This window comes from Seriola dumerili, unplaced genomic scaffold, assembly GCF_002260705.1.
Source record: "Seriola dumerili isolate Sdu_G_001 unplaced genomic scaffold, Sdu_1.0 BDQW01000581.1, whole genome shotgun sequence".
NCBI lineage: Eukaryota > Metazoa > Chordata > Actinopteri > Carangiformes > Carangidae > Seriola > Seriola dumerili.
In genome coordinates this window covers 635,063-707,151 of record NW_019174836.1, presented here as the reverse complement: position 1 = coordinate 707,151, position 72,089 = coordinate 635,063, and the positions used below count along the sequence as shown (strand labels likewise).

Below are 72,089 nucleotides of genomic sequence, written 5' to 3'. Positions count from 1 at the left end.
TCCTTATTTTGCTGTTATACCTCCTATTTTTATACCATTTGTTGTTTGTTTCATATTTATCTATATTAACTGTAATGTGTCTACTTGTCTGTAGTTATGTTTACTTTATGTAGTTATGTTTACTGTGGACCACAGTAAACCACTGGAGACACTTAATTTCGTCATACACTGTGTAATGACAATAAAGGCACTGAATTAAATGAATAATGAAAGAATGTGTCCCACTGTACATTATGGACAATGCATTAGTTGATATATCTATTGTAGTAACATAGTGTTACTTGAAATATTGATACAATATATCTGTTTACTTGATATATTAATACATCATATAAATTAGGTTATTTTCCATTTGTATAAAAGCAAGATAAACAAGGCCATAACTCATTTTCATTATCGTTTAATCTGTCTGTTTTTTTCGATTGATTAAACTTTTGGTCAGGTCTATAAAACCTGAAAAATGCCCAACGCAAACTCTGAGAGTCCATGATGTCTTTAAATGTCTTGTTGTGTTTGTTTGCTTCATTTTTATCACTATAAAAGACATGACAACAAGAAAATATGACGAGACAGACCACATAAGAGAAGAAGATACATGAAACAGGACGCAAACGCACAACAGGATTAAAAGTGTTTGATAAAGCAAATACAAAAACTGCTTGAACTGTCAATGAAGTTCAATAGCTCGTTTTAAGTGAAGTGGTGCAACAAATTCAAAACCTAGACAGTGTGTGAGAGCAGAAGCTGTTTTTAAAAGTGTCACTACAAAATACTGTGCATTTCTGTCAGAGTAGCACTTCCAGTGATAGCTTCTGCTTGATGAGAGTAGGGTGATCAGTCTGTCACCCTGTTGGTTTTGCATCTGTGACTATCTCCCTACCACTGCACCTAAATGACGCCCACAGATGGCAACTGTGTTCCAGAGCTGTTTAATGTGCTGTTTTTATGACCTTGTCTATAAGCCTCCAGTACTCATCAGTACAGTTTTCTTACGAGACTATAATATGGAAACCTTGACTGTTACACCAGCTGCAGCTGTTGCTGAGTCTATTTGCCAGTGGCTGTAGTGAAGACACTGGATATTTGAACTCCTAATAATGTGGAGAAAAAAATGCTTTCTTCACACCAGCACCATTGACAATAATAGGAGAGTGCTTTCTGCTGTTTGCCTTTAAGTCACTGAATGATTTCCTTCATCTCGGTGGCATTTAAATCAACTTTATTTTCACTCCACCACTCTGTGAATCACACAAACTCCTCTATGTGAAAAGGACTCATCATTATTCTGAAATCCCTCTATCAGTTTTGCTGCTCGCAAATTTAATGATGCGGTCCCTATCATATTTTGCAATGCAGTCATGAGTGAAATGTGAATATAGAAGTGAACTAAGGATGCACCTCTGGGGTGCACCTGTGTTCATTACCACTGCAGATGAAGTGAAATTATCTACATTCCCTGCCAGCTCTCCCCCAGTAACAAAAGGCTGAAATCCAGGTTAAATAAATGTCTGCATGCTGTGATGGAACTGGTTGGTTTTTAAGTACACAGTGGTTGGTGATGGTGGTTAATTAGAAGAATATGTTGTGTTGTGTTGTGTATGCCCTTTTATATAGATTTACTTTGTGATTGGGAGGATGATTCTCTGCTGTGTGCATCTGCATAAAGTAAATCAAACAGTGAACTATTCTTTACCTGCCTGTCTATCTCTATTCATCTCGACAGTATGTATTTTTGGTCTAAGCACTCCACACTGGAAAACACATTTTTCTAACACATCCACATTTTAACAGATCTTGTTTTTCAACCCCTGAGTAAAATATATTTATCAGCATAGCATCTCTTTCATTGCTGTGGCAATGGCTGAGCATACTGCAGAGCTGCATAAAAAAAAAATAAATAAAAAAAACTGGATCAGACGTGACTTTCATCAGCTTGACAGCATAGATAAGATTAGTCTACATGTTTAATAACACTGATAGAATTACTTTAAAATCCTACCCACCCTATGTCTCCGATGCACCATCTTTCTGTCTTACACGGCTGGCACAGTGCAGAGTACTGCAGCTGCCTCGTCATCAAAAAATACATTTTTAATGTCCCCCTATTCTACATATTAATTCAAACTGACTCTTTGTCCTCACCCGCTGTAGGGAACATCCACACTGTGATCTCCCTAGAACTGGAAATATTCCTAAAAACATTCACTTGTTGGCAATAAATCATCTTCAATAATCTGTTAAGATTTCAGAGCAGACTGGTGTAAACGTCATGGAGCATTTTGAGACTAGCTGTCTTTGTGAAGGGCAACACCAATGCTTGTACATTTGTGAACAGGATAACAGCATGTAAGCTTTAAGTCCATGCTTCCCAATGTGGGAGTCAGGACACCCGCCCTCCACCGAACGTCTCAAAATCAATCTGAACGGTTAGAGTCTATTAAAAGGCATAAGAGTGAAGGAAAACTTTTCCTGCTGCACAAAATTGTTTATTTTTGTCCGATTTTTTCTCAAATTGTTGTTATTTTTTGTGATCTCTTGCAACTTTGCCATGGGAGACTGCTGTTCATTAAAGTTTCCTATACTGACAGTCAACATTGGTTTCTTTTAACCATGACCACAATCAATCCTAACTTTAAACACAAAGGCCACCCAACTGCAATGGAGTTGTAATTTTAACCCAAATCACGACCTTTCCCTGACCTCAGCCACATTTAAGCACAGTGTTGTCACATCACAAAACTTTATTTTTTAATGATGTTTTTTCAACAGTTTTGAAGACATGGATCAATGTTGTTGTCTTGTTGACAGTGACATCAGATCAGAATCAGAAAAATACACATTTTGTCGTTTAATTTGGAGAACTAGATAGTTTCACATCTTCAGAGGTCTAAAATGTATTCAAATGAGTCACTCTAAAAAGGGAAGATTACTCCTGAACTATAAATCACATGTGTGCATATCACAGTCTCTCTTTTACACACTTCCTTTTTTTTTCTTCTTTTTTTTTTTTTTTTAAAGGGTCACAAGCCAAAAAGGTCTAGAACCACTGGGTTACAGCAAGTGTCCTCCAAAAGAGAGGAGGACATTGTTCACTTGGGTAAAATGAAACAACAATAAAGAAGTGAAGTTTGCAGGCTGGCCAACCAAACCCATAAAAAAAATTCCACACAGCTTCTGTCAGCTTTTCTACAGAGTCATTTGAGTGGTTGCGTCATCTTCTCGATGAGCTGTTTATGAACATGTGTTGTCTTTGCCACCCACTTAACTTCCTTTTTTTTTGTTGTTGTTTGTTTCTGGCAGCTTTCCGACTTCATTTCCACCTGCTCGTCCAAACCAGATGTCACACCCTCAGCAAATGTCTTTGACACAAAACATCCTGAATATCACTGAGAGCCAATTCCAGGTGAACAAGGAGATCAAGGCCTGCATGGGCTGATAATGTGGAACAGACCCAATTTTTTTTTTTTTTTAAATATTGCTGTTTTAATGCCAAAAAGCTCCATATTGCAGCTTAAGCAAATGTTGCTACTGGCTCAGCATTGGCATATTTCCACTTCTAAAAAACTGATTTTCTCAACTGGCAACCGTGCGAGTATGAGCTCCCTGATTTCCAGGATAGCAGCATAGTCTGAACTGTCAAAAAAAAAAAAAGGAATATGCTACACAAAACACTGCACATTTCCAGTGTACCAACAACACACCATCTTCTCCATCGAAGAACCAGGAGAAACAGCAACAAGCTGTTCAGAGCTGACCAGACTCGAGCCAGTGATTGACCCAACTTTCCGGGCTCCTCATCCCTCACCTCCCAAAGCAATATTCTGAGCCCCTAATTGGAAAGACTGTGGGCTTATAGCAAAGAATGAGCCAATCAGGATGTCTTCCTCTCCACAGGAGTGGAACTGCATGCTGGCTGTGGAGCTTGTTAAGGCATGGTTACTTGTAGCATCATGGGAGCAGGGCAGCACACACACACACACACACACACACACACACACACACACACACACACACACACACACACACACACACACACACACAGAGAACTGTTACTCAAAGCACAGTGTCTGGAGAGCACCAAATATATATTTTATGTGGTACATTTGAGAAAGTACATAACATCATAGTCAAACATTTTGTGGTTAATCACATTGCCTTCTAAACTTGTCAAAATAACGGCATCTGGCCAAGTCAAACCGACGTATCAGGCTAACTGAAGGACAATGAGACACAATAAAGAAGAGAAAGTGAAATAGCTGACATGTAATGGCATAAGTAATCAAACCGTGCGATCAGATGCTGTTCACCACAACTATCAGTTTATGTTGGTAATAGATATGGCTTACAGTACACCCTATAGGCCTACTACATATACAAACAAACAACACTGAGCCTGTGGTCATGGGAATGCCATTTGACCTGCTGTTGGCTCAGGAGAAAAGGTCAGATAATCAAAGTAAGTACAATTCATCCTCTGGGAAACATGACTGTGCACCCAAAATTTCATGGCAATCCATCCAATAGTTGTTGAGATATTTCAGGCTGGATGTGGAGATGGTGGAACAACCAACAGACCTAGCGTGACTAAAAATTTAATCCAAAATCATTTTAAAAAAAAATCCTCACCCTAAATCCATCCAAAGAAAAAACTTATGTGTGGATGATGATGTGCAGCAGTTTGAATGCCTGTGGCATGACAGCAGCCTCAGTGGCAGCAAGCATGAGGTATGAGCCTGACATGAATGACAGACACTCTGTGAAAAGATCACAGCACAGGTCACATCAAATCTCTGTGTCCAAAAGAAGGCGGTGAATGATGAGCGCCAGAAAAAACCTGTCCGTCGTATGAGTTTTCATCTCCAGGGGGTGCTTGTTTTTATGACGCCTGCTCTGCATCCGCATCCTGGAAAAATGATAAAAACAATGGTGGCTACACAATAATTTCACAGGATCTGAATATAGTGTATTTAGAGGAAGTGACAGGCAGATGGGAAAAATAAATGCCTCAAAAAATGAATAAAATAAAAATAATATATGGTATGATCACAGATTTTCAACATAGATAGCACAAAAGGGTTAATTATATCTGCAAACTTTACAAACTATATGAGATAGGTAGTGATCACTAATGAATGACAACGTCAGCAGGTACAAAGTTTGTTAAAAGTAATGCAGTTTATTTAATCATAGAATTTAAAGTGATTTACATAATTTCATAACACTCAGCAGCTGGCAAAGGCCTACATGTGGTGTGCTGATAGGTTTGTGTATTTAGCATAATGCATCAAACCCCTGGAGGCAACAGGGAGGCCAGATGTGTCTCATGATATGAAATAACTAACACAAACTAAGAGGAAATGCTTTCGGCTCTTCTGCAATTATAAAGTGCCTGCCCAAAAGTTATAAACTTTTGGGCAGGCTAAAGTCTGGACTTGCATATTTCTGCACCACTTTTGTCCAACAACATGCTTTTAGATCAGTGAAATGAAAGCAGCAGGGAAATTGTATCATATTGAAAACATGCATTTTGGGAAACAGAGAGAGTGGGTTTGTACATTCGGACAGGGAAGTTCTTTCTTGTAATCCAAGGTCCATTAAGTAATTTTGCAACTTTCAACCACATATCATGGTGTTTGTACATGTCAACAAATCAAGAAAAAAAAAACTTTCAGTGATGATATCGATTATTGATATTTTAGATTTTTTAGTTTTTTTTCAAAAACTGAGAAAAAAATTAGGGTTATCAGGAAATTTCAAGCAAATCTGCCAATATTTTTGGCCATTTTCATGATGATTTTCATGAGTTCCTGCCCGTAGGCCCAGAGGTGAACCTGCAATCCTTCGCATAATGGAATATTTGATGAAGTCATACAGAAAGAATTTGGAAAGATTAGGAGATTTGAAAAAACTTTTAGCCACCACATCAAGAGCAGGTGCGGGGCCAAGAAAAAGTCCAAATAAAGAGACTTGGGACACATTAACTGGCATGTTGCCTGTGTTTGCTATGGGTATTAACTTTAATGTGACTTTTGAGATACAGTACTTTACCTGAGCTTTTATCATACATACTACTTTATACAATACAGGCCAGTCTTTTACTTACTACAGTATTTTATCTGACAGCTATAGTTACAAGTTGCACTTCAGATTGAAATTCCTCAGTGTTTAAATTGCGACACAATGATATAAGTTTTACTCACTAACAGCACATAAAGCAATTACAATTAGAACCACCTTGACTAGTTGTTTGTTGTAATCCATGACATCAGTATAAACAGTATCATATAACACCCTGACACGGGTCATTCAGCTACCTTCAGTAGTTTTGAAATAAATTTTTTGTTAATACTTCTCTGTGTCAGCTTATGTAAAATGATGCACGCAGGACTTGAAACTGGTAATGGTGTAATTACAGTGCTTTTTCCACCGCTGCAAATTGGCGAAGTTTGCATCAGTTTGACAAGACATGAGAAGCAATGCCAACATAATTGCTGTTAAACCAAATCCAGTAAAGCACTGATTTTATGAAGGCCCTTACTGCATTTTTAGTTGATAACTTGCATGAAACTGTGGCAAACTTTAAAAACCCACTGAGCAATTTGGCATCTTAACACTCACAATGGAGTGTTGACATTGAGGCCCGATAATTAAAGCCCCCGACCTTCTGTCCAGCAGCAGTCAAATCTGAGACTAAACTACAAGGACAAGGGTCCTTAATTTTGAAGTTGCAACATTATTGCATCTTAAACTGCGAACATCATTAGCACTCTACAAACCCCAGGGCTTTTCACTGTTTCCAAAGCCGGCCATCATTCAGTCCTGTATGACAGATGTCTATGTAAGGCTACACACTGTATATATCCACAACAGACTTTATTAAATCTCCCAGCTCCAACATTCAGCCGATCCCTCTCTACACAACATCTGAAATGTAGCATGACCTTTCTCGTCCCATCAGACAGCCAGGCTGTCTGCTTGATGTGTTTAGGTCCACTATGTGCTGACAGGAATCCGGAGGAGGAACAGAAAGCAGGCAAATCAGAGATGTGAACCTACTTATTTAGATCTGCCTTGCTTTGACAGTTCTCTCCCCACTTCTATACCTCTGTATTTAGGATTCACTTTAAAATCCTCCTCAGCTTAAATTTCATGTGACATTGAATGATCAGTATGTAAAATATTCAGATGACTCAGGTATATAGTGTTCTATAAAGAACTCATGATTCCTATTCAAATATGCTGATCTATGAGCTGCCAGCAATAATCTTGAATTGAAACTTTCATTTTTATCATAGGGTAACAGGACCAAAGTGCTTATGGGACAAAGAAGTTGGATAATCAGCATTCAGAATGCACACTATGTAATTAGACAACTGCTTCCATTTTATGTGTGATGAAGCAGTGGATGAACACATAGACTCTGATGGATGTTCGATTTATCTAATTTCACTTTTTAGTATTTGAGGCTGATATTTTGCAACCTATTTCCAAATCCCATGTACCAACTTAATCATGGATTATGTAGATACAAATATTGGAAATGAAAGTCTTAAAAAATCATTTCTGTTTGCTGCAAAACTTTCAAAATATGTGAATTATTAATATCAGCTGAATAAAAATGGAAATATAGGAAAATATTGTTCCGTCTGTTTCATCAAAACTAACTGTTTTATATGTCTTGGTGGCCCTTGATCTTCTCTTTTTTTTCTTTTTTTTTCTGAATATCAAGATTCAAATATGTTTTGTTTATTTCAATATGAGATATGTTTTTTTATTAATGTTTTTATGAACATACAATCTAAGACTAAGAGCCTACAGCCATGCTAGCAGCTCTGTGAAGCTGTAGCCTACTTGCGCACAGTGGCGCTTTGAGCGAAGTGCTAATGTTAACATGCTAACATCGTCACAATAACAATACTAACATGCTGATTTAAACAAGCTGTTATGTTTACCATGTTCACCATCTTAATTTAGTATGTTAGCATGCTAGCATTTACTACTTAGTACTAAATACGAGATATAGCCAGGGCCGCGGGAAAATGTTTAAAATAGGGGGTGCTGCTGGTCGGAGGAGCATTTTAACCCAACCCATACAAATCCAACATACACCTACAACACTACTACTACAACAGAGACCAAGAAAAAGCAGCAGCAGTAACATCAACAGTCTATAAAACAGACTCAGTAAAAAGCTATTGCACAATAATAGCTCGGCGGCAGCTTAAACAAATAACTTACCTTGAGCTGTAGCCCAGGTGCTTCAGTAATAATCCAAATGTGGCCTTGCGCTAAGGTGCTGGGGGAACAAAGTCTCTCATAAGGGCATGGCTGTCCAATGACTTAAAAATGTCAGTGTGAACATGCATCAGGGAGAGGTGAGTTTGTCTCTTCTAGGTCATGGTGTTGCGTAGCCATGTTTTCACGCCATGCAAGGTGGACAAGGTCCGCTGGGATGAGGCCGCAGAGATGAGAAGGCACAGACATAACATAACACTTTCTGTAAACAGAGCTCTTGTCTGTGTATGGAGCTTAGGTAGACATGTTGCTTCATCTTGAACTCTGACACGAGACTCTGTGGTGACATCGCCCCGCGTTTCGAGCTGGAGATCAAGACGGCCCGGGTCCAGCTCCTCGAGAAGGTGAAGGGGCACCAAAACAAACAGCCTGACCACACTCCGCCTGGTAATGAAGCAACTTCCGTTTGGCAAACCTAGTTGGTGTAACTGTATGGCTGAAAGTCTCTTTCCCAAAACGAAGTTGGGTGACTGGAAAGGCTCCTCAAATGCCGCCAAGTCAGTCCTAGCCTGACACCTGTAGGCAGCAGGCTCTTAAATTGTGGCGATGCGGCGGCAATCTCCGTCTCCGAGGAAAAATTACAACCAAACGGAAACCATGCAGTTTTGGCGTGGGGCTTGCTCTCAATGCTATCAGCTATCAATACTACAGCAGCCGGATGTAAACTTACGAATCCTACCACAGAATTGACATGACCCGCCCTACACTGCCTCTGATTGGCTAATGATCGTTGCCTTCGCTGGTTGGATTGGTTCGGTTCAATTATGAGGAGTGAGAATGGTCAAGAGTCAAGGTAAGAAGTCATTCTGAGGAAGAGTAGAAGTGGTCATGTCAACACTGTGAAAAAAATATGCTCTAGCCACTAGGGGCCATGGATATAGCTGAGGCTGATGGGATTGTAATTAGCAGGAATGTGACGCAGATACTAAGTCTTGGTATTGGTTTATGTGTTTGAATTTTGACTTGATGATGGCACTATAGAAAGTCACACTACTATAAAAGTCAGAAGTTCATCAAATTGAATGCCATTCGTCCTGAGGTGGAACTGAATGTCTGCACCAAATTTCATCATTGAAACATTTCACATAAAAAGACAAATGCCAATCTCACAGAGGCGCTTGAGGAAAAGTTAAGGATCACCAAAATCAGTAGGATTCATGGCACAATGTTCAGCATGTCTGTATAAAATATCAAGACAATCCATCCCATAGTTGATGAGATATTTCAGTCTGAACCAAAGTTGTGGACTGGCCGACCAGCAGGCTGACATCCTTAAAGGGCCATGCTGCTAGCATGGCTAAAAATTATAGCCTAAATAGTAAAAGGCAAAGAGCAAGTAACGTACAAGTTAAAAATGGTCACTGTCACGAGTAAATAGAATTTAATACAGTAGCAACAAGGAGTCCTGAGAGACAACAGGAACAATAGGCCTGGGGGTCTCTATACGTGATATCGATTGGCAGCACACTGAGAGCAAGTGTGTGATCGGACCTGCAAGTGGTGGCTGTACATTGTGAGCTGACTGCTATTAGGGATAACTCGACAGGACAATTTTAACTTACACAATGTTCTGTTGAGATATAGTGTGTGCATTGACATTACACCCTCATCCACTAACACTCCCCAAATCACAACCTGTACTAATGTGCATCAGCCCACAGAAAACATTATATTTGAGCTTTGAAACTCAGTAGACTTCTTCCTTCTGCCGTTAGCTGTTATGTTCACTGCTGGGCTTGTTCCCCAGAACAGTATTTAACCTGCAGCCCTGAGTTCAGTAGCTGAGATAAAACTCGGGAGTCTCTGCTCTCTCCTCAGTGTCTGTGCTATTTGCTGCTGCAGTTAAAGAGCTTCTTTGCCTCCTCCAAACTGACAGAGCCACTGCAGCTGTAACAACTTCATCACTGCTTTTGCTCTCTTCCCTAACTTTTAATCTCCCTCATGGACACTCACTAATCTCTCATTTATATTTAAATCACAACTTTATGCAGAATGTCTGTCTAATGAGGCAAATGAGGCTTGTTACTGTTTCAAGCTCAATTTAAGTGAGAGATAACACGATGAAGAAGCAGGAAAAGCTCATGTTTTTGCCCCCTGTTGGAACACAGTTGGACACACTTTGACTTCTCCCTGCAAAATTCAATGACAAATCAGAGAGAAAATTAGTCTTTGTTTATTTCCTGTAATAACTGGTTCATCCAAGATGTAACTGATTCTTTATTAACTTAATCTAAACTAACCTCGCATCATTATGGGACAGCGCTTGCACCCTAGAGTGTATCTGGTCCTATAAAATGGCCTCATATTTCCTGGTTGTTATGCAATTGTGCAGAACAAACATTAGACTCTTACCAGATGGATGCCCAAACCATTACAGATCGACCAACACCGTTTAATGGCGGGCAACAGACATTGTAGGTTAAATGCATTCTCTGTATTTCTTCACATTTAAACACTTCTGGGTGAAAAGATGCTGAAAGAATGACTCATTCAACATCAAACAGCCCTTCACCATTTCTAGCCCTTAGATCACAACATGCATCTCTGTGTGCTGACCTTGGGCACAAATGATGCTCAAATTGCATTTCTCCCATAATTCCCCGCTTTGGGAAGCTTATGATTTTGTTGTTGGCGAGGTGGAAGTTCAATTCCAAAGTGAGTACATTTGAAGGCTCTCTCAGCGAGGCAGTTCGTCCCTGTGCCTGGAATAAGTTGTCATATATTCAAGAGTGTTCCCTCTGCAGCATTCAGTATTTCTCAGTTTTTCTGACAGATGTTCCTGCAACTTGAGGTGCATCTATTGTTCCCCTTTGTGAGTCTCGCTCGCTGTCTCGTGCTGATTTCTCAGCTACGATTCTCTGAACTCTTGCGATGCAACACATCCTGCTAATTAGCATTCAAATGAATATGACTTGTCTGTGTGGCTGCTTTGTAATTCTGCTTCGGTTCATTTAAATTCAGACTCCTTTTTCACATGGTATTTGCAGCATTTTGTCTACCTGCTGTAGTTTAGAACATTACAGGTATTTATTGTAAGGATGCTTGTGTGTCTGTTTCTGATGTTTTTAAATTGCTGGGAAACTTATTTTTTTTTATAATCAAAGTATAACATCATACAGTATGTTTATTTTTTATAGCAGATAAATCACGGTTACTTTTCAAAGATAGCTTGTATGATCACTAAAAGCCCACATACCCGTAAGGGGAGAATTTATGTTCATGAATATGCAGCATTTTGTATCTGTTATACAGGTGTGTGTGACATCTAGTGAATCTTTCACGGATCACAGTTCGTAGCAAGTGTTTGGTGTCTGACGTGGATCCCTGCAGACACCACCATTGTAAACAAACAACTGCTTTTACAAAAAACAAATTCTTGGTTAGTCGACAATTAATAATCGCCATCTCTCTATTTAGGTTAGAATGGTTGAAATCATAGTTTTTAACTGTGCTGTTGGCATGGCTCCAGGTCTGTACACCACAAATTTCAACACATTCATTCATTCATTAGCCATAATGCTTAACCTTTTAGGGTTGCACTGCTGTCTGTGGGTTACGGCAGGGTACACCCTGAGCGGGTCACCACTCTATTTCAGACGTATGACATATAGAGACAAACAACCATTCATGCTTACATTCACACTTAGGGCAATTTAGACTCGTCAAGTAACCTGCATGTCTTTGGGCTGTGGCAGGAAGACGTAGTACCTGCATGGAGAAAACCCAACACACCTTTTTGGGGTTTTTTTTCAAAGAATTGTGATTATGATTTTTCTTTTTTTTTATGATTTTTGTTGACTGAAAATTCTCAACAAATATTAAATGGATTACCATGAATTAAGTTCACTTAATTGGGGAATCCCCTGACTTTTCCTCTATAGCACCAACCAAAGGTCGTTTTATTTTTGACTGAAATATCTCAAAAACAGATCGGACAGATTGACATTAAATTTGGCACAAACATTAACATCCCTCTTAGGATGATATTGTGAGGCAATCTCGCTGGTGATCCTCTGACTCTCCCTCTAGCGCCACAATCACATAAAAATTTTACATGTTTCAGTTCGGGATAAAATACCTGCTGTTTGGAGGACTTGTTGCTCAGCTGTACTGTGCTTTACATTTACTGCTGATTAGCCAGTGTTAGCATGCGCACATGCTAACATCCGCTTAGACTCAGCATGTTAGGATTAATGTGAGCGTGACACCATGGTGACATTAGCATCTCACAGGGCCGATGGCTGTAAACCCGTAGTCTCGTCTAAACAAGAACAAAGAGGACCAGCAACAAGTGGGCGACAGGAGCCAAATGAAATAACAAGTAGCAAAAGCACAGTGCAGCTCATCATTTTTCAGCCCAGTACAGTAGCTCTGTACTCAGACTGCAGGATTTACCCAAGGAAAAACAGCCATGCAAATAAGCTGAGCTGAAATTGCTCTAGTGCTGTAGGGTTATGGTGTGTCAGAGTAATAATCCTGTTAGATATGTTAGCCAAGAATCCATGAATACAAAGAAGGTACTTGCTTTGATTTCATGTGTGGTGGAAGTACAGGAATATCCACTGTTTGAAATTTCAATATCTAAGACCTTGTCATTTTGGTCTAATTTGTCTCATTAAGTACAGTCACAGGCCTTTTATTCCCACCAAGGGGTGCACTCTGCACTTGGAATATTGAGTCTCTTATTACATGAATTTCCATTTCTTTGCTTTTCATTGAAGTGGCAGGGGAGTGACCGAGAAATGCCCTGAAATACATACAGCTTCACAAAGTTTTGTGTTGATTTAACCAGTGCTTCAATGGCTCTTTATTTTTCTTTTCAAATATTAACAGGATCCTTTTAGAACAGTGTTTCTGAAATTATCTGCTTGGACTAAAAAGGAGAAGAGAATCAATTTCTATTTCTTTTTGAGGAGATGAAGACAGGAACAAAGACTGTGTTTAATATATAAGTTGTGTGGGCTGTTTGTTGTTCGTTGTATAATCCTTAAGGATATAAAGATGAGTATGATTCAACAAAATTTTGACAAAAGACCGGAGCAGTTCCACTATTAGTCATATTGCTTCTGTTTCTTATTTAGTCAGACTTGACTACACATTATACACATTTTTTTTCTTGTCCTTTTTCCCTCTTTTGGACAGAGAGCGTGGAGTAGAAAGGTTAGTGTAAGGACTTTAAATACCTCCAGTGGCCTCATTCCATCACATTTTCACAACTCAACAGAAACACTCCAAGAAAAGAATTGATGCATAATTAACTGCAGCAGTGGCAGTTCTGATAAAAATGAGGAATTAGTTTTTTTTTTCTCTCCTCTATCTCGCTCCGTAAATAAATGCTTTGCTTGCAAGGCTTGAAAAAAAAAGTTAGGGCATGTTGGTGTTTATTTTCTATCACTGGAAATGATCCGGTCTCTGGTTTTATTGTAAGATTCTGAGCTTAATCATTCAGTAAATTTAAATGAACATCAATATTCTTTAAGCTACAGTAACTGATTTTTTGGCGACTTGAATCGACCGATAAACGGTTTTATCATCTTTTAAACTGATATGGTGAACACATCCAGCAGTTACAGAGATCATTATCATTAATTTGGAGACAATTGGCCTCCAAGTGTGATATTCCCTCTTTTAGCTCTGTTTTTGGTCTTTACCAACTCCTGAGGGAAACATTTGACTCATTAGCATCTAAATGCGCCGCTGTGTTCATATGTTCATATAGTCTCCACCTGTTGCTGTCTGCTGTTTGGTGTATAGCAGGTGGTTTTTCCTAGCTTTTACACTAAAACAGCCTGCTGCGGCCAAAAAAGACGCTATGATTGCGATGAGAATGAAACAAAACATTAAAGTGTCGGGCCGGATAGCTGAAACTTCCTGAAGGTTCCTCACTACAAGCGACCCCTGTCACTCTGTTTTCACATTGTCATTTGGTACGTTATTATAAACATGGATTATAGCCTCTTCGATATTTTGGTAAACACACTTATTCAGTTTCTTACTGAGAGTTTAGATGAGAGGATTGATACCACTCTCTTCAGTAAACATGAAGCTATTGTCTCATCTGCAGTAAAAAAGACATGGAAACTGCTCGTCTGGCTCTGTCCACATGGTAACAATGAGCACCTCTAAAGATCACTAACCTGTAATCAGTACATAAAACAAAGTGGAAAAACTACAAGTTGTGGCTTTACGAGGGTCTAGCTGTTTCCCCAAGAAAGTGAATAAACATATTTCCCCAAAAGGTCAAACTGTTCCTTTAAGGGCTGAGTTGATTTCTTTTCGTTTTTTTTAATTTGTGTGATGTCAAGGGCTCCAGTGTGGTACAGTATGTACATTTGCAAAAAAGAATGAATTCTTTCATCTTCTTTGATATAATCTGATAAAAAAAAAAAAAAAGACCTGGTGTGCACGCAGACTGATGAATACCGAGGAGCTTCTGATGGATCACACCTAATAAAGAATAAAGCACAGAGTCATAAAACTCTCACAGCTCTGCCTCTCCTTACATAAGAGGAGAGAGAGAGAGAGAGACACTAGATATCGACAGTGTGCTCTGACGCTGCCTTCATGCTGCTGCTCTGTAGGAGAATTATTTATCTCTTGCTCTATTCCTGGGAGGCTGCTGTTGACAGTGTCTCATCTCACTGTCTGAGTACCACTGGCTTCCATTAGGGCCAGGAATTGCAATATGATGTCTTTGTGGGGTGGTTCACCAGTTTCACTATATTTAAAAGCTTCCAAAGCAGAGGTAATACTGAGGCAAAGAAAGAAAACATTTATTGTTTATGAATGTGGTGTCACACAGGTCCTGTCAGAAAAGAACAGGGAGGTGAGGTCTTGGTTTGAGGTCTCTGAAGTTATCCTGCCTCCCCATCTTCTTGTTCAACAGGCAGCTGGACTTTGGAATAGTTCCCATCAAGAACAATCAGCACATTCGTGTAAAAGCGATACATTGCAATTGCAAAAGACAGTCTAACATTCCACATGACAACTAGGGTTTTTACATTTGTGATGATGCCCACTGTAGTTCGTATTGTTATAAAAATTTACAGAATAACATTTTTGTGTCTCAGTGCAAAAGATATATTCCAAAAGAATTTCAGAAAAGCCGTGCCCTTGATAAATGTCCCCCTCCCGCCCCGCCCCCGTCCCCGCCCCTTCATGTTTCCCCTTGACCTGTGCCCCCAACAGTAAAATAACTGGCCTGTATACAAGACCACCAATAAATAACCAACAGAAGCAGTTTTACAGTCACCGTCAGATAGCAGCAGTGTTTCAGCTTTGACTTTAAATACATATTCACAAACAACAGTGTTTCACTGTACACCCACAATTCATCAGAACAACTTTAACTATAGATAATAATAATTACAGTTGTATTGATAGTAATTACCATGACAATAACAACAGAAAAAAAAGAACTCCAATGTGTCACATCTGCATTTAAGTATTTACATTGCTTTTTCAAGTTCTGTGGCTTAATTTCCCGTGTGTGAATTTCCCAAGTAAAAGAAGGCAATGAAGTGTCTCTAAGGTAAAAGGCTGGGAGTTTATCAGCTGGTGCAGATGCTGTTGATGGAGATGATGGCGGGGTCCACCAGGCCCAGCTCCTCGTGCTCGTTCACGCACAGCTGATAGCCACAGCCCCGCCTGCGCTTCAGCGGGGTCACCTTGGCATCGGGCTTGGCGCGAGGAGGCAGGAGGAAGCCCACGCTCCCTGCGATCAGCATGTGCCAGATGCTGTGGATGTAGAAGTAGTTCTCCTCTGTCTCCACGAAGGCGTAGAGCGCCACGGCAGACGTGGCAATCATGGTGCCAGGGAAGAGGAAAAACACCCAGCGCTTCCAGGTGGGCGGGTAGCAACGCCGCCGACGGATGGTGCGCACCGTCTGACAGGCCAAGAGACACATAACACAATGTTTTTCAGCCTCAGCAGCGCCAAGTTTGAAATAGAAAACTATTGTTAAAAATAAAATTTCATAGTTTGTGCTCCTTAAATGGAATGGATATCAAACTGTTCTTCTTTAAACAGGTTTCCTGGAAAAGCCTGTGTAATTATAGGGTTTTGGGTAAGATAAGATCTTGAATGGGAACACCGAGTTTATGGAAAGCAGTTAATTTCCAGATAAATGTCCAAGAAGGAGCTGCACAATGCCATTAAGTTGAAAACCAGGTAAATACTTATTTAATTTATTCACATATTTGTTATTTGTCATTTACACCCAAACAGAACCAGAATAACATTTATTTATGTTCATTTCACCTGTTCACTTCTCAGTGAAAGGTGGAATTATGCTTCCGCGGACTGCACGTAAACAAAGATACAAAGGGGTTTCTGACAGGTTCGCGTGTGTGTTTCTTTTATACTTGTACAATATGTACACTTATGTACATGTCCACTGTGCAAACAATTATATCTGTGAGAAACACATGAAACTATTGGGATTTATCAACGTAAATGGTCGAAACAATGACAAGAGGGGCAACGGTATAAAATGCCTTGAAGTGGAATTCAGTTTCCTGAGCTCTGCATGAAGATCACCATGCTGAAATGTACAGCTACACTGCCGGTCAACAGCTTTAATCTAAACCTTTGACCTTCTACCTCTGTAGTTTGCTTTACTTTCACTTTCTGTCCAGTTCATCCCATAGCAGCTCCATATGGTTTATAAATCTGGAGACACTGCGCTTCCATCATGTGAGGCCACTGTCTTGTTCTATTCTTCTAATGTTTTTGGTGATTATGTTGATTGAAGTCCCGACCAATCAGTCTGTTTTCCTTTGTTAATTGTCCTTTTCTCACCACTCAACAATATACATCGCTACTTCTTGCAGCACAGTATTGTCCTAATAATGAATGAGAGGGTGCAGTAACAGTTTGTTCCAACATTGCATTTGTTCTGACGGAGGGTTTGTACATAACAAACAAAAGTTGGAACACCTGTAGGAATTGTTTGCATGAACTTTCAAGGCTTCATTTACTTCCATTGCTGTAGGAAAGCTGCAATTTCCTCATCACTGGAAAAAAAGGCTATTATCTATGACATTTACATGATTTTTTAGTTTTTGGTGACCTAATCAATGTTTTGGGGGGTAGTTTACTGCTGACCTTCGTGCCGTTTAATGTTAATCTCCGGACAGGAACTGCTGAAATTTCATTTAAAAATGGTAAAATGGGGGTAATGTGTGAAAGAAAAAAGAGAGAATCTCTTGACAGGATGTTGAAGTTTCTTGAAGTACAGGTCAGCACTATGCATTGTTAAGATGTGGAGGTGTGCACATTGGCTCCTCTATGAGACTCTGCATGTATCAATGCAGAAGCATAATTCCATCTTAAAACACTGTTGTGACTATATGCTGGAAATTGAGTATAAAACGTGGCAGTTGTACTATTTTCATATCATTTGAAATTTAAACCGTCATTTCCAAGACACGTACTAAGAAATAATAGTTACATATCAATTTTCTTTGTAGAAAATGATTAGGGAAACTAAGGGACCCATAAAATTATAAAAACAAAGCATTTTTACAACTTATGTTCTTTCAAGTAGAAACAAGATATTAGAGCAGGAGATCACAGAGGGAGCAGTCATTCAAAAATGGAGACCAATGGGATTTCACTGAGGGAGCAGCAGGCAGTTCACTTTGACTGGAGGCACAATGGGATGGCGCTCTTCATAAATCTCAATTGGCTTTGAAGACTGAAATTTGTGGCTACTGCTGCAGCACAAACCCCATCCCAATGATCATAATCAGCTGGTAGATGTTTTAAATTGGTCATCAGAGACTGGCCAGTCACCCCTTCAGCCATTCTGTTATTTATGCTCATGTTCCGTTCGGCACTAACTGGACGTGATGTCTTTATCGGTTTAATCCACAGAACGAGCTCATTCTTTCTGTAAGTGGCCACAACTGCTGAAATTGTGGCACAGAGAGACATGGACGTGTCGTTTCTTCATAAACACTGTTTGGAGAGTGCGTCATAATTGTATTCAGTCTCTATTGTCATCGCTTCATAAACACTGATTGCTTGCATTCATTTTTTTCCTCAAAACATTACAATAAAGACTCCTTTGTCAGGGGAAATTTAAGCCGGTAATGAATGACAAAAATAATTAAAATAGTAATCTAATAATTAGTATTCTAGCAGGAAAATGGCTCTGACTGATTTATTATGCTCTGTGCATTTTAAGTTAAAGACTAATAATCTATGTGAAGCGAAGTGAAGAAAAACATAAAATGTGTGTATACTATTCCAGTCCCTTTGGAATTGCATATTTTTCTAGTTAAGACAAACAGTTTGAGACCAGGATGATTTTTTCATGCATAAGTCAGGGACCTCATTTAGTCTGGAGAATTAAGGATATTTGGCACTGACAAATTTGAGTTTCTCCCCTTCTTCTTACTGCTCATGACACCCCTGCAAAGCAGCAGACGCTCTGTGCCCTCCGCTTGACTGATCTAATTCGGTTGTGTCTGGGAACATTCAGAATGCCAGGCTTTGCAGAAACATGACAAGTTGAAATGAAAGGGCTCTTGTAGAAAATGTGCGGCACTCTAACTCAGAGGTGCGGCACCGAGGAAAGAATACTGAAATGCCGGCATACGCTATTGAACAGCTGATAAATTATGAAGTGTCAAGTAATCAAAGTATGAGCCCAGGTTTATGTTGAAAAACTGCAACTAAAGCATGAGATCCAAGCGACTTTTATGGAAAAGCTGCTGTGTAGAGTTTACTATTGCAACCTGTGGTGCAGTGTGTGCTTTATCGCCATGTGAAGATCAGAGATTGTCTATCTGAGTCATTTTGACAATTTTGCACAAAATTATACCAGACCATGCATTTCATATATTTGTCAAATAAAATATTTCAAACAAACCATCCATAATTGAATTACGAATGCTCCAAAGCCTGAAGAAAACCAACCAAATAGTGGAGGCCAATGGCTTTATGTAAATACTTCACATTTGAATGCGACGGTACTGCTGTGCATGAATTCTGAAGCGCTGTTGCTAATTTCCCCAAAAAAAAAAAGAATCTCATCTATGGTAAAAAATATACTGTCTCCAACCTCTGCTGTTGAAGCTGGAGGGTTTACATGGTGGAATTAAAGCGTAGTTCATCTTCCATAGTTTCTGTAGGATCCTGCAGCTCACAGAAAGATAACTCTCAGAGTTACAACTCCCACACTATACCCAATGCAAAGCTTTCTCCAAGGAAGACACAAACCTTGTTTTCAAACTGATGTCAGAGGTTTGGTGTTAAAGGCTTTTTTTTTTTCCAAGAACCTTGCCTGAAAGACTATTATTTTTTATCTTCTCAGTTCAGGGAGCACATTATGACTCGAAGAAGAGTCAGTGAAAGTACAAGCTGACTTATAATGGAACTACAACCCATGACTAATACCCACAGGCTGCAAAACTTTTAAAGCCCCCCTTCGATGCTAATGTAAAATAGCTTCATTGGTCAAAAACACACAGTTTTTAACACATGCACATGTTCCAGCCCTGTGTTAGCTTAAATGACGGATTAAGTCCCTTTACACTTGCTGGCATGAGGAACAATAGAGGGACAGTGCAGTGACATGTTTCATCTGCATGTTTGAACAAGCTTGTCCATGAATGTCAAACACACATTATGTATTAAAAACAATTATATTTAATCTATTAAAAAATTTAAAAAATCGAATATAAACTGTGCAGGCCTATGTGTAGAAACATTTTTGAGAGAAAAAAAACTTGGATTCAGAAGTTAAAGTTGTTATAATTATGTCATACAAGAAACATTGTATGTTACCTATAGGATAATAATATTATTAAATGCCCTAATTTTCCCTGTATTACCTTAAACAATTTCTGTTACACAAATAAGTGTACAATTCGGTTATAGCTTAAAGTATGGTAGTGTACTGTACATGTATATAGCTTCTAATATACCCTCTAATATACCCTCTACCTGTGTTTATGTCATTCAGATTGTTCTGTCTTCCTGACCTCTTAGCGATTCTCTTGTGCTGCTGCAACATGTGAAGTAAACCCATCATGAAATAAACCAGTTTTCAGCTGTAGACTGCTGCTCGACTGTGCAGCAAACATATGAACTGCACTTACCCACGCCACGGCCATGATGCCCAGAGCAAACAGGCTGGGTCCCAGCAGGTTCCACAGACCATGACGGTCCAGCTGCAGAGCCATGGACAGGGACATCGCCCCAAGTAGATACAGCACCTTGAAAAAAAAACAAAAAAACACACAGATCAATAAGAGCAAACACTGTCAACATTGCTAGTTTCCCAGTAAATAAGAGGATGAGTGTGCGATAAACTGTAATCTGCTCCCCACACATGTTGGAACAATGGTGACAAAAGTTTTGCAGTCACATCACAAATCTTTAGTAGTGAGTGGTGGTTACTAAACCACTGGGAGATGATTTGCAGTTCCTGTATGTGTTCTATACTTTCTCCCTTTTTTTTTTTTTTTTCCTGTTTTGCACCTGTGTCCTGTTTTTCGGCTTTGAGAGCTCTACTTTTCCTAACACAGCTGGTTCCATCGTGCCATCAGAGGTCTGGAGGAGAAGTGTGTTGCAGCAGAAAAAAAGGATGAATGTACCATAAACCATAAGATATGCTTTACTGAAAGCTGTGGGTGCAAGTCAGTTCAGTATGGTTAAGAAAAATGAATAGCAGAATTTAAATATCTTGCTTGGGCACTAGTCACTGAGGTAATTCACTATAAAATCTAGTTTGAAAAGAATTAATGGTTTAAAACAGTTCAAACTGTTTTTAAGACCAACCATGGGTGGATTCTTAAACAGGCCCAGGGGCCTGAGGGGTCAGAGAGACCCGAAAACAACCACGCAGACAACTACAAAGAGACACAAAATGACCTGAAAAGAGGCATAAAAAACTACAGAGAGATGCAAACTGTTTGTATTCAAACAGAGATTCAAAACAATCACAAAGAAACACAAAAACTGACTAGAAACAATGTTTTTTGTATCTTTCAGACTGTGGTTCTTGCTTCTATGGGGGGGTGCTGGGGGGCCTTTTACATGTTTGTACTCAGGGGCCCATTGTCTCATAACCCATTCATGACACCAACAATGCATCGATCCTTCTAACAAGTATTGTCTGTGTATCCTAAGCCTGATATAGCTGATTCCTCTTTGCCATAGAGCTCCTATTAAAAATACATCAGTGAGCCACACTGTTGCTCCGCGTGACATTATCATGAATACACACACACACACACACACACACACAGGTTTATTTTATTTTGACTCAGTCCCACATACAGCATCCTGCTGCTGTAACTGCTGTAATTAATCCACTGCTGAAAATAGTCCCCAGCAAAAGCACTGTTTACTGCTGTTTTAGAAATATGACACCTCTGTTCCCAGTTATTTCAGGAGTTTGAATAGAGATTTTCATCCACTTTAGTAATGAATGGTCTTGGAGACAGGGCAGTAACGTAAGAGAGTATTGAGAGTTTAACACATTGTTGTTTGGTCTCTTCATGGGATTTGTTGGCAATAACAAAAGATATAAAATAATGCAGCCTTCTCCTGTGATTTTAACAGCCACTATGAGAGTCGGCTTTCACAAATAGCTTGAAAATCTGTGTTTAAAAAAAGGTTAAAACCTGTCATTATGTAAACATGCCATCAGTTTAATAGACGAGTGGGGAAATGGTCAGTACAGAGAAAATAACTGTGTACTGAGTTTAGTTGACATCAAAATTGGTATTTCAAAGTGTTTTCAGAGTAATACACCATCTGAGCTTCCTTACATGAGTGAGAGCCACAATATAACAATGATAACAAAATACTAACAATAAAGACCCATACTATAAATACAAGCAGTTTAACAATTTTTTCCCCCCAAGCTCATAATTTGACACAAAGCCATGGGATATAAAAGAGATAAAGTGAGAGGGGAAAAAAAATCAATAAGCTGTGCTACACATGCTTTGGGAGAAGTTAAGCCTGGCCTGGATGCCTGCGGTCTGCATTCTTCTGTCTGGTAGCAAACGTGAGGAGAAATTGGGGGATTTTCGAGCAGGGGAAGGGATGACCCGCCTGCAGAAGAACGGGACTAATTGGCACACACCAAGGAGGAGAGGAGCAGCATGGTGCAGCCCGAGGACTCTGTGCAGCAACAGTCATCAGTCATACTGCGCCGCTGAATCATACAGTGGCACCCGAGCATGCATGTGTACATGTACTGTATGCAGGCATGAATGCATGGACGCTTACAGGCGGGGGTTTCGCTGTAATGAATCATCATCTGTCAGTGTGACGGACGAGCTTGTAGAAATTAAGGTGGGAAGTCTATTTTTATCTGCTACATACATTTTCATGCTTAAAAATATACAGTAACACAGAGTGATACTGTATTTGTGCATGTGTGGATTGCAACATGCCCAATGCTAGTGGCACAATAAGCTGGCTAAGGGCCATGCTGAACGAACATGTTAAAAGTCACTGAAAATATTTTAAATTACTGGAGCGTGGACGTTCACTCTTTGAGAACAGTTCGGGGTGAAGAGTATCTGAGCACAAGGAGTTGCTTACTTTCAAAAGCTTTCAAACAAATCTCATGGTCGTTCTCTAAATAGAAGACCTCGGCGCATTATTGTTGAGACCCCGTGTGTTTCAGCAAAATCACGTGTGCTTTCACAGCTCTTTGCTCTGGTTATGTAGGTTTGCACACTCTGCTGATCTGGCTGCCTCTGAGGGTGCTCCGAACTATGATCGTTTACTTAGTTTCATGCAACATCAAGGTGGCTGCTCTAATTTTCTACCTGCACTGTTGATCCTGTGCTGATTTTTTAAAGACCTTTTTAACCCACATAACTGTGTTTCATTATGTCTAATTTGAACAACAATGTTGTATCATAATGTTGTATTTTTTTTTTTTTCAAACTCTCAGTTACACATTTTGAAAATATTAATTTATGCTATGGTAAAATTTGAAATTAGTAACTAATGTAATCTCTTTATACAAGAGAGGCAAATAGTTCATGCATAATTCTGGCTTTTTCTTGCAACTGAGGTTTTGTCATCATTCCTATGAGTAATTGTAATATTTCATTTGCTAAAATCCGTGAAAACATCACTAAAAAGAAGTTTGACAGGCCAAGAAACACAAGCAGTCATAAGATCAGAAAGATTTTAAAATCCCCGAAGAGAGTCAAACTTATTTCAAAGAAAAAACTAAATTAAATTTTTACTCAAAATGTCTGTTTTATACATCAATCGCAGTTTACAGACCGGCTTCCTGTTTTAACTTTGACAACAGACAATTCAGGTAAGTTCACTTTCGGTTTTTACTCCAAATAAAGTGGTTGAGATCAACTGGCTACATTTTCCGATCGCCTGAATGCTCACGTTTTGAATCCTATTGTCCCCAGATCTCAACAGTTAGTAATGTAATGTTATCAACACCATTCAGTAAAAGAGGGACTAAACTATGAAGATGAGACCCAAGTTGTAATAAAACGTAATAATCCTTTAAATTGATTGATATGACTCTGATGCAGTACTCTATGTCCTTGCAAGATATTCTGCTGACATAACTGCAAGGACTTTTAGACCTATGAAGGTGCAAAAGTCACAGACAGACGCAACACAGTATCAGGTGCTCCTGGGTCCTTCACCCTCTGCTGCTGCTGCTGCTGCTGTGGTCATGGACATAAACAAACAAACACACACTGTCTCTGTTAAGTACACACACACACACACACAGTCCCACTTGCCAGTCCTGACATGTGCGATTTGATTAGTGACTGCGTACTGCAGCGCTCAGCAAAAATGAAAACTCTAGAGGACAGCAGATGTTCGTATACTCTCCCTCCCACCCACTACTCCACCCCCTCTTCCTCTCCCCACCCCCCCGTCTCTGTCTCATTTCTGGACACACACACACACACACACACACACACACACACACACACACACACACATATACTGTTGAGACCGCTCCATCTTGGTGTGCAGCCAGGGAATGACCCAGGGAGAAGGTGCACCTGTTAGTGTTTTCCGCTATCCACCGCAATATGTCAACAACCAGAGATTTTACCACCACGCATCGCTGATCTAACACACTGATCTCTTAATTTATTACTAAAAATTGAGGCATATGCGGTGCTCATTTATAGCTCTCTTACAGCCCTACAGCTCTCCTTCTCAGTCCGCTAATCCCTCTTTGCCTCAGGGCTTATGTCAAGTTGTCGACCGCTAACACGGAGCTCTCAGCTTAAGTGCTGCCAGACTGCAACACATGACAGTGGACATGCCTTATGGTCCGAAGATGTCTGGTTCCAATCACTGCCTACATCTAACATTATGTCAAGAAAATCAAACAGGTCTAGAGTTGCTCTTGTGAATGGTTGCTTCTCCATTTAGAGACAGACACAGACACAACCCCAGCAGCCACTCAGAGCCTTGTGTATGGAGCTAAAGGTGGTGACAGTGGCTTGTTACGTATAGCTGCAAGGGCAGGAGGGAAGGTGACATATGAGGTGGCAGCAGGGTTGAGGCTGAATCACTGTCAGCTATTAATAAAACATCCAAAGTTACTGAAGATGCTTTGGGAAACTTTATATCTTTTCACAGCTTTTGAGTGTTGGCAGTACAGGACCTTTTCCTTTTCCTTCCAAAACGAGACATGTAAAATATGTGTTTATTAGTCTGTATTGTTAACGATGCTGTTGCTAGATGTGTTTTCTTTACATGTCACACACTGCTATCAATTCAGGTCAGCACAAGTGACATGCTGTTCTGTGTAGAGAGTTAATGGGGAGCACAAACTGGCACACTGACAGTACTATTTTGAGTATTAATTATTTGAGTTAGTTATTAAGCCTGTCTCAGATGGTACATTCATGCTGGGTCATGTACATGGTTAATGTACTAATAAGTGTTGATTTTAACAATCCACCAACATAGTAATTAAAAACAAAGTCACAACTTTGTAAAGCAGAAATGATCTCATAGCTCACAACACCTACACTTACCTAAACCACTTGAATTAAAGGGGCTAATTTTTTCTCTGCCGCTGAACACAGTTTCTTGCCAGGAGCAGGTGGTCGTGATTGTCAATGACAAGAATTCTGGCCATTGTTGCGTTTACAAGTCAAGAGGTGAAAATCCGCCCTCTGGGCAGCTCTACTTCTTCAGGGCAGATTGGAGGCTACACTGACTCGCTATCAGAAAGTGATGAGACAGCTGGGGCTAGCTGGTTAGCATGCTAACTTCAGTAGAAGAAAAGGCGTGATAGAGATTAGTTAAGACTGGCATTGCTTTCCACCGCGGTAGACAGCTCTTGGAGAGTAAAGGAATGAAGTTTGATGTTGAACGTACAATGTTTCTTCCAGACTGGTAAGTCAACAGCTAACATGCTAATGTTAGCTATGTAGCAATAACAAAAGTTACAAATAGCTCCTTTAAAGTTTTATAGAAGTGGAAACAAAATGGCCCACACTCACTGCTTTGTGATAAACTACAGTTCCACTAAAATGTTTAAGGATAAACAAGACAGGAAGGAAAAGAAAGGATAAGAAAGGTGGAATTACAGTAGGAACTCACCTGTTTGATGATGGACTTTAGCCTGGCCATAGCAATGACAGTGACCCACACTGACATAAGCGACCCGAGGAAGTCACAGAACTGCAGGACGTCGTACTCCATGATGCAAAACACCACAATACCCGGCTGGTCGCATGCATGGTAGAACTGTCAGGAGAAAGAACAATGTTTTAGCCAACAAACATGACAAAAAAAAAAAACGTACTGTATAACTGTCATTTACAATAAATGTACTCTTCGCTATTAGATGAGTGCATATTGAGTTTTTTTTCTTTTTTACCCGACAACAGGTACTATCCACACTATTGTCTGACTAGCTGAATGTGGTTTGTCTGTTGTGCTCTGGTTGTTGGCGTAGCCCAGATAATTTCAAACTAAATGAAGTCTTTCTGGTTTGGTCTAAATTTAGTCCAAAATGGACAATCTATTTTGGTCTTGCCAGCCCAGTCCAAATTTCCTGTTTGTTTTCTAAAAACATTTTGATTGTGTGTTCATGCTTAAAAAATACCTCAAGTTACTTTAATAGTTTAACAAAGCAATTATTTTCAACCAAAAATAGACAAATATCAGATGTCTGGTTTGTGAGTCATCTCTTCAGTGTGTGTTTTCAAACACATTTTGCTGAACATGCCCCTAAATATCGGTGAATTCCTATTCAATCAAAACAATTTAGATATCATTTGAGCTTAATTTCCTCTTTAACAAATCAAAGCTAATCTGTGGAGTGTCCCTGTAAACAAACAAAAAAGCTATAATGTTTCTTAGCAAAATGCACTGTGTGTATCCTAAAGGTCTAAATGTGGATTCAGACCAAGACCAGACCTGCTTTAAAACAGTGCAGAGGGTGTTTGAATGTTGTTTATGGTAAAGATGAGGCATCAATTACAATCAAGGAAGTCCAGTTGGAGTAACAGATTAATATGTTTAAAGGTTTATAATAGTAACATATGAGATTTAACAACTCTGGAAAGTTATCATAGCGGAAAGTATTTTATCTTTCATCATGAAGATTGTGAGGTTAAACAGTAGAAATACTCAAAGGTATCTACTACAAATATGCACTTGCATGTATTTGATTGGCCAATGCAGCGCCTTGCTGCCTGATGTTGTGTTGCAGCCGAAGTTGAGTCGGATTCAACTTCTTCCGAAACAATCCTTTCATACCGAACCCCCCGAAACGGTTGCCACTGAGCCTTCAACTCGGTAACTTGCTGAGATGAGCATGAGTGGCATATTTCTTTCTATCACAGAGATCGACTTTGTTTCTCTCGTGTGTTGTGAAAAAAAACCCCAAAAAAACCAGCAGCTGCAGATGAAGCAGTCACGCGGCTTTTCAGTTGTTTGTGCTGTTTTCACACCCAAAAATATTTTATAGGTCAACTCCAGGGTAGCGCATGCACCACTCTGACAGTGTGGCAGTCACTCACTGTGGAGAAGAACATGGTGAAGATGTAGACTGAAGCCTCCAGCAGATAGTGGCTTCGGATGGCGATGGCCACAGGTGGGACAAACATCAGGTTACTGAGGCAGAGCAGCAGGGTGGAGAGGAGCTGGAAACTGTAGGAGTACGCCTCCGAGTTGTCTGTGCATCCCCAGCCGTCCCAGCCTAACACACACACACATAGTCAGTACTGTATGTTGATCTAAGAAAGTAAAGATCCAAGAGGGTAGATAGCTTTTGTATTTGCAGGCTTCATAGGTTGCTGGCATTAAAGCAGTTTCAGTCTTCCTTAAACTTTATATAAACTTTAGGAAAGTCTACTCAAATCTTTTGGCTGAAGGGATGAGAATAAACTCTACTGTAGATGAATCAGTTTGTTTCAAAAGCTCATCCCTTTAGAATTTACAGTATCTCCTCAAATGGATAAAATGTCTCTCTCTCAACAAGATGAGGGCTTCATCAGCTCTTTGTTATAAACAGACATCTCTCTGTAGAAAATAATCAAAAACAGACATGTGTGAAGTGGTTTATCCTGCACAATACAGCATCCTGGTGTGAACTCCCCTCCTATGTTAACCCCCCCCCCCGCTTTACCACTTGAATTGGATCCTTATCAAGTGGTGGATTGGATAAGACAGTGTGAATTAAATATTCGTGAGCACTGTTGAACAGAGGCTTTGCAGTGTGAGACGGGCCAAGGGCAAGTGCTGAATGCAAAGTGCCTGCCAGGAAGCAGTCACACATATGAAGTATGACAATGAATTTAACTGCAGAGAAGCCAGCTCTGATAAAAGAAGATCAAAGGCGGGATTTAAAAAAGCCTCAGAGGACATGCTTTGTTTAGTTTCATAAGCTCATCTTTTATTAAAAAGCTGTTCGTAATTAAGAGCGTGTTTTATTGTCTTATCAAAATGGCTTATATTAGAAGATTAATACCAGGCTGCTGTATGACTCATTGGACAGCAGCACCTACAATTTAATTGCGGTATTGTCAGTTCAGCTCTGGAAAATGACCTGTGCCACCCCATCGTGCTCTGTCCCATTTCCTTGTCACTCTGCATGATGTATTTTCCAAAAAATGAGACATTCTTCGCAGCGGTGATAACCCATTTTCCTCACAAAAACTTTTATCCTATCTTATCTTGTATGCAAAAAAAAAGCTCTTGACTGCTGAAAATCACTTCCAATTATTAATTCATGGCCAGCCTTTTTGCTAATTATTAATTACTGATTAATAATTAAAGCCACTGTTGAGTATACATCATATTTATACAATTATTCCGCCACTTCTATTTAACAACTTGCTTTGTTTTGTTGGTAAATGGCTTCCAAAGCTTAGTGAATGAGAATGCAATTTGAAAATAAAGTGGACATTAAAATAGAATCAAAAGAAGACAATAATAGATCACCTTATCTAAATGTAGTTCACCTTCACATTGTGCACAGATTTACATTAATAAACTAAGTGACGATGCAATGCTTCGCAATAGATTTTTTAGAGTAAATGATTACCTGCTTTGCATTCACATGCAGCGTAAAGGTAGTTGTTGGTGCGCAGAAGCTTGCACTGTCCATATGTCCCACAGTCGTTGATGCACGGAGTCAGGTACGAGCGCATATACACCTCGGCTGTGACATTGGTGCACGCCTCAAATCTGGAAAAAGCCACAGACAGAGGCAGAACATTGGATGAGGAACATAACGGCAGTAAAAGCGGTGCAGTTAGGCGCTTTTGTAGCAGTGTGAAGGCAGAAATTTGTTTCACTTTTAAATGGATCTCAACTGACATATTCTGCACTCAAGCTGGACCTTTGTATTTGTGGGTAGCTGTTTTTAGCCACGCTAGAGGCATTATCCTCGAGATGATAATGTCGGTCTGTTGTTTGGTTCACCACTTTGGTCCTAACTGAAATATCTCAACAACTATTAAACGGATTGCCATGAAATTTTGCACAGACCTTCATATTCCCAGACGATGAATCCCATAGACTTTGATCCCCCGACATTTCCTCTCATGACATTAGGAGGTTGACAGTCGTGCTTCTTGGTAAAATGTCTCAACAGCTACTGCATGGATTGTTATGAAATTTTCCATCGACATTCATGTGCCCCTTAGGTTATTTTTTAATAACTCTGATAATCCCTTAACTTTTCATCTAGCATCAGGTCAAAATATCAATTCGTCCAATGTTTTGCTTTCTTACCAAATACCTGCAAAATCTAACAAAAATTCCCATCAGCCTCAGCTGTTCTTTGAGTTAAGCACTAATTAGCACGTTTCCAAGTTGTACTAACACACTGAACTAAGATGGTGAACATGGTAAACATTAGCCCTATCAAACATCAGCATGTTAGCATTGTCGTTAAGAATATGTTACCAAACCGACGCTAGTATTTAGCTCCAGGCACCCTGAGCCCCACAGAGCTGCTAGCATGGCTGTAGACTTCACCTCAGCACTTTGGAAATCAAATGGTTGTGATAGGGTTATCAGATGTCAGACAACTTTACTCTACTGGGTTTGCACAATCTAAATTCATAAAGCAATTACCAAAAGTAATTTTCCACAAATGATGTCTGTGCTTTAGAGACCAAGACAAGGAATTTGGAGTTCTGCTGTGATTGTGTAACCTTCATTAGGTATTTCAATTAGATCTCCCGTCTGAAATTTTTCACAATACCCTTTTTTTTCCCCACTACTCCATTCTCGTGTCAACATCCCCTTTTTTCATATTTCTAGAGAACTAGTTCAACCAAAAGATAGCATTTTTTCTGTAATTCACAACTTGAATAGGGGCTTTTATGCAGCTAATTGTAGCCCACAAACTTAGCCCATTTGTGCATCTCTGACATTACATGGTATGAAAGAAAAACCTTGTACGCTTGTGCTTATACTGTAGCTTTTCTAATTGCAAGCCTCTACAATCAATCACAGAGAATGAAACTCCAGGAGGTAACAAATGTGTTTCATTCCCCTTTCCCAGAAGCCATTTTTTAATTGATACAGCTACTCACCTCTTTATTTTAAAGTTATATCAATCTCCTTAATTGTAGCGTTAAAAAGCACCTGTCATTCACACCCTTCTTACCTCTCTTTCTCTCTAACAAGACCTGACTTCAGCACGTGTAAACACGTAGAAATCTAACACATACAGTAGCAACGCTCTCATGTGAGGATGAGCGAGTCCATATCCCACACCATCTGTTATTATCTGTTATTCAAATTCAATTGGAACTCCCAAGTGGCCTGAAAAAATCTGCTTAATTTCATTCTGTTCACATTTTTGTGCCATTAAGGGTTGTGCAAAACAGCTCAATCTGCTGAATAACTAATACTTATGAACTCATGAAAAACATTGTATTAGACAAGTTAATGGAAGCATTTTCCCCACTTTCTCCTTTCAACATTTTTCACACCGCCTTTACACATCCCTCAGAGAACCAGTGTGCACTTACTGCCTCTATGTGTGGATTAAACTGTATGTGAGGGTGGAGAGAACAATAGAGATTACAAGATATTTTCTAGTGAAGAAAAGATAAGAGCTGTGCCCTTTACAATAAAAACAAAAAAAAAAACAAAGAAAAAAACATGTTTTGTTGGTACAATGCATCATGGTGTGTTTCATGTACTAAAGATGGAAAAACTAGTGTCTCTGCCTCTTTTACAATAAATCTGTACATGTACAGATGGTGAACATGATAATGAAGATCATGAACAAAAATATGAAGAAAGCAGTTGCTCCTTCATTTTGAAAGACCAACACCAAAATCAGACTTTCACTATTCATCTTTTAGAGAGACGCAAAACATTTTCTGCATTCAGATTAATTCACCAAATAAAATACATGCAGGAATTCAAGACGCCCTGATTTAAAAACATAACTTTCTTTTAAGGTGAACTTTCAATTTTCAGGTCTTTGTGCCTTTTCAGAGAACACATGTTTGAATCAATTTGTTTACATTTCCTAATATGCAAATGTGGTATAATGTGAGAAATCTGCTTTTAAACATCAAAATCTAACCCTCTTCCGTGTCGTATGCTAGGTGTGCAGCAGAAACACATTCATGAAGCCAATCCCAAATTAATTTGCTGGGTGACAGATGGGACTGGATGTGACTGATTGAGGGAGGCTGCACCATTTAAACAGTGTGTACGGTGTCTTCATTAGAGCACTGAATTATTAATTTTGGTAAACAAACTAGTAATTGTTATATGAAGATGAGTTTTTAAGAAATTTTGAATGTCCCTATTTTGCAGTTGTCTTCCTATAATCAACAGCAAATATTGTCTCACAGAGGTTGCTACTGGGCACTGGGACTAAGCCAAAGAACTGATAATGAGAATGTCAAAAATTTATGAGTAACAGTCATTTAACTGCCTACAGTGAATTTCTGCTTGTAAATTATGTTTTGGAGACTTTTTGGGTTGACTATTCCAGAGCACATTTACACAATAGTCCGACATCTTGGGAAACATCTATTTGCTTTTCTTGCCCACAGTTAGATGAGAAGATCGATACCTCTCTTATGCACATACGCTACATATGAAGCAACTGCTGGCAGCCACCTAACTTAGCTTAGCATAAAGACTGGAAACACGAGGAAACAACTGTCCTGGCTCCGTCCAAAGGTAGAAAAATCCACCTACTGATACCTCGAAATCTCGCTAGATAACAACGTTATATGCAAAGTCTTGAAGTTGTGTCAACGTGCAGCAGGTCAAAGTTGGAGTTGCGTTCATGCATGGAAGAGTACCACTGGAATCCTTGGATCAAGCCGATTTTCCGCCATAATGAATTTTAATCAATTTTCTTCAGACAAACTTTATTTACTACTATTACAGATTAACCAAATAAGAGTTAATTGTTAGGCAAGCAGCAGAGGCTCCACTACGAAGCAAGCTGTGCAATGTAAACAGGATATCTTTTCCTTATCTGGCTTATCTGGCAACCGCAATCACGCTAGGCGGTCAGACGACTGTTATTATCAACTTGGTAATTCAATCCAGGTTTACTCAGTCTAGGCATGAGCGCATTCACATAGAAGAGTTTGTGGCATATGGTCAATTGCAAACATGGACAAGTACAAATGAAGAGCAAACTATAATATTAGGCAAATATGAAGAAGTTAAATGCATAATCCAGGCTAAAAACAACATAATTGCAGCTGTCAAATGCAGGAAGGACAGCTGGCAACAAAAATGCTGTGTGAATGTGTAAGCTACTGCCCCATCATTAGTACACCAGTTGATTTCACTATAATTACATTTGTGTAATCCATTAAATGAATGTGTTGCTTAGATGTCCTCTCATTGCATGTATTATAATTTTAACCTTATTCTTTCAGCTGCAGCCCCAGCAGTGTCAAATGGACTTGGGAGGAAATAAAAAATAAATGTAAAAACATAATTCATAGCAGTAAGTAGGCTTACTTTCATATCTTGTAAGTAAAACAAGTACTAGGCTTTAGTGCTTCCATCTCTATTATAGGATGATATTAGTATAGAGAAGCACAATGAAATGGCTTTGACATTGCTTGCAGCCAACAGGGGAAAAAAATGAAATGAAGAAGACAATAGGGAGCCCTCCTACATAGGAGTACACTCCTGCTGAGGAGCTGGCCCTCTGCAATAATGTGGGCTGTCCCTTAACGGATGGGGTGGAAGGGGGCGTCTCATCAGACCCTGGTGGATGTGGCAGCCCCCAACAGGCCACATTTGTACAGGGTATGTGTCAAAGAGTTAAAACTAAACTGCTGGGTTGCTAAAAAAAACACAATTATGTAATATACTAATCATTGTGGGAGTAAGTAACATGTATTTACTTTGTCACTGGCAACATGCAGCTCAAGAAGCTGAGATAGATAAGTCCTTCCATCCAAAGACAAGCTACATCTCTCATATAAAAAATCATCAGGCAGAGCCAAAGGTGTTCACTCGTCTCTGACCACTCTTACCTAGAGATGCACTAATTGCAATTTTTTGGCTAATTCCGATTTCCAATTTTTTTTAAAGTCTGACCTGCTGATTCAGATTTTGCCCGATTTTCTTCTTCTTCTCTCTAAGAACTATAATTGACAATTGATTGCCCTCTGAAAAGACCCTATGATGATCTGTGCACCCAAGCTCCAGGGGATCTTCTACAAATAGTGATCACATTTCCAAGAGAATTGATTGGTCAGTAGGCTGTGTTTTTATATGCGTTGATCTCTTATCTGGAGGTAATTTAGGTGTGCAGCATAAGTTACCATGACGATGTAGCCTAGTAAGAAGTGAACCACCGTTGTAACCCTGAAAACCCAGGGTTAAACGTTGCTAGCCCCAAATCCTGCTCCAAAGTACAGAGCTCAGGAGGGAACTGCTCCCAAATAGTAAGGCACAGAAATCTTTCGTCTTCCTACAGATTAAACTAATGAAATATAAAATCTAATCTAAAAGAGCCAATGAGTATATTTCCCTAATTGTGAAAATTTCACTTCACAGACAAAAAGAAGTTCTCCAGTGAAGCAGAGTATAAGCATATAGGATAAATAAATGTCAAAACACAGGTGCAGTATTGCCCGTCTTACCCATGTTCAGTGGCACATAGTGAGCGCAGACTGAGGTACCAGGTGCCTGTTTGTGGATAGGGGATCCTCAGTTTGGTGATATTAGCAGAGGCATTCACAGAAAGGAAAAACCCGGCCGCCGATTCTGCAACAGAAGAAAAAACAAGGAACGAGCAGTGAACCAAAGAGTGTACGACTGGAAGAGCTTTACACGTGAACGGAAAAATGTTGCACTTAAAACATTTAAAACTGAAATACTGAAACAGAGTTGTGGTCAAAATACAAATAGTGAAGTATCAGTTGCAGTGAACACGCTGAAAGCAGTTGAAGACTCAGTTGAAGTAATTTAAATGTTGGCCTGTGGAGGTGATAAATTGAGGTTGGAGAGTGAGCTGAAGTGGAAGTGATTGAACTTGAAAGATGATGAAAGATGAAGTTTAAGCAAAAAATAAACTGTGTATGAAGAGTCAGCGTTTTGGGAGTTAGAGGAGGTGGAAAAGTGTTTTATACATACGGAAAAAGCATTAATTACTTGGAATATTCTTAGGGGCAATAAGCAATTTATTAATATGGGAGTTAGAAAACATGCAGCTCTTTCATCAGTTAAATCTGACATACCTGATTCACATTTCAGTGATGAGTTTTCTCGCAAGAAAAGAGGCATCCCATGATTCAGGCAGCCAAACACTGTGACATTAGCTCCTTTCAGCGTAGACTGCAGGAGGAAACACAAGCAAACGTCATTCATGCATCCACCCATCAACCATCTGCTGCCATCATGCTTGTGAGCTAACACTGTTCATGATTACCTCGGGTCTCATTTCCCCTCAGCTGTTAGATAGTAAACTTTAGAACTAACAAATCAAGTGAAACTGCTCTCCCTCTGTCTGCTCGAGGCACCTAAATGAAGATGTTGGCAGTTTATCTCCTTCGAGCATCAATTATACATTAACACGCTCATGCAATAAAAAATAAAAAAAAAAAATCCTGGAGGAGAATTATTCAAGTGTTGGGAATTATATATGCCTATACAAGCAGGCTCATTCTGCAGGGAGGGGAACAGTATCCACTTCGGTCCAATTTGCTACCAGTAAAAGAACAACAGGAGAACAAATAGCACCAAGAAATACTGGATGTGTTCATAAAGCATCAGGGTGCACTTAAGCACATAATTTGACACTTCACAAGTTTCAAAATTCCTCCTAATTTATTCGCAGTGTCTCTGGGAAGGAAGAGTAGCTGCAGCAGAGCATTGACATGTTTTACAACCATAGCGGAAAGTGCCGAACTAAGTTACTGAACCTGAATCTGCAGCTTCTATCTCAGACCGAGATTCAGCACATTTCATGCATTGGCTTTGTGTCCAGGGGGAAACAAACCTGGTAGTTTTGGATAACTTAATATTTCTTGAATAAATAGTAAAAAAAATTGCACAAAATGAGCATAATGTATTTGCAGGGAGTTGGCAAAGTTGCTGATTAATGCAATAACTCAACAAACACTTTGCCAGGTGCTGAGATTTCAAGCTTCCTAAACTCACCATCTGGCCTGCACTCTCTTGGTGGTAAGACTCAATCATGCCCACTGGCATTTCAAGACAGTCCCTTCCCCCTTTTGTCCCAGCTCTCCCCCACAGTTTGAAGATGAAGAATCAAGCAGGAAACACTCATGGACAAAATACCGAACGGACCCCCCGGATACAGGCAAAGGGGACGCAAATCGGTCAGGAGGCGCCCAAAGCACACTCTCTATACGATGTGACTGTTATCAACATTTCTGGTTGGTAAGTCAAAGAGCTCTGTCAAAAGTAGAGAGATTCTTAGCCATGCTGGAGAGCAAGGGATTGACAGTCTGCTGGTCCACCAATTTGGATGGATTACTATTTACAACAGATTTTCAAGGTTCTCAGATGATGAATCCTAATGACTTCGGTGATCCTGAGATTCTTCGTTGCACCACGAGGTTGGAACCTGGCACACACATTCAAGGTCATTTTGTCCAGTACTTTTTAAATTAGCAAATGTTTGCATGCTAACATGCTAAACAAACATGGAGAACATGCTAAACATTATACCTGCTCAACTGCCTCAGAGAGCCACCAGCATGGCTGTACATTCATATTCTTGTTTTGCTCTTGATACAAATAAGAGTCCCTTACTTGATATCTGCCCATAATGCATCTGGAATTTATTTCTTTCTTTCTTCTATTTTTTTATTTCCTTCTACTGAATGTAGCTAGACAGTGCATAACCAAAACACAGTAAGCTGAAGTTCAGGTGCAGTTATTAACCAATAAGAGCACTCACTGTATGGTTACAGCAGAGGTATGGTTAACCTTCAAAATGTTCAAGAGACACAGACACTTCTGCTACATATAAGGAGGGTTTTGAAAACGTTTGTGCCGAGGGGCTCATTAATCCATAATCTGTCCGCACAAACAATCAAGCACAGAAAGTGACAGCAACATATTGTTGTTTATTATTAAGTTTGTATGACTCAGAGGATACAGTATGTGATTTTGAGAAAATCAACCCACCACCCTGGCCCAGATAAAGCTCCACAGAGCTCTTATATGATTCAGCAATCCTTTCGGGGCTTCACTGTGGTTTTTTGCTCAGTGTAATTAGCCTACCGACATCTATTTGAAAACACCACCTATTTGAAAACTGAACAGAAAAAGAAAACACAAAAGAAACAAAGAAAAATATTTCTTGTGTTGTGGCTGAAAATCTCATTACATGTTCTTCCTGGCACACAAGAAAAATACTGATAAAAATACCAACATAGGTCTTTGTTTTCCTCTGCATTTAGCGATTAAACTGAATAAATGGAAATAAGATTCCTCCGGATTTTGTTTCAATTTTGAAAATATGATGGTATATAATTCCTCTCATGACATCATTAGGATCAATATATCCCAGAAACATTTATATTTCAATCCACAGTGAAATTCCCCAAAATGACATTAACAAACACAACCCTGAAAATGTAATTCTTATGTCTTTAGCTCTTTTGATTACAGCCATAATCGCACTCTCCTCTGAAAGGTAAGATATTTGCAATTGCCCATCTCACCTCTTGTACTTTACAGGTGGTGACCTCCGTGATGAAGGCAATGTAGCCGAAAATGTGTAAAAAACCAATGAAGCATAGTCACTAACAATGATTCTAATGCACCTGTATTGAAGCTCACACTGGTCTGCACCTCGCCGTGTGTTCATTTTCAAAGTCATTAATTGTTAAAGTGAAAGCAGCCAATGGAATCAATGTATTTTCCAGAGTCAATCCCATGGTCAACACTTTGACAAATGATCCCTGCACGTTATGTGCCCATAAACAACCTGGTTCACCAGGAAAAACATTAAATAAAGGAAACAAGATGCTCTCAAGATGCAGATGATTATTTTGTGATGTTTGATCCTTCTCAGATCTGTCATCTGAACCATTCATCGTGGTGTCAAAATCAGGAAATGTCTTTGTTTTCGACTCCCCTCTGCCTGTCAGGTCAGATATTAAGATTTTGCTGATAACATTCGAGGCTCAATCTGTCGTCCAGCTCCATCTCGTATCATTTCCCCTCTAGCTGGAAGCTGACCATTCCTCAGCACCCTGCATCTTTGCTGTCCAGTAATCAGTGCTTCGAAATGGATTTCTATCACTTCTAAAAATAAAATTCTGTTGTCAGGGCACTGTTCTTAATGTATGTTCAGTTCTTGTTGTGCTTGCCTGTTTTTTGTTTTGTGTGTGTGTGCTCCATTTAAAATTCATGTCTGGAATGTTAATGTTAATTTTGTTTGGGCTTTTATTTATTGCTGTTACTTGTAAAGCACTTTGTAACATCGTTGTGAACATCGCTACATTAATCACGTTTAATATTGTGATTTATATGCCTCATCCATTATGCAGCTGTTAGTTATGATTGTGGTATGTGAGTGGCAGAGGCATAATTCAATCAGGAGCAGTGTCTTCCAACAATGCAGTACTCAAGGTGACTGAAGCAAAGTACTGTAAAATAAATAAATAAATAAATAAACATTTCTGCAACAGCACAGATACTTCACCTCTGCTTCAGATAGAAAGAACTTTTGATGAATGTCAGTTCATCTCTGGTGTGTCCTCGTGTGGCTTTTGATTTGCTGAATTTCCCAGGAGTTATGCTGATGACATTTGCCAAGCAGGACACAATGCCAACTGATGCAAAAACATGGATGAAGTTGGCACTATGTACTATATGTGGCCAGTGCCCAAACTAATTAAAATAGACTCCATGATGAGTTTTCTTTTTGTTCAATGAAACATTAAACCGTCTCATATTTTGACTGAAATTGGACATTATGATTAAGATAAAAAAGGTTTTACAAGCATCTCACCCTCGGAACATCACTAAACATACCAATGCTGCTTAGCAACAGCAAACATGAATTAACATGAACATTTCTTAGTTTTTTTCTTTTGGCTTCAGTTCAGTATTTTCTAGTCAAATTTAACATCTAAGATATGTGAGACCAAAAGTGACACTGGAAACAAATATAATAATAATAAATGAGCATGATAAATTAAAAAGAACAAACTTTTCCAAACAAATAATAGATAAACAGATTAATGGGAAATAAATAAATAAAGAACATTTTTTCAGTATTTATTTATTCATGTATTTATTTATAATATAAATATTATAAAAAATATTATATATTACATTTGAATTTTTATTTTTATTTTTTTTATTGCCATTGCCTATTTATTTATATATTTATTTAATTTCTATTCATTCATTTATTTAAATGTATCATGCTCATTTTTTTTTTTTTTTTACTTATTTAGTCATTTCCCATGTCACTTTTGGGCCCTGATACCCAGAAGATAGTGGTGGATTACTTTGGCAAAAACAAGTGCAACATATCAAAGTTAACAACACCCACATTATGTCAAGGACTAATGCTCATTACACTGCTCACAATTTCTTTCTCTGCATGAGCCCTACCTAAAGAAAACGGATACATTGCCAGTTGAGCTATCAGTGGAAATAAAAGACATATGCATTCCATTCACACTCTTTCACAGAGAGTGATGCAAGGCAGACAAGCAGCTCCAGCTATTGTCTCCTTAAGCTCTGCAAATCTGCCAGAGTCCCCCACTGGCAGTGGCTGACTGGATTCTGCGCCTGTGACAAGCAAGTGACAGATCATCGCCGAGGGGGGAGAAATCTGTCCATAGAATAATATAGAATGACAGTCTCTCTGAAGAATACATTCTTGTGGCAACAATCACAGCAACCAGGTTTTCACCACAGCATACTGTCTCTGACATCTACAGAATCCATCAATTTAAAATCAATCAACTAAGCCCACTTGTCACTGTACTGGGGCGTGGAAAGGAGGGTGGGAGGGGTCAGGGCGTATCCCAGCAATGCACGGGGGCAGAGAAACATCCAGGACAAGTCGCTTTAGCAGAGCTAACACGGAGACGTACAAACAGAGGGCAAACGTACAAAATGAGGAACACATGAGAACTCAGCAGAAAAAGGTTGCCATTGCCAGGGTTGTCATTTCAAACCCAGGACGATCTTTTTATGAGGTGAACCCGCCATGTCGCCACATCAACCCAGCAATCACTCAATAAACCATCAAATTAATTCCTCGGTCAATAATTGTAATTTCCTTAAAAGTCAACTATTTGTGTTTTTTCTCTGATATTTTGGGAAATGCGCCTGTTTGCTTTCTCACCGGGGATTAGATGAGAAGATCGATCATCAATTTCATCTCTGTGTGTTGAGTCGAGATAAAAGATGTGTTTAGCCTTAGCTTATCACACAATTCGGAAGCAGGAGGAAGCTGCATTTGCTCAAATTCAAACCTGTCATATTGACATGTAGGACTACAACAAAGTATTATTTTCATCAGCAATTAATCTGACGTTATGTTCTCGATTAATTGATTTATCGTTTTGTGTGTAAAATCTCAGAAAATGGTTAAGAAACGAGCCTAAACTGACATTATATTCAAATGTCTTGTTTTGTAGACCAAAAAGTATAATATCATTTAAAAAGAAGAAGGTGAGAGGTGAGGTGAGGTGAAACAAGTAAATTTGATATATTTTGGTTTAAAAATGACATAGAAGATAAACAAAAAAAGCTGCTGATTAATTTTCTGTCTATCAATTGATCATCTAATTGAGCTTTATTTGCAGTACAGTTGAACTGATAAGGGTTTACAGCAATTCGATTATGAACTGAAGCTTTTTGCAGTGACCAATAACTGAGGCTCTTCACATGGTTCACCGCATGCAGCCATGTGAAGATGCTTGTTCACACTGGCTGCGCACATCTTCCAAAGTCCAAAGTCTGAACAGATCCCGGGTGATTCGTGGATTTATCGGTGGCTAGTTTGGTGGCAAACAAGACACAAATTCAGACACAGTAATTAGTAACAATCTCACCTCAACTGGCTGTTCTGGAGATTTCAATCATATCACATTACTTTTTCTAGGGTCATGAATGAACTTTCAAACGCACCTTTTAAGGAAGAATCAATGAGATGTACTTAGAGTACTTAGAATAATGGGAATTGTAATATCTGTGATTCTATGACCACTGGGCAACTCTGATCGAAAACTCTAAAACAACTGCTGAAAGGACCTTATGGCAAGATTGTTTTGTTAACTTTAGTTGTTGGAATGGCGTATTTTTCCTTGTTTCCTCCGGTTTCCATCCTTTGTGCTAAGCTACAGGTACCTTAGGCAAAATATGCCCTTGACCAAATATCTTTTCTAAATGCAGACAGAGATGAAACTGATATCAATCTAACTCCCCGGAAGACAAAAAAAAAAAAAAAAAGCATATTTCCCAAAATGTCAGGATATTCCTTTGAACTGAGTAATCAAAGATATCTGCCAGGCTTTTATGCTTCATCCTCTAGTTATTTCAACACTAGCTGGCTTGCTTTCTATTAGGAGTAAAATGTTTAAAAGTCCATCTGCCAGCTTGTAGCTCTCCAGTTTCTGGCTCCCTGCAGACCTCTAGAGCCACTGCAGGTGCATTCCTAATAACATTACTATCTAAAGGACAGCTTAACAAAGACATACCAAATCCTGCTTGGCTGATTTTTGCATTTTGTTCACTCTCAATTAGAGACATATGTCACATTCCCAAACATTGGCGTCTGTTTGACTGCAAACTTTTTCAGCTCCCACAGCAAAGACTGCAACCACACGAGCATCCATATTTAGCAGGCCAGCACAGCCACGCTGTCTGTGAGCCCAATTATTCACCCTTGCTAGCTGGGGATTTTCCCTTCACTGACTGGTGCATATTTGCATTCTTGATTACAGTCTGATCCTTTGCAGTAGTAAAGCGCACACAGCATCTGAAGGCTGAAGGTGGGAACAGAGCCCTGTCCAACATATTGAACCAAATGTCTCCTTCAAGAAGCCTTTAGCTGTCGTTTTCTTGAATGAATTACTTAACCTTATAACAATGCCTCTAAATTTTTCAAACATTCACACTTTATTGACCAGTCCTTAATTTTTTGAAACACAAACTGAAGCAATTAGCATATTGCGCAAGTGTTAATTGCTCACAATTAAAAATAAAGCCCTGTTTCCCTGTGTAAAAAGTAAACCACCTATTAACAGCATCAGAAACACCTTAGATATTTTCAGGCATTGCCTTATCTGAGGGACTCACCATGTTGAGCTTGAGCTCCATGTTGAGGACTCCTCCACTGTCTAAAACTGGCATCAGGTTGATGGCGAACACGGCGGCCCTGTCAGGTGGAATCGATATGTTCGGACCAAAGAAGACATAGAAGTGCACAGAGAAGGTGTCCAGCTCATTGCGCAGAGTCGGGCGGATGGGCCAGCACTTGTTAGTGCCGGCGGTGGGGGCGAGGTAAATGATGCTGTCCTCCGAGGTGTGCAGGTGACTGGCGTTCTGCGTCAGGCTGGGCAGGGTCGCCACTGAGAGCGTCTCAGACAGGGAGAACCCCATCGCTGTTCCAAAAGACTGAGGCATGTTCATGGAGGAGCTGGGCTGCGCTTGGTCCTTTGACAAATTGGGCTTGGAGCAATCTGTTCAGAAAAGACGGATGTCAAATTCCCAAAGGATACCAGTCAAACTGATGCCTGTATGTGCTGAACATTGGATTGTTGCAGAAGGTTTAAAAAATTAAAAAAAAAAAAAAAAAAAAGCACCTTGTGACATCTTGTTTAATGTAATAATCTCTATCATGAAATCAAACAACCGATCCCCAGCAAATCTCAAACAAACAGGCAATAATCAAGTCAGTTGCTTTTCTTGCCTTATCACGCATGCTAAGCTACCCAGTCTTCAGTAAATGTTTGAAATGATCCCCTTTTGGCTGGCTTCCATAATGTAAACAGCAAGGTTCAGCACTGTACATTGCTTTTTAACGAGACAAAGATTCACAGTAATTGCAAACTGTATGCATTCACTCAACACAAAGCAACTCTCTCCAAAATGGTCATTGATGGCAACTGGCAAAGTACCATCAAATACCACCAATCCCCAAGGGTAAAGGATTTCAAAGGCTTTTCTGCCTCAGCCTCGTTTGCATAGTGTTGTCTCTGAAAAGGGTTTGAAGTATTTTCATGTACGTTCAGACAGCTGAAGCATTCCTAAAAATACCAAAATACCAAATACTGCAGCTTCCAGGCAAATGTAAGTTTGGTAGAAACTAGAAGTAAAATCTGTGTTAAATAAAAGACCCAAATATATAGCACCAGTTACTGTCTGTATATGTGTGGGTGGCTGGCAGAGCAGGGTGCTGTTTAAACATACTGTTTCATAACTAACCAATTCATAATCCATAGAAATGGATTCTTTATGGTTTCATATAGAGCAAAACTCCTAAGCATTCTTCAGCACTCAATCAGCTATTCAGGGAAAAGACACCTGCAGTGGAAATATTGTATAAACAACAGTAATAAATAATCAAGTGCTTCCTAGTTTCACCACTCTCTGTTTAGCCCGCAACCCTGATACCTGTAAATTGGACTGAATTCGAATAAGGGCTCATATTTCTGCGACTGTTCATAACAACAATAACGAATGATAGCAAGAAAGCACGAGGAGGTGAACACTCTAGATGATCTTTTCCCTCAACCTGAGGTGTTCTTCAATTTAAATCCACAAAAGGTCAAGTAAGATCTGCCTGGCAGGCAGAGGGAGAGACAGAGTGTGAATAATTAGTGTCTGTGTTGCCATGGTGACAAAGTGCACTGTACAGTGTCAAACAGAGGGAGGGGATTGCTACATGGGAGTGGACTTCCCACAGATTTGTGAGCCATCCCTGCGGAGTGAGCATAAAGAATATCTCGGCACTCCACAACCCAAAAACAGCATGTAGCACTTAAGCGTGGTATCACTGGCCTCCTAGCAATCCCTCATGAATCACCTCAGTTTGAGCTCCGGTCTTTTCTTGAACAAGCCTCTTGACGGTCCAGCTGCGTCTGGCCTCCCTTTTCCATTCAAAACACAGGTCCAAAATTTCTGCCTCGTGTATCCGTAAGAAGCGTGAGCATCTTGGATGCATTTTTTATTTATTTTTTGCTTTGATGCAAAGACAACATTACACCTATAACAATCTCTCATTTTTTTCCATCAGTGCCTTTGCAAACTGAAAGCCAAAATTCTTCATACTTTGACTGCATAATTTTGGATATTGGATATGATATGCTGCCAAAATCCACTCCGAGCTTTTGTTTAGTCTAATTTATGAGTTTTCAGGTTCACAGAAACCACCCCAGCATCGTCTAAATTACACTTCAAAAGCAGCAGGAAGAAGAATAATGAACAACACTGGAATCAACTAAAACAGCTAAAAGACTGTGGCAATAAATATTATCATAATTTATTTGAAAATAATGAGGGAAATCCAACACATTACCTTTAATAAACAATTAAATAACTTTGTTTAATTGATAAAATTGGTAAAATACTCATTTACACAACAACCTATTCCTCACTGTGTGAAAAGCCCTGATGAGATGTGAGTAAAATGCTGCAAGTTTTTTCAAGACAAGAAGCGAAACCACCAGGGTGCTAAAATATTGTGCTTGGCTTTAAAAAATCAGAATAACAGTAAATGAACAGAAGCATTAGTAACACACTTAAGCAATCAACAGAATCACAGACTATGAAACACCAAGAAGACATCAGAGTTTCAATTTCTGATACTTTCTTCGTATTATGTAAACAATGTTACTGTATGTAGCATATTAGTATTCATGCATGCAAACCACTGTATACAGATAGTCTCTACTGTTAGTACCTACATCATGAATAATGTGAAACATATATTGGAGTGGCAGTACCCTGATCCTAGAAAAACCTGGAGCATGACCAGTAGCTAAGGGTGGTTAATGTTAGTTAACGCTTGCAAACTTTAGTTAGATATTGTGTCACTGACATTACTGAGTCAGTTTGCTGAAGGTTGATGTTTCTTTGCTTGTATTTATGTTACGCATTACACTGTTACATAGTGTAGCTATTTTTGTTAGAAAGGCTGCTGTTAAACCAACATTACATTGGCTTACTTTAAATTATATATTTTTCTAACTTTTACTTCTTCAAGCTGATTGAAATGAATAAATGAGGCCCTCTGCCTCCATGTTCAGACTGATAGTGTCTAATCAATACTAGCTGATTGCTGTTTTCAATGTGTTTAGTCTTTGTTATTCTAATAAAACTACAAAATGAGTATTGCTGCTTTATTTTAGGACGGTAAAAAGTAAATTAACACACTCACCTGTGACCTGCACCCCGATGCGGAAGTAGACGTCAGAGTTACTTAGATATCTCTCCACCAGGATGTAGTACCATTGTTCCCAGGCAGGAACGAGGGTGTCTAATTCACAAGGGTTCCACTCCCTGCAGTCGAGGGCACTTGAGTTATGCACCGGTGGCGCCCGCGCTCTTATCTTCAGCACCACGGGACAACTGTCGCTACTCTTGTTCTTGGTGCTGCAGTTTACCAGCTGAACCTTCACCTTTGATATATAATTGGGGATGAACACTCTGCACAAGCACACACACACACACACACACACACACACGCACACACACACACACACACACACACACACACACACACACAGATAGGCACGCACAGATACATGTTTTAGGCAGGAATAATACCAATGTGCTGTAGGCTATAAACTATCCAGTATGCTTTAGAACAGTATTGTACAGTATTTATTATATAAATTACATTCATGTTAGCAGGTAAACCCATATCTTTCTTTATCTGTTTCATCTGAATAAATAGTGCTACAAAGATTGAAAATACCTCCAACAACTTACATAAGTAAATATGTAGTATTTGACTGAGCAACTAACATTTTGATTATCCTTATTTAATTTTTTTTGCAAAAAAAAAAAAAAAAAAAAAAAAAAAAAAAAAAAAAAAGATCAAGAAAAAATGAATATAAACGTGGAAAAAGAAATGTCTACTTGCACCTGGGTGAAAATAATTACATGGCAGCTATTCAGCTATTTACACCTGTGTGGAACAACTAGTGGTTCCCTTAGCAGCTTGTTTATTGTGCCGTTAAAAAATGGCTTCCAGGACAGGGGAAAATGTTGCAATGCACTGCTTTATAAGCGCCATACACCAGGTAGCATTGTACATGTCTGCTGCCATTGAGCACATATTTGTTTTTAGACTTTGTTGATTTATTATCTTGTTTTTATTGTTATTATTATATTCAGTTTTCAGATGCAGTTTGCTTAGATTTAGGCAACAAAACTTCTTGGTTAGGTTTAGGAAAAAGTCATGGTTTGAGTTGAAATAGACTCTTTCACAACATTAACCACATTAGAAAGTCTTTCTGCCAGATCTTCACCCATGTGACTCAATGAATTGGTCCAGGAGACACTAAAACCCTGGTGTAAATAGCCACTTTGGCTATCTATCCTGGGTGCAAATAGCACTGTTGGCTATAGACACCTGAGTGTTTATCTCTGCCATGCTATATACATCCGGGTGAAAATAGCCACACTGGCTGTGATATAGCATCAGCATATAGCATATAGCAACAGTGCATATAGCATTGTTGGCATTGTTATACACCTGGGTGCAAATAGCATCTGTAAAAAAAAATCATATTGCTCTGCTCACAAGACTGATGTGACTTTTCAAGGAGAGGAAGTTAATAAGGTTGTTCAGACAACAAGCACACATTGGGAAATTGCATATTTTTAAAATGAAAATGCAATATAAGGTTATGCAGAACACTCCAGGAAAATCATTACTTAAGAGGCAGATGAGGAGGTGAACTGAAGAGATAGATTGTGCAAAAAAAAAAAAAAAATTATTTCCTCTTAGATTAGATTGAGTACATAATTTCAAAGGCAATCCATTCTGACTTTCAGGTTTTGGAAGCTAAATTAGAAAACTTACTTATAAAGTGCAGATCTGTTGTGGATGGGGATCATCTGGTCGATGAAGTATCCAGGATAGAGCACTGAAATCCCAATTAGCCTCTGGACAATGAGCTGAGGTTGGAACAAATACTGGCATTCTTCAGACAGACCCTAGAAAGATATCACAGCAGTGGCTTAGATGGTATTTCAGTGGTTAGCTCACCAATATTTCTTAAAGGCTGGTAAGGAGGAGATTAGATATCATTCAGAGTGGCTGAAAATTCCTAATGGACTGTGTGCATAAAGCCTGTCAGCTTCCTGGATTAATATCACTCTGTCCTCCCTCTGCCTGCCACACAGTGTAACATGCACCCGCTATTTCACTTGTGTTGTTCTGAACCATTAATTCTTGATGTGCATTACTCTGTGAGATGAGCCAAGCAGACAGAATGACTTAGAGCCAGCAGGCCGTGTATTGTTTCTACACATGATCTGCTGTAAAATTTGTTTTAAAAAAGAACATGAGCATTCTGTGCCTGATTCAAAAAGACAGGTGTGAATGCCAAACAAGGTTCTTCATTCCTGTCAACTGATCACTAACCCCTCCTGCTTGAGCCACAATTACTGTGGCATGTCATTAGTCCGGGAGCTGCTGAGGTGACCCTTTGATTTATTATGGCCTGTCAGTTGGACCTGCACATGTGTCTTGTAGGGCAAGTTGTGTTTTAATTAAGGCTCAACCAATATGGGTTTTTGACAGCTAATGTTTTTACACTGTAAGTGCAGACAGCTTTTGATGGTATTCAATACTTTTAAATATTGCCATTTTCATGCCAAAAAAGATATAAGCATTAATTCATTTTCCCCAGAATTTCAGTCTTGGCAGGGTGCTAAAGCCTCTAAAACTCCTCTAAAGCCACTAAACCTCCTAAAGCCCCCACCACCACCACCACCACCACCACCACCACTGAAACCCTGACTAATTGCATTATTTTACCTCCTTCAGTCAGGATGACCTATGACCCGAGACTATGCAATTTTTGGAAAAAAACTCTGGAGAAGGTTTCTAGTTTATTAGGCACACGTGAACAATTTAGTGCAATCCATTGCAATAGTCCTGCAATAAATGCAACCTCTGAGAGCTTATGTTCACCATTGAACTCTATGGTAATTTTCGAGTATGCAGTTCGTGCCGTTGTATACTGCACCTCTAATATTTTTCAATACTCACATTTACATAAATTCATGAGACAGAAACACCTTTAAGGTTCAAACAGGAAGGATGTATTGCATGAACAATATGTTAGACGACATTAGATTGTAAAAGTATACATAATGAGCTAGGATAATTTAGTGTTTTTGGTCTTTGGATGAAGAATTATGCCAATTTACGAAATAAACATACATACATACATACATATGAACAATTGAATTTACAGATTGTTGCTATATATTTGCAGTTTTAAACTGAGATCCATTGAACTGACAGTAGACAACGCTGCCTGGCCAATATCCAGCATTTAATAAAAGGCTAATATATACTGGCAAACCATTATGTCAAACCCTGATTTTAATGATCATCATAAACCAGTAACATCTTTTTAAATAATGGATAAGTGAGATAAAAGTGAATGAAGAACATTTCTTCCATTGTAAATGAAATGAAAGCTGTTAATTAAATTAGTTACTCTTCCAAAATTGTGACCGACTATATTAAGATTCAGTTTTTTTCTGTGAATCCCCACAATCCTTGCTTTTATTACCATGTCATTACAGCCTGAAACTAATGAGCATCACTGTTACTTAGATACAAGATAAATTTGTTGCCATACACTTTGATGAAGTCGTACCAACAAACGCTGTAAAATGGTTCGATGAACAGGTCAACATTTAATATCTTATACTCTTATCATTTCCCTTCAGTTTCCTCATTTACACTGAGCTTTGTATGACAGTATGCATATTGCTTTTTAGACACAATAAAGTAATTTACAGAGATATAAAGGTCAAATAATTCCAAGGAAGCTAATATATTATATATTATAAGCCTGAAATACATGTGCTTATATACAGAGAACAGAGACTCTTTGTTGTGGAAGGACAAAACATGGCGTACCCTTATTGCAATTTCAGCAAGTCAATGTACATGAGATTATGGGTTTGACAGATAACACAGTTTATCACTGCTTCTTTGTTTTTTGTCACTAAATCGTCACATACTGTGTTCTAAATTCAACTGGGATTGTTATAAATGCAGTGTGCGTTGCTCCATTCAGCTTGCAACGCTTCTTTCCATGTTTCCTTTCTGAACAGAAAACATTTTGGATGCTAGAAAATTGCTTCAGAAAGCAGAATTTGGAAAAAGTATGTTATTTCCATCTATACAGTGTCATTGGAAGTAGATCACATTTTAGCCACAGCAGCCTCTATTCCCAGTGCCCCCAGAGCAAACCAATTCTTTTGTACATGCAATGTTGATAGCAACTTTTGATGATATTTCTGATTGTTGTGTATTCCAGGTGCACTTTTGCCAGCCAGTGGAAACCACAAAGGAAGCACAACTGAACACCATGCCAGCGACAAATAAATTGCCTGAAATGGAAATCAGCAGGTGTTTATGCAGCCAAATAGGAGAACATGATGAGATGAAGAAAAACTCTCTGACGCTGTTCTGCTTCTTTAAACTCTGCCGCACAAACTGGAATATTAATCCCAGCGAATTCTTACATCATTTTTTTTTATCATGATGGGAAGTTAAGTAACCATGAGGAGAATATTTTAGATGCAGATCTCACTGAATTTGCATTACATAACACATTAGCATAAATAAGCTTCTCTTTTACCAGTCTCCATTTATGAGAGATGTCCACCACTTTGGTCCTGACCAAAATATCTCAACAACTATTGGATAGACTGTCAAAACATTTTGCACATACATCCATGATCCTCAGGGGGACGAAGCCCAATGATGTGATCCACTGACTTTTACACTAGTGCCACTGTGAGGTTGATTGACGTGTGGTTTTGAGTGACAACTACTGGATTTTATCTATCTATTTATCTGAGGGACCATACAACACTGTAACATACAGATAAGTAGTGCAACAGATAATAATGTATATAGAGCTAGATGCTAGAAGAAAATTTATTGCCATGAAATTTGGATTAGACATTTATGTAAATAACTTTTCATTTAGTGCCAATTCAAAATTCAAAATGACCACATTCCAATTAGATGAGGTGTTCCTTTGTCCTGGTGTTGTACCTGCTGGATCACTGGGACACGCTATTAAAATTTGTTTCACCTGTGCTTTTCCTGCTATGACAGGTCAAAATGTCTGCTGTCTAGTGCAGTGTCAAAACAACACAATGCCCCATGTTAGCACCAACTACATCGCCAAAACAACCCACCAATTCCAATGTCCATTTGTGCTAAACGGCCACACTCACCTTGACTGAGATCTTGCCTTCATCCTTGGGTAAATGTGCTGCTAGGAACCAGTCTCCAGGGAGCGGGCTGGTCACATTGAATGCTCCTGTTGTACGGTTTGGAAGAGTCCAGGTCAGGGTCACAGCAAAGGACCCTGGGACAACTGTGTCCCGAGGGAAGCGGGTGTACAGGGGGTTGATTACTGGTGGAGCCCCAGACCTGAAGTACCTATTAATCACAAAGCCAAAATCCAATCCCTGTTATGGCCTAATATTTTCATAAACAACAGATGCATCTGCCAAATATGAAATTCATCCATAGGAACAGCTGACAACATGAGCACAGATGGCTTCTTCTATTTAAAATTTGAAGGATCCAAATCCACAACATTAATAATCATATCCAGTCCTACATATTTGAATGTGATAACCACATCATTCACACCATCACAGGAACACAGAACAGTCACCTGAGACACCAGGTTTCATGACAAACACTGATAACAAATCTGATAGAAACAGTCAGGCAAAAAATTAAAAGCTAAATGCATCTAACTACTTTTACAGTAGTCTCTCCATATGTCGAGGCTGCCAGTAATAGCTGACACTGCTCAGGGTTAACCAGCTGCTATAACCTTTTTTCCCAAAGGTAAGGTATATAAGATGCATATTATTATCTATTCGTACCCCACTGAAGGAGCAATGTAGCTTGAGCAAAAGAAAACCAAAAGAGACACTTTAAGCTAAACCCAAGCAACTTCAGAAAAAGAGAAAGTTGTTGTGACAAACTCATTGTCTTACACAGTCACATTGCGGTTTGGGCAGCTGTCTCCAAATGTGCCCCCTTGCTCCTTGAATGTGATGAGGTTCCATACGGCCATCATGGTGTCATCAGGCACATTGAAGTGGAACAGTTCCACACTGGCGAAGGAGTTGAAAGCATTCAGTTTACGAGGCGTGCGGGTGAAGTATTCAGTCACAAAAAGGCAATCTGTAGGGAGCAGAACCAGAGGACAGTGTCCCTGAACATTTGTGAGGATGAACATGAGAAACACATGAGATATCCTCATTTAGAAAGTTACAGGGTAACCTACATTTGATCAAGAAAACAAAAAGAAACCCATGCTAGCAGCTGTGAGGAAGCATCTTGGAACAACATTTTTGCTTTCATAGCTAAATATGCTAACGTCAACATGCTGAAATGCTCACAGTGATATGCTGATGTTAATGGTATAATGTTAACCATGTTTACCATTTTGGTTTAACATGTTAGCATGCTGAAATATTCACAATGGCAATGCTAACATGCAATCTATTAGCTGGTTTAATGTTTACCTTGATTTTCATCTTTGTTTAGTGTGTTAGTATGCTAACATTTGCTAATTTGCATGAGATGCAAAGTAAGGCTGAGGTTGAGGATATTTAGTCATAAACCAAAGTAATGGATAAATTGAAATTTTGCCCTGAAGATGGCAATGAGTGAAAAGTGAGGGGATCATCAAGTAATTAGCATTCATTGTCTGGGGACCATGATTGCAAGTACCAGATTTTGTGTCAATCCATCTAGTAGATGTTGAGATATTTCACAAGGTAAGTGAAAAAATTTGACCTACTGGTGGCGCTAGATAAAAAGTAATGTGAGCTATAAAGTCTTTAGAAATCATCCTCTGGGGACCATGGTATCTGTATGAAATTTCATGGCAAAACACCCAATACATGTCAAAAGATTTCAGTCTGAACATGCTGAACCAAAAGTGTCTGAAAGTGCTGGACCGATCGACCAGTAGACACATTGTCATCCAGAGCCATGCCGCTAGCGTGACTAATGTGAGTTATGATGAAGACTTTTGCTTCTAAAGACAGGATCCCAAGTAGAAATAGTTCTGATTTTGCAGTACTATGATTCTTGTAAATGGAACCGAGGCATAAGCAGTCACTCTGTCTTAAGTCCATAATGAAAAGCTTCTCCTCGAACCCTTAAAACTGCTTGTAGAGAGCTACATCATCTAAATATGTAATCTTAGACTTTAACTCCTTTTAAAGCAGCTGAGGCAGATGCATGTATGCAGACTCACTCACGCCTTGCATAATGTCAAATCCTTGGATTACATCCACCCAAGGCTCTGCATATAAAAGCTGCAGAACAAGTGACAGGTGTAATCTGCCATATTACCTACATGAGCTGGGCTGGGCGAATGAGCACACCCAGCAGGTGGGCAAAATCTGGGGGAAAGTGTGTGCGAGTCAGTTCATTGACAGAACATATTGCATCTCTTCAATAAGTGTTATCATAGATACAAAGAATGCAGCTGTTTTACATGGGAAAAATGTGCAGGCACCTTTATAGTTCACTGGAGGAGAATGTTTTCCATTTGTAGCACACTCCCTTTGTGTTTGTGCATGGTAACCATTTCTTCCATCTGTACTTGGAATACCTATGGTGATGTCTTTCCCTGTTTTCTTTCTTTCAGGGTATAATTTATCTCCCCTGCAATTTGTGCAAAAGTAGTACAAAATTTCACAATACTGTTTTGAGTATGCAATGAAAAGCCTGCGCCTCTACAACAGCACGAGCCCAATTCATTTAAGAGTTGTAGCGAGAGACACTAAGCAAGCTCACTGTACTAATGCTGTCATTTGCAGCTGCATGTTTTTCTAGTGCTTCTGCTTTTCGCCTTGATGATGATAGGGAGTAAAGAAAACCAAGTGACCCTCTACAGTGACAAGGCGCAGAGGCGTGGATGCGTGAAGGAAAAGGTTTTCTTGAATGTGCAGTGTGTTCTAATGTGTGTTAGTAAAAAGAGAGAAATGGCTCCACTCGGCTCCTCTCCCCCACTCTATTACCCGTCCTCAAAGCTCACGCTGGCTCTCACCTATGGAGGCAATCTTGAATACTAAAAGCGCAGAATAAGGAGGCAGAAACTCAGAAGAATGAAGCAGTCTTACTGTCAAGAGCTAAAGCCTAAACCCATACAAAGCTCCCAGCCTTCTTCTGGTCTGCTATCTGCATTTTAAGTGAGCCTTCTTTACTTTAAAGTTCTTCTTTGCCCTTTCATTGCATGGATACCTGTGACTGAGGCTGGAGAACTCGTCATATGTCACTGGTCATTTGTCACAGATTGAGGTGCTATAAACTTGCTGGCCTGCAGTAAGCTCACCAAATGTACTGCTTTTATGATTACTATGAAACTAGCTATGGCTGGGACCACTAAAAGTTAATGACTCACTGTAAAAAATAGTTACCTCTTGGTCAGACAGATGTTTGAAAAGAAAAGTCAGAAGCTGATTTTGCACATCTGGAGTTAACACTGGATATGAATGGTGATTACATTATTCAACAAGTCTTTAAATTGTTCAAGAAAGTCACTGTTAACTAGCCGGGGGTCAGGATCCCCCAAAGATGGTTATGAGATGATTACTAGACGTAGAAAAACGGAGAAAATCAAATTCCTGCTACATAAAATTATGTTTATTTGTCAGACTTTTCTCAAATATTTGCATTTTTTGTAGTTTTGCCTCTTTAGCATACAAAAATGATTCAAATAGTATTCAAATTATTCATCTGCTCACAACTCAAAGACCTGCACCATGTAGGATTTGCATGAGGACGTTGTTTTGTATTAAGAGGTCACAAACAGAAAAAGTTGGGGACCCATGGACTAAACAGCTACAGTTGGTATGTCGAAATGACAGAGATCACGTAGCAAAATGTAGCCAGTTAATAAATTTGACAGTGTGTAGTGCATTCATTTTGTTGTTTTTTGTCATCAGTCTCCTGTCTGTATACAGGTGTGCAAAAAATACTTTTAACTGCTATTTATGTCAAGTGGTCACTATTCTGAAATTGGGTACATTACACTGTTAACTGTCACAACCTTATGTTGCCAGATTTCACTTTATGTAATGTATAAGATGCATATAGGTGGATACAGTTAGACTCAATTGAAAAGACAGGCTTTATTTTAAACATCTCAGCACCTTAGGTTGTTGAGACAAATTAAACTCCTGACTGACATCCGCATACCAGGCCATTATTTGAAAATCAGAATAACAAACTTCCATATCTATTTTCACATCCCCTGTATGTGAAAATACGATTTTGCAAATGTAATGTGTATCCAAAAAACAGCACAAGTCCAGCAACCCCACTCATAACTGCACATAATGTGAAGGTGTAAACATGCAAAAATATCTTAATATGCTTGTTCGTTTGCCAGCTAAATAAAGACATTTCATTTGAAGATAAAGGCAGCGGAGTGCTTATAGGATTTCTTACAGCACGGTTCAGAATTCCGTAATCTCTTCAATGAGCGCCTCCCAACCACTGTTTTACTCTGTTAGAGGCTTAATATAGACATAATCCTGCTTTTTGTCATCTCAACTACAGATTTATCCTTGAACGCTGAGCTGGATCATCTTTAAACTTTATTTTTTGGAACAGCAAAGGTAAAGCCTCCTTTCAAATTACTCATCATCTTGTAGGATTTTAAAATCTTGAGAAAAAAAAAATTAAAACAGAAAATTGTTGTAAAAGAGGAGCCATTTGTAACAACAGAATTTTACCATTAGCAATCAATTCCCATTCCTGGTCCAACACACTCTGTCCTCTGCTTCAGCCTGCTCACACCCACCAACAAGAACAAACGCCTCAAAAATCAAACACAGCCTTCCACCAACCTCACAGATGTCGACACCAGAGCTGTCACACATAAAACATTCACAATTCAACATTCAGTCAAGAGTGGATAAACTGACTGTTCCTGCTGAACATCATGGCAATGACCAGTCAAATAAACATCTATTATTTAATGAAAAAAAAAATCATCCAGCTCTACATTTTCTCATGAATAAACCCAACTATAATATATCCTCCTCATAATATATATGTCCCAAGAAAGCAGGGTAAAGTGATGAACTGAGCCTTCATCTTCAAACCAAGTCCAAAGATTTACCAAAAAACTGATGGAGCAAAACAGCAACAAGTCTGTCAAGGGACTGCAACATCCTCAGACAGACCTTTAAGATCTTTTGTGACCACAGTCAGTACAGTGTGTGCTGTAGGTATGGATTCATCGCTGTCAGACAATTGAGCACTGAGGTTTTTTTTGCTTCACGGCTTTGTCTTGAAGCAGCAAAGATGTCTTGGTGAAAAACAGGGGGAAAACACTCTGCATGTCAGCCTACATAGGATGTTTTTTTTTTTAAAGAAAATAAATATACAGACAGGATAGTAGACTGTTGTACTTTTTGCTCACATTTTATGATAAAAGGAGACAGAATTTAAGGGATTTTTGAGGTTTAAATACAAATTATCCATTTAAATCAGCTCGTTTTGAATTCAGTATTCAATTTCTACATTTAAAAAAAACAAACAGGAAGTAACATGGTTTGACTTAAAAATCACCTTATTGTGCGATGAATCTGGACATATTTCTGCACTATGCCAACGTGTCTTAACTTGTCTTTGCCTTCTTTAACAAAGCAAAACAACGACAAACAAACATAGAAGCAACCAAAGGCAACAACAATGAAAGCGTCCAGCCCCGGTGTGTTTTCTTGTGGCCATACATTCAGCCCCTAGGATCGCAGCCTACAACCTATAGAAGCATCTGTCAAGTCAGTGTGTTGCGTGCCATAATTAGCAGCAACCTTGCCCATGCGTCACGTAACTGAAGCCAGTCTTTGCTCAAGAAAACGGTTTTGTCGGTGGCCGAGACTAAAAGCGGCAGCTGTGGAGGTTTAGTTTAGGATGGGACTGAATTCAAACCAGAAGCGGGATGCGATCGCCGCTGCTGCCGCTGCCGCTGTTGCTGCTGCTGCTGCTGGTGGTTTCTGAGAGATTTCAGCACCCCCGACAAAAGGAACAGCTCCCCCTGAATCAAAGCAACACACACTGAACGGAAACCACTCACCTCCAAGAGCGCAGAGATAGGTGTAAACAAGCAAGAGGAGCCTCGGAGGGCTACATCCTGAGCCCAGGCGCTCCAGTTGCCACATCGTTAAAAGCAAAATATTTAGTGGAGGGGCTACAGCCCGGGTGCAGTTCTCAGTCGCTGTGCTGGTCTACATTTTTTCAGATTTTTGCCAACGACCAGCTGTTTGTGCATGACGTAATGCAGACGACGACGGGACAGCGCCTCCTCTTTGGCTTTGATTTGACAACCTCAATATGTCGAGTTATTTCATTGGACCTTCGGCCCTGTCAGTCCGGAGACGGTGCAGACGTCGAATGCACCACAAAGCTCGTCACTTCGGCGTCCGGACCACCACACACCACACACACACATACACAGGGGCCAAGCGAGGAGCACAGACGCTGCTGCTGCTGCTGCTGCTGCCCCCGGAGGATGCAGCCTCGTCTCCCTTAGGACCCGGGACAGAAAGTTGAGGGGAAACAGAACATCTGACCTGATCTGATTCTGTGCACTCAGATAGGCTATATCTATTTCCTGAGAAACAGCGCGAGCGTTGATCATGTTGAATATGCAACTTCTTCTGCACTGCAGTGTATTTCAGTTGCAACAAAACGGACAAAACATTTCTGTCTATTAATAAGTTGGAAATTATTAAGCTTTTTCTTTGTTTTTTCATGATGTCCCCCCCAGGGTCATCTTTTAACAGCCCAAAACCTTTCTTTAATTGTTTACCACCTTGTTACAGAGCATTACCTAATTTTATCTGAATTGATTTTAAAAATTATTTTTGAACTGATGTCAATAATCTTCAAGAATCACAAACTATAGATGTAATTTGGTTTTTATCTAACAATTGGAGGCATAACTGATCCCAAACAGTAAAGTTACTCTAGGTACTGTAAGATAACATACTGTACATTTCTATGTTTGTGACGTTTTGGCAAAACAAGAGGAATATATATTCATATATTTACATGAATAGCCCATGTAACACATAGAAGATGATACATTTCCTCATTTGCTTTCTGGTCATTTCCTCAAATGTTCAAGTCCAGTTTGAGTCAAAGAGATGGATTAGATTAGGTTTCACTGAGGTCAGACGAAAACAATAAGGACTGCACTGAAATAAAAATAAAAGGGTGTCAAAATTGTTGCATTTTTGTTCTTCAACTTTATTAAAACTGAAAAACAAGGCCTACAAGGACTCTAGGACAAGCAGCCAAATACAAGACAGTGGGGAATGGGGATCTAAATTAAACTAAATCTAAATCTTTCCCTCCTACATTAATGCACAACTAGAATTATGGCTTTGTGGTTGTAGGCTATGCCTCCACCAACCAGTCAAGTTGCAGGAAATATGGTCATAATCTCAGTTAAAGCGTTGAATAATGGCCAGAAGTGTTTTTGCAGGACATTATGATGTCACAGTGAAGTTGACCTTTGACCTTTTGGATATAAAATTTCATCACTTAATCATTTCATTCCATTAGATATATATGTTAAATTGTGTCATAAATAGCGAATGAATTCTTGAGTTATGGCCAAAATTGTGTTTTGTGAGGTCACAGCGACCTTTGACCTTTGGCCACCAAATTCTAATCAGTTCATCCTGGAGTCCAAGTGGACATTTGTGCTGAATTTGAAGACATTCCCTCAAGGTGTTCCTGATATATCACATTGACGTGAATGGGAGAGATAGGAGCTCACAGCAATCTTGACCTTTGACCACATAAATTCTAATCAGTTCATCCTTGAACGTGAACGTTTGCACCAAATTTGAAGAAATTCTCTCAAGGTGTTCCTGAGATATCGCATTCATGAGAATGGGATGTAGGTACGGACAGACAACCCGAAAACATAATGCCTCCGGCCCTGACCATTGCCATCACCGATACATAAACAGCCCAGCGGACTTTGAAATGTGAAGCATCTCTCTCATGTACAGCAGGGGATGACAGACTTACTGGGGGGAAAAAATTGAATTTTTCACCAATGTCTGCATCAGACAATAATCCATTTCCCTCCAGGAACTGGACATTAAGACTGACTCAAATTGTTAGTCATGATTATTTTTAGGCTGTGGGGTGACTCCAACATGAGTCACAACTGTCCAAGCAGATCTGTCAGAGAGGGAATGAGCTCTTGGATCAGGTAGGGTATAATTTATCTGACAGAAATGAATCATTAAACTGAACTGTTGGCACTGAATTAATAACAAATAGACTAACCAGGAGGTTAAAATGATGCTGAATTTCACATCCTGATAATTTGTTGCTTACCTTCAATAAACCCAGCACACAACACATTTATTTTTCAGGTAAATTAATTCACAATTGAGTCGCCTAATCTTTACCCTAATCTCAGTATTTAAATGAATTTAAATGCAGTAAACAGTCACAATGAGCCTCACAAAAGCCACATAACTGTGTTCTTCTTTGCTCTTAGCATAGCACTTACCCTCCTCTACGGGTCAGAGTCAGATGAAGAGCACAGGGTGACTATTAACTACAAAACTAAAGAATCCTATTCAACACCAAGAGTTTTTACTTTGCTGTTTGCCTTAACTGGAGGAGCGCAGAGGAGGAGTCTTTCTAAAACTCAACAGTGAAGTAAAAAGCAGATGGATTGTGAGACAAGAACCTGAGTAAGACGTGCGGAGTACAACGTTCCTGTCACTCGGATGAGGACATGAGACAATGCAGTGAGAAAATACTTCTATATTTTATGCAACACAGTGGTAACGTGCATTCTGGTGACAGCAGTCAAAGTTTACTCTCCGGTCTTCTTCAAAGTTGTAAAGCTCAATCCCCTGGATACAAAGACCCACGCATAGCAACCCATCACGTCTGGCTGGACTTGCTGTTGAAGACTGCAACACTCAGCTCAGCTAGAGTGCAGTTTCACTGTGAGAAACTGGCTGTAGTATCCTGCTGTAGACATGTTTACCCCCATAATGCAGAGATACTTGAAAGATGCACAGCCCTGAATGCATTTCTAACAGGAAAGAGCCTAATGAGCCTCTTCAAGTTTGGACGCATTGCCTCGACATAGCTGTTAATGTACCTGTGTGTGTGTCTGGCACATTGTCCTGACAGCCTTTTAATGCATACATCCTCAAGGCTGTGAAGTGTTCGACAAACCCAAAGCCAAAATAGTCAAAAGGAGATGGAAAGCTTGCCAGATATTCTGTTCAGACAAAAGGACAACCTCACCCCTGTGTAAAAGCAGACCTGGAAGCCACCCAGTGAGTCATTATGACTGTAATTAAGAGCAGACGTGGTCAGCGAGAAAAGTTAGATCAATTTTGACAGCAGAAAGAGAGTATGATCATAAATCATCTTTAGTAGTCCACCCCCCCCTCCCCGACTGATCAACACACTACCTTTCCTTGGTCTGTTTCTTTTCTTTATACACCTTGAAAACTTGAAAGACTTTTATGAATCATTAGGTCTCGGTGTGACTGGCAAGTTTTGCTTATTTCAATTAACTCAAAACTTTTAAAACTGGTTCATGCTGTTTGGTAATGTCTCCCACAGTGAGATTTGGTGGAAGAAGATGAAGGCATAACTAGCAAACCAGTTTAAAAAAAAAAAATTGGTGGTAGGAGGTGGTGGAGGGTGTGTGTGTGAGTGTGTGTGGGTGGCACTCTCTCTCTCTCTCACACACTCACACACTCACTCTCTCTCACACACACACACACACACACACACACACACACACACACACACACACCATGGCCTGAGTTATTTCTGCTCTCCCTAAGGTGAGGCTCTCCACAGCCTCAGTGTACCAACCACACAGTCATACACAGAGAAGCATGAAGGGCTTCCAGTTAAGCATTTTAACCAGCTGGCTTCACAGGAAAGACATTCAAACATTCAAATCCACCGCTGCACCGAACGCTTGGCCTCAGAAAAGTGGAGGACAAAAATGTAACTTGTTGCCAGAGTGAACTCAGATGTCCTATACCAATATGTGAGCATACCAACTCTGTGCAACATGTTCAGTTGACAAGATAAAGTGACAAAAGAGAAACGAGGGTGGGGGGACACAAAGGGTGGCCAGCTATTAAAAGTTAAGCACTCTCCCTCTGTAGCTCAGCTCTATAAGAACACATCCTATTCCCGCTTGCTATAACACAATATTTGCACAATAATAAAGATGAAAAGGAAACAAAAGTCTGGCATAGATGGTGTAATAAACCGACTAGTGTCTGAAGAGGAGAGATAAGTGTTTGTTACAGATAACCGCATTGAGCTCGGACATGTTCCAAAACCTTTACTTTGCTATGATTTTCGTCAAAACAGCTGCTCCGTCAATATGAGAACAACCACTGTGTGTTATCTGAAAAGCACTTAGCTTGGAAAATGTCAAGTGTTGATCTACCATCCCTCTGGACTTTAGCAAGTGAGATATTTATGGCTGAACAGTGCCCCCTTATGATCTTTTCTTTTTTTTTTTTCCTCAGACATTCCTCTATCAGGTACTGTTAACACTCAGAAGCAGTAATGATTCTGAATAAACAGATGGCACATTTAAGTTCACATTTTCACATTTTTTAATTCACCATTTACAGTATTTAATAAAAAAAAACAAAACACCAAAGGAAACAGTTTTTTAACTACAGTTGCATTTACACTGGTGTAGTAACAGTTAAGGCACAAACGTGACAGTGGAAATGTCTCACAATAACTAATATGCAAGATTGTGTGATTCCACTCCTGTGATTTTAATTTTCTGTAGTGTTTTTTCTCTGTTTGTTATTCTTAATAATATCAGAAATAAAACTACAAAACCTAGAATAACTACAGTACATCTCTGGAAAGTCTGAGGTCTACACCTGTACAGGCCAAATGAAAATTACATCCTGAACACTCCAAACCGTGTCTTCTTTGTTGGTGCATTCAGTGCTGCACTGATACTCAGTCCCAAAACCAGACGAGTATCAGCAGGATCAATAATCCCGTCATCCCACAGTCTGTAAAAAGCAAGTGCATCACTTTATTAGAAGACACATTACACCTCATTCATTCATTCATTCATTCATTCATTCATTCATTATGCTTCTTGAAGCACTTGTGCAGATCTATTATCAGCGACTTTAATCAAGCGGCAAGATGTTCCTTCATCTCCGAGCTTTAATACACTTGTGGAGGTTTTTCTATCTTTTTCACATCTGCTTTTTTTCTGAGCTTGATTTTCCACCATCATCCAAGATCAAAGCAACGTTTTCTATTGCCAGTTACCATGATTCTGATTCTTGTATACCATACTAATGGCTATAACACTGACTCTAATTATATGAAAATCTTTTTTTTTTTTTTAAAGTATATTTTTTTGGGCTTTTATGCCTTTAATGGACAGCACAGTGGAGAGTGACAGGAAACGGGGAGGCAGAGAGAGGGGGAATGACATGCAGTGAAGGGCCGTCCGATGCGGGATTCGAACCGGGGCCGACTGCAGCGAGGACTGTAGCCTCTACACATGGGGCGCCTGCTTAAACCACTACGCTACACGACGCCCCAATTATATGAAAATCTTGCACCCAATTATTTAATTTTTTCATTTTTGCAATTTTGAATGTAAGAAACAGCAGCGTCCTATTCTACATTAGTGTATTACTCACCAACAACCTGCTCTGAAAAAATAGTCACATACATTGGTTTTTACTTCTTTTTACAATTTCTCCATGTCATTAAAAGTCTATAGATGGCCACCAGGGCTGCAACTGACAATTATTTTCAATATCAATTAATCTGATTATTTTCACGATTAATGGAATAATTATTTAGTCTATAAAATTTCAAAAATAGTGAAATAAGCTCCTTGTAATTTCAGAGAGTCCAAACTGAACTCTTCAAAATGCTGGTTTTGATCAACAAAGACTCCAAAATCCAAATCTAGTTAATTGATTATAATAACAGACAGAGAAAAGCAACAAATTCTCTTCCAATTTCTGGAACTTTTGATGGAAGAAATTACTGAAATAATGAATCATTTATCAAACTACTTGCCTATCTCTTTTTTTTTTTTTTTTTTTTGATCAAGTAATTGATTCATTGACTTTTATTGCAGCTCTAATGGCTAACAAGCAATTGTTGTATGAATGAGTTCATGCATTATTGATTAAAATTAATTTGTTAAATGTTCACAGGTACCTTATCATTATTATTAGTCACTTTAATGGGGCCGTGATTACAACTATTTTCATCCTTCCTTTGTGTAAAACACATCAGTATCACCATTTCCTGTATCATCCATACAGCAGATGTCTTAATAGCTTATATTTATAGTGTCTGAATTGTCTCTCAGCATTGCAACATGTATACACAATTTTCCACCATATGATTGCTTGTAAGAATTCTTTATCTGATACTTGCTCTGCTCACATACAGCATGAAAATAAACCACAGGATTTAATGAAAAGCAAAGATGGCCCATATTAACAGAACTACAGGACATCTAATGGAGAAGAAATACACTTGAAACACATCACAGCATCACCCCTCTTGCACGAAGAGTCTTTCTTGTGGTTTTGCTCTTAGACGAGCAGGATCACATGACGTATTGAAATGGTTTAAAAAATAAATTAGAAACAAATGCCGGTTGCCCGTCATACTCCACCTTTGCCCAATATTATCATTCCATGGAGGACAGAACATTATGTGTAGGTGTCAAACTGCTATGACATACTGACTCCATAGTTAAAGCTTTTCAATGCCTCATTTCACCACACACAAAGGCATGAAGTAGGATGTCTCATGGCTTACCTGGCACTAGAATAGTATGGGCTGCCTTCCTCTTCAAACCGCCGCACTATTGGTTCCTTCATGGCAGCCTCTTGCTCTGCTGTGAACTGTGAATAAATCAGGAAAACAACAGAATTGATAGGTTTGCTAAAGGTAACTGAATGAAGGGAAAAAAAAAGTTTACAATCATATCCATTTAAACACAGCGCAATAAGGACTTGTGCCAGTGGGATTTTTAAAGGTTGTAGAAGTGTACGAGGCGAATTCATTTGTCATGGAAGCTGGCTTCCTTGGCTTGAAAATAATGAGTCAATCCTTGTGAAAATACTGAGTATAATGAAAAATGTCTAGTGAATGCTGTGTTTTTCAGTGCTTCTAGTCTGCCCTTATTGATATAAATGGGGGGAAGAAAATATTACAAACACCTCTCATTATAAAGCAATACAATTCAACAGCAGCACAAACTACATCTTCCAAAATAGGCATGAAGTTGAATCAACACCTCTCTGAAATCTACACCTTTCTGAAATAGTTTAAACAAAAACTCATTTATTCATTCTGTCTAAAAATGATTCTTTAATTTTTTTCATTCAACCAGCAGCCCAAAACCCAGAAATGTTGTTTTCCGTCATATAGAACATGTGGGATTTTTGCTTGAGTAAGGACTAAATCATTATTTTTGTTGATTCACTAATCGATTAACCAAATAATCATTGCAGCTCTAAACTGATTATTATAACCCTCATGAAGATATTATTTATTGCAAAACTCCCTATATATCAAAAGGATAATTTTTGAGTATTTTAGAGTCAAAATCCCTCTCATTTTTCTTGCTTTTAACTTATCCATTAAAATGCAATATGGGGCGACAAACTACCTACCTCTATTTTATTCAGTTCACCCTCATCCACTTCCTCCTACTCTAGGGTGCAGGAGGTGTGGGTGGTGGGAAACAGTCCCCTACAGCTCCATATCTTGATGCTGCATTCACTAAGCAACACCCATTTTTGAGCGATCCAATCAAATGAAAAGGATTAGATTTAAATCCCTCTCATGACTATGTCCTGTTCCACTCCCAAATATGTCACATAACAGAAAATAAAGATGTACTGGCAGAAGGAAACAAGTGACGGTACTTGTGTACTTCATGAATTTTGTTCTCAAAGGTGCTGCTGACTACATCTACAAAAACTGTTCATCAGAGGTCAATTGTGAAGACAAGTGGAACAAAAATAGTGAAAAAGAGTGTATTTGAAATGTACAAAAGAATTAACCCATAATTAGTTTTTGGCACCTTTTTACTCATTGTAATGCTTTATATTGTTAAACCATCTTTAAACACTGATTGAAACGCCTGCCATCAGGGTACTGAAATGAGGTGTCATTCTGAAGCTATTAATGCACTCTTAATACACCCATAAAAGCATACCTGCCACAGTTTAATTACATCTATTTGATGACTGCACTATTCATCACTTCACACTGTTATAATTTTAACCTTGTAGTAAGTGCCATGTCAAACCATTACTGAAAGAAAAGTGTCTTTCATAATGTTTATGCGTTTGGCAGCAAATCCACCAAAGCTAATTTAAGCCTTTCCAGTGAAGCGTAGATGGGATGAATAATGTGAATCATTACCTCCTTTCCTTCTCGCGCCCTCTGATCCTTAGTGATGGTGGCCAGGACAGTGGCTGCCTGCTCACCACCCATCACAGAGATGCGGGAATTTGGCCACATGTACAGGAATCGCGGGCTGCAAGAGGAGAAACAGAAAGTGTCAATTTGCTAATGATTAGAGAGCAACACTAGAGGTGAACAACTGATATGACCACAAAAAAATCAATCTGCAGTAATGAAGATCTAATACCAAATAACGACAACTACAGCAAAACATGACTCATTAGGACATAGATTGGGAAAAGTACTATATATATAAAGTACTATATATTTAGGTAAACCAAAATACTTCAAAATGTCCAACCAAAGGTGAGTGCCAGCATAAATTTTTCAAAATGTTAACTCATTTGTGTTTTCACAAATGAATTTCATCAGTGAGTGATTGCCACTAGTTTTCTTAATTTATTTAAATTAATGGAAAACAAAAAGAAGCAAGAGCTGAGTGAGCCTGATGATCAATGTTTAATTTAATTCAATCCTTCAATTTAACAATAGCTTGAACTAGCAAACTATTCACACAATATACAGTGTGTAATTTTTAGTGCCATGTGCTTTACAATGACAGTTATGAGAAAAATCTCTGAGAAAAAAGTCTTTTGTGGATCCAGAGGGAACTGCACAAAATCTGAAGAACTCCCTCAGGTGAGATAATTTCAGACAGTGCCTGTTGGGGCTGAAGCACAAGTTTGAAAATAAAACAGATACCGTACAACAATGAGTCAGTGGAGGACTCTTTAGTAAAGACCATCACACTATCAACACCATCCAGTAACTCTCCTGTCTTATTGTTCCTGTAGAAGCACATTATTTAAAGCAAGGAGTCAGAATATTCTGAGTGAAAACATGTTTTTGTGTTGAAATGATTCAAATGTGAAAGGCTCTTTACCTGCTGTTACAAAAGGTCACTTCCACCTAGATGTAAAAATCCAAGGGCACCTGATGCATTTTTTTTTTTTTTTTTTTTTTTTTTTTTAACACAAACTCAACAGCAACGCACAGGACATTTTTTACACTTCAACTATGCACAAACAATTCAGACACAGCTAATGAGCCTGCTTTTTGGGTAATAGGTCGTGGCCAGGTTTCCATTTTGTTCTTTCTGTGATGTTACAGGTGCTGTCACAGACCGCTCATTAACCTTTTTGCATACCTGTAGGCTCTGCCACACATGCCGTAGTTTCCTGCGCCGTACGAGCCTCCAATGATAACAGTAATCTTGGGTACATTGGCACAGGCGACTGCAGTTACCATCTTGGCTCCATCTTTGGCAATTCCTCCTGCTTCATACTCTCTACCCACCATGAAGCCTGCGATGGAGATGGAGAAGGGAGATTGCAATTAAAAGTGGGTTGACTTAGCGAATGTGTGTGTTGTAATCTCGGGGGGGAAGTCTGAGTGTGTTAAAAATAAATCATTAATGAGTAAAACAGAGAGACTGTTGAGAAAGATTTGTACATCGTGTCATATGATCTGATGATGATGTAAATTGTAAATTATGCAATTAATTACTTAGATTAATAATAATTACTTACTAAATACAGGGTTCATTAGTTGTCTTAAATCCCATTACAAGCCACAATCTTTCTCATGCTTATTGAACTCCTTCAATAATAATTAACATCCTTGTTGTTACTTTAGGGTCAGGGGATAAGCTGATAGATCCACATAGAAAACAAACTAGAAAATCAAAACACCACAACAACAAAACTTCAGATGTTAAGAATTCCCACTAACCTGTTATGTTTTGTAGAAAAATAAGTGGAATGTTTCGTTGGCAACATAACTCGATGAAATGCGTCCCCTGAAAAGATACACATTGAATACATATTATTCAATGAACCCAGAGCGAAAAAAAACACAGACATGTACTATGGCTACCTTGAAATAGTATAGTAATAGGATAGTAATGATTTATTTTTCTTCGTATCTCAAAGAAATAACAAGAATATAAACTTTAAATGGACTACCAAAAGAAACAGCTGTGTGAATATGTAACAGAGAATATATTGAAAGAACACAAGCGCACACACTGAACTGGTCGAGGTACTAGATGTGTATGGGCAATTGCGCACTGAAATTAGACTGTGTGCATTTCTTGTTGAGATTGTGATTTCACAAATAGCTGGGAACAAATACTTTTTGCCCAAAGCAATATTTTAAATTCCCCAAGTGATCAACTTGCTTGATATCTGGTGACGACCAAATTGACAACTTCTTTGCGTTCATAAAACCCATTCTTCAAGGTGTGTGTCCCTCAATCAGTTTGCCTCACCTTAATCATCATCTTCATCTGAGACGAGCCCAGTCGGGAGAGAAACTTATCAGCTTGAGGGGGAGGTCATCTGGCTTCACACTGGCTTTTGTATTTGCTAGATTTTACTTTGAAATGAAGGAGCTGAATAGCCTTCAGTCTTGCCAGGAAAAACACAGAGCACAACACAGGGCTGCCAGGAGCGATTGCACAGGCAAACAAGCACAAAAGACTGTGCGCTGCGTGGAGACACCTCATTTCCATATACTTTGTATTGCTGAATTACTCAGGTGTTTTCCTCATTTTGGCATTTAACTCTACTGGCTTTCTTTCTATGAAACAGCCTGCCTTGCATTGCAAAGTGTAAACAGAAGTTGGAGACAATATGAAAGATGGATGCCTATTAGAAACTGTCACTTGGTGAAAAATGATCCATCAGTTTGCTCCCCAATGTGTGCGCAACGACAGAAATTTAATATTGTTCCTGTTACCTTTCTCTTTCACAAACACAGATACCTGGGGAAAATCTTTTAACAACAGTTAGTACAATAGGAGCCCACGCATGTCCTCAGTGATGACAGCGTGTCACAGAGACACATCTCCAAATGCAGGTGCTGTATTGATTTTTCTTGGATAGATTCTCTGAGCATGTCAGTGTCTGTTTGAAGCACTGTGTCAGTCTCTTTCAACAGTAATTACAATGATGAGATAACCAATGTTCATACTGTCACATTGAAAAAAAATGAATCAAAAGAAACCTCTCTTTCAGGTCAAGCTTGTAATTTAATTCAAGATGTATTTGGAAAAACTTATTAGTCTATAATCACAAATTTAGCTACTCGTCTTTCCTAAGGCTGTGTAAAGTGCAGCTTCAGTTCACGGTGGATTGGCTTGCAAATTAAGTGAATTATATTAAATGAAAATTATGATTGTCCCTTGTCCATGGTCTCTAAATGCTATGTTATTACAATGCCATTCATCAGCGTACTCATGAGATACCCCAGACAAGTGCAATTTGAGAGCTTATTGTATGAGAGAAACTCGGCGCCTCGACAGTGAGGGGTCAGCACAAACCATCTACAAACAGTAAAGCTCCCTCAAGAGAGAAATATTGGTATTCACTATTGTAAGCAGCAAATCTCTGTGAGGCACATAACCAGCACAATGCTGACTCTTTTGAAAACCCAACATGACCATGAGACTTTTTACTTTTTACACTTAACAGTTGTTGCCTGGATGCAAACCTCGTTTGTGTTTGCTAATTTGGTTGTTGACTGTGAGATAACACACCAACACTGTGGAGATACTGTGTGTAGACCTTAGACATCCATATTTATTCTTTAAAGAAAACACTCACTTTTGCTGTAACAGTCATCTTTGGGTACAAAGGATATTTACCTTTTTTGCAGATTCTGAAAACAAGACTCCGTTGTTGCCAATGATTCCGACAGGGTAACCAAATATCCTTGAAAATCCTGGAGAGGCAGATATTGGAAGTCAAATGGAGAGGCTGGTAGATTCCAAAGGCCAAAAAAAAAAAAACATATTTCTGTGTTGAAGAAATGTTATTTCACATACCTGTGACAAGTGTGTCTCCATAAAAAGCCTTGAATTCGTCAAATTTACTGCCATCTACAATTCTGGCGATGACCTGCAATCAAATTAAGACACTAAAGTTAGAAAAGCCAGTAATGTGTCAAACAAGTGGACTGGGTACAGAAAACAGAAGAGACTTGTGTACTTGTGAATACAAAATCCAAAGGCCCACATCCATTCAATCCTACTGAAGATATAACTTTTTTAAAATGGGTCAGAAATATAGTTTCTTTCTTTTTCTTTTTAAATCCAAACACTGCTGGACACTGTAGGTTTTAGCAGACTTTATTCCAACAGAAATAATCAGTGCATTTTTTGGTAACTACTTTCAGCCAGTGGCTTGGTGGTAGAAAGCAGTTAAAGTAACAGGATGGACTGTTGATGTAACTACAACAGTGGAGGTATATGGCACTGAGATGTAGGTATAGCCTATCAAGCTTTGGCTACACAGACACAGTCTTGTTACGAGGATAAATTAATTGTTGGTTCCCTTTTCATAAGAATTGTTAAATATATAATATCACAAGACTGTTTCTTTAAACAGTCTTTACTTGAGTGATTTAACATCAGTGATTTAAGGCCAGTCCATGCTGAAAAGGCTATTACAGTAGAAAAACTCCTGTAAAGAGGGAGCAGTCAGTTGATCTTGCATCCTAAATGGACTGCCAATACTGTTACACTGCACTACAAACACTTTGACCACTCTAGAGTCAGCAGTAATTCTTGCTCCCGGGTCTGCATCAGGAATCAAAGACACAGGCTTTAAACCAAAGATCATCTGGCAAGCACTGCCAGACAGAGCAAAAACAAAGTGACTGATGCCAGTTGCCCATTATTGACTCAGCTCCTGATGGAGGGACCTAACAGGTGAGTATTGTTTAAAGTGCATTCTGAACTGTAAAAGACATGTTTGAGGATTTAAAATACCCTCGCATCCTTTAGTTGAAAAGACCTAGATTAGAGTGTAGCCATGTTCAAATCACTTGTGTAAATCTAAAGGCATATTTTTCTTTTTCTACAGCCTACAAACTTCTTCTAAAGAAAAAAGTACAGGAAACTGGACATCATACCTCTCTGACATCAAAGTTGCGTTTCAAGTTGTCTCCAACAATGCCATAGAGTTCATCTGCAGGGTAGAGAGGAGCTTCAGTTGGTTCTGTGGTGACCTGAAAAATATAAAAACAGATTCAACGTTAACAGAAAGTACAAACATGATAACTTGATGAATGATGAAATGTGACTGTTAATACTTATAATTACTGCACTGACCTCAATATTTTTCCTGTAGTTGAGGCTTCGCACTGTCTTTCTTGCCAGATGAAGCGCATGATTATCATCTAAAGCATAGTGATCTGTCACACCAGATTTTCTGTAAAATGAGCAACAAATCAATCACTGTGAAATTATTACAGCACATACATCATTACTTACAATAATAACACTGATAGGAGCATGTGTTTCATCAACGCAAAAGAAATTAATGTTGATGCACACATTCTAATGCCTAAAGCGCTCTTAATAGAGATATATGAATTCATTTTTTTAAACTAGTTTAAATTCATAAATGTGGAGCAGTGACCATTCTTTTGTCACTTATTCTTCTGTGCCACAGACCTCCAAAATAAATACAGAGAGCTATGTAAAGTGAAAAACAAATACTGACTAGTGTTTGGGACTTTATACAATGCAGCCCATGCCCTGTGTCAACCAAGTCTGTAAATGGCACCAATGGAAAATATTTGTAAAATAAGAAAAAAGAAAATAAAGGGCCTTGATTTAAGTTAAGGGATTTCAGGGTTATGGGTGGACCTTTATTGCACCTGATAAACAACATTTTCTTAAAAACAGAAACATGGCTTCACAATCTCACACACATCATATCATGTAAGATGCTGTTAATTCCATACTTGCAGTGAAGATCAGCACCACCAAGGTCCTCTGCAGAAACCTCTTCTCCGGTGGCAGCTTTGACCTGTCAAAGCCAAGGCACAGACATTTTTAACAAAACTGAAACTACAAATAACAAATCCCTGCAGTCTGGCCTGGTAGCCTGGTAGCCTGATATATGAACCCCCAATCTGCCTACTATTCTACTTCGACTCTCTAAAATTCAACTTATCCTTACACAGTTTATCATAATGAAAAAATGAGCAAACCAGTGGAGGTCCTCCGAGGAAAATTGTTCCTTGCTTCCGCACAATGATGCTTTCATCTGCCATTGCAGGTACATACGCTCCTCCAGCCGTGCAGGAACCCATCACAACAGCAATCTGAAAGAACAAAGGAAAAAGAAAAAAATCTAGTTACAGAACATGAACAACATTAAAAATGGACATACTGCATTGGCAAGACATTAAAGCTCTGATACCAGATGAATGCAATACCAGTGAAATAATAATGATTAAATCTGTTTATTCTGAGAACAACTTAGCTTCAGGAGTTTGCAGCTTCACACTTGATTGAACCAGAAGGAACTCAGATTCAATTTTGATACTGCACTGTATCATGGCCCTTTCCTTAAAAGCTCCTTTCAATGAAGATTTGAATTGTCAAAGCCATTACCAAGACTGTTATGGGCAATAGCAAATGGAATTTTAAATTCTAATACAGCAATCTAGTGGTAAATCTGGCAGTAACTCTAAATACGGCCAGTGGAAAAAAACCTTAAGAAAAAAGAACAGATGCCACAGAAGGAAAAACCTTGAACATGAATATGTTAATCACCTGGAGAGATGGTATTAGCATAAATTAATGGGCATTCTGTTTGGTGAAGTTGTATGAATATATTCTGCCGTGTTTATCACTACTGGGTCGACTGGAGAGATGTGAGAGCAAAACCTTTGCAAGATCCGACCTCTCACCAGCACCCACTGCATTCATCAGCTCTCCCCCAGACAGCCTTGTTTTTGTTTTGTTTTTAAAACACAAGGATGTCTCTTCTCCAACAGTCAACAGCAAGACGGATTTTAGTTACCCACAGACAATGTAAAATGAATAACCTACAACAGTGCAGTTTATTTAAATTTACCGTCTCAGCTCTCAAATAAAAATTCTCAGACGACCTTTTCAGCTTTAAAGAACTGGTTTATGAATCAAGGCAAGATTTTTAAAACACAACAACACGCTATAGTAAAAGACAGCGACTAAGAGGAGACAAGCGAATTATGAGGCCAAGGAGCTTGAAGTCCCATCATGCTGCTGTAAGTGTGTTATGTGATCAACACATGAAATATAATGAGAACATAAGCATCACCTGTGATATTCCATCTGAAGACAGCCTGGCCTGGTTGTAGAAGATGCGTCCAAAATGATCCCTATCTGGAAAGACATCAGCCTGTCTGGGCAGATTTGCTCCTCCAGAATCCACTGAAGTAGACAAGATCGTCGGGATATTTAGACAACTCGCTGATTCATATTAACATCTGGCCCCTGGCTGTATTACGGATACTTTATCTTCCCTTATATGAACTGCAGCCTACAACTCACTACCAGGACCTTCTGGGAAGTCTACTGACAAAAAAAAAAACTATCAGGATTTTCCTCACAGGGTCATTTGACTTTGGAACGACTGTAGAAGAGACTTGGCTGATAGAGTCACAGAATATAACAATAAATAAATAAAACTTTGAGTTAATTGTGGTGGTGAAAGTTAAAAAACTGTGTCTTGTTTTACCAAACCCTTGCAAATACATAAATACTCACCTAAGTAGATGCATGGCAAGTGGTTCTGCTGGGCTATTTCTTGTGCACGAAGGTGCTTCTTCACTGTAACTGGGTAGTATGTTCCCCCTTTGACTGTTGCATCATTTGCAACAACAACACATTCCACCCTAGGAAAAACAGAAAACACTCAAGTTTGACAGGTGCACCTTGATTAATCAAGTAAAAATTCTCTGGAAATTACAAGCTCCAAAGATTGAATAACATCCCATGTGATTATCATAAACTCATAAATGTGAGTATTTTGCAGCCAGTTTAGGCTCTTTTTTCTGCATTTATAGGCAGAGAGAGTTTTATTTGGTAGTTTGTTTCAGCAGAAATATCTGCTCTAATGAAACTTTGAATAAATTTAACATCTCACACTGTGACAGATTAACAAGTAGAAAGAAAGAAAAAGTAACACCTATTCAAAAAGACTGTTTCAATCAAAGTTTGATCTTCCTTATATCAAAAGACGACGATTAGATTAAAACGTTGTCTTTTTAATACATTTTGTGGCTTGGAGTCAG

At 39.1% G+C, this 72,089-nt stretch overlaps 2 protein-coding genes across 2 annotated transcripts in view; both read right to left on the bottom strand.

The window, feature by feature from the left end:
• Positions 1-15,503: 15,503 nt before the first annotated feature.
• On the bottom strand, positions 15,504-55,661 carry tmem8b (transmembrane protein 8B). Its single transcript, XM_022764802.1, has 13 exons — positions 55,585-55,661; positions 50,474-50,663; positions 49,694-49,901; positions 46,281-46,414; positions 44,628-44,896; positions 41,546-41,928; positions 34,483-34,579; positions 33,886-34,009; positions 28,833-28,975; positions 27,307-27,485; positions 25,880-26,026; positions 20,404-20,520; positions 15,504-16,181 (listed from the first exon to the last, which is right to left on the bottom strand). The coding sequence occupies exons 2-13, from the start codon at positions 50,554-50,556 to the stop codon at positions 15,846-15,848; spliced, it is 2,220 nt and encodes a 739-aa protein (XP_022620523.1). The 5' UTR covers positions 50,557-50,663; positions 55,585-55,661; the 3' UTR covers positions 15,504-15,845.
• A 4,474-nt stretch (positions 55,662-60,135) lies between these two features.
• Positions 60,136-72,089, bottom strand: part of mccc2 (methylcrotonoyl-CoA carboxylase 2) — a 15,329-nt gene continuing 3,375 nt past the window's right edge. Inside the window, exons 5-17 of the mRNA XM_022764801.1 lie at positions 71,563-71,690; positions 71,114-71,226; positions 70,017-70,130; positions 69,768-69,832; positions 69,130-69,229; positions 68,931-69,026; positions 67,843-67,915; positions 67,663-67,739; positions 65,748-65,814; positions 65,164-65,320; positions 63,975-64,089; positions 62,358-62,443; positions 60,136-60,565 (exon numbers count right to left, since the gene is read on the bottom strand). Coding sequence (XP_022620522.1) covers positions 60,448-60,565; positions 62,358-62,443; positions 63,975-64,089; positions 65,164-65,320; positions 65,748-65,814; positions 67,663-67,739; positions 67,843-67,915; positions 68,931-69,026; positions 69,130-69,229; positions 69,768-69,832; positions 70,017-70,130; positions 71,114-71,226; positions 71,563-71,690 — 1,309 coding nt within the window. The 3' untranslated portion in view covers positions 60,136-60,447. The remainder of the gene's footprint in view (positions 60,566-62,357; positions 62,444-63,974; positions 64,090-65,163; positions 65,321-65,747; positions 65,815-67,662; positions 67,740-67,842; positions 67,916-68,930; positions 69,027-69,129; positions 69,230-69,767; positions 69,833-70,016; positions 70,131-71,113; positions 71,227-71,562; positions 71,691-72,089) is intronic.

What these genes read in the sequence shown, in the direction of transcription:
- tmem8b (XM_022764802.1), bottom strand. Translation starts at nt 50,556, where the DNA reads ATGATGGCCGTATGGAACCTCATCACATTCAAGGAGCAAGGGGGCACA. An exon ending in AAGGCAAGATCTCAGTCAAG is followed by an intron (nt 46,415 to 49,693) that starts GTGAGTGTGGCC and finishes ATATCTTTCTAG; the next exon opens with GGTCTGTCTGAAGAATGCCA. An exon ending in TGCATGTGAATGCAAAGCAG is followed by an intron (nt 27,486 to 28,832) that starts GTAATCATTTAC and finishes TGTGTGTGTTAG; the next exon opens with GCTGGGACGGCTGGGGATGC.